Raw genomic sequence first — 72089 nt, 5'->3', positions numbered from 1 at the left:
TTCTCATTCTAGGTCTTTGAAAAATTGCCACCTGTCTTCCACAATGAACTAATTTACATTTCTGCCAGTAGTGTAAAAGCGTTCCTGTTTCTCCACAGCCTCTCCAGCATCTGTTGTTTCTGCACTTTTTAATTGCCATTCTGACTGGCATGAGATGGCATCTCATTGTGATTTTAATTTTCATTTCATTTGCTCTTGATTCTCTAGTTCTTTTAGTTGTGATGTTAGGGTGTTGATTTGAAATCTTTGTAGCTTTCTGATGTGGGCATTTAGTGTTATAAATTTCCCTCTTAACACTGCTTGAGCTGCATCCCAGAGATTCTGGTACATTGTCTTTTTGTTCCCACTGGTTTCAAAGAACTTCTTGATTTCTGCCTTAATTTCATTATTTACCCGGAGTCATTCAGGAGCAGGTTGTTCAATTTCCACATAGTTGTGTGGTTTTGAATTTCATAATCTTGAGTTCTAATTTGATTGTACTGTGGTCTGACTGTTGATTTCAGTTCTTTTTCATTTGCTGAAGAGTGTTTTATTTCCAATTATGTGATCAATTTTAGAGCAAGTGCCATGTGGCACTGAGAATAATATATATTCTATTGTTTTTGGTTGAAGAGTTCTGTAGATAATAGGTCCACTTGATCCAGAGCTGAGTTCAAGTCCTGAATATCCTTGTTAATTTTGTCTCAATGACCTAATATGTTCTTTTGTATTTTTCCTCCTTTAAAGCTATTTATTAAAATTAATAATTGTTGGAAATTTTTTCCTGATTTTTTGGGAGTGTGTTTTCCAAAAGACTATAAATTTAGTGAAGATGGAATTGTGTCTATCTTGTTTACTCACTATTATATTCCCAGCATGTAACATTGTACCTGATGCATAAAAATTACTCAATGAATATGTAAAGTTGTTTATTATTAATGAACCCCAAATTAGAAATTAGAAAGTAACTCGAATGCAATCTGTTTTACTAGAGTAAAATGAAATGTTACATGTGAAAGTACTTTTTGTCATGACAAAAGCTTAAAAGGGCAAAGTTAAATTGTAATGTAATGCTGCCTCAAATAATTTTGAGTAAGAGATATGGCATAAATAAAAGGTGAACACTAGGGGACCATCTTAGCAGTATGGCACACCCCATTATATTGCAACAGAGAGCAAAAGTGGAGCTGTATTCTACCTCCAAACTCTGATCTCTATATCCCCTTTGTCCTTCCTCAAAACATAAAAGGAGTACCCACCAAATATTTATATCTATCTCTTTCCCTATGAATGCCTAAGATGCTGAGAAGATATGCACAATGATTCATCAAGACCATTTGATGTGGATGGGTGGGAATAAAATGAATTGAATGTCTTGTTAATTATTGAATAATAGGTCAATTGGTAAATTAGAAAATTTTCCACTTTTGCGGACAATTAACTCTACATCTGGCATTAAACATCCCGTTGTCCAGGGCCTTATACTTCTGACAGCCTCACTTTACTCTCTAGCTGAGCTCTTCTCCATAGGGCAGAGTGGTGGAGCCAAAGAGATCTTTGTTCACTCAGAGAACTTACCATGTCTTTCATGGTCTGGGTCCTGGAACCTCAGAATTCTTTGCCCAAAACAGCCCTGGCTTCACTTCTGGACATGTGCAGGCTCTTCACAAAAGCTCTTCCAAAGAACAGATCCCAAAGCTAATATGCCTATTCCAAAACCCAAGGAAGGGTGGCCTAAGATTGGCTCCTTGTGAGATGAATACAGAGCTCAATGGCTGGTGTGTCCACATACATGTTTGTGAGGTCCCTTGTAGTACAAGATAGAACCCAGGAAAGAAAGAGAAGGGAGAGCTGCCAGCTGAAGTCCAGGGCCTGGGCAAAAGGGCACCAGCTCTCTCAAATTGCTGCCATATTCTGGCTCAGGATTTGTGAGAATCTATAAGAATTTCTGTGGGAATTCTGTTTGAGTCTGGCCTTCTAACCTGGAATAGGCAATATAAACAGAGTTTGAGGTCTCCCCAAGCTGTAAACAGGAATTGGTTGGCTTGGCTTGAGAGTCTCACTGCTCATAGTGTGTGTCTCCTTCTATACCCTTGAATAGATCCTGTGAATGTCAGGGCCAGGCCTGTCCACTTCCCAGTCTCAGACAAAACATCTAATTCTTTTTCAAATTTTCCATTGAATGAAAAGAGAAACTGTGAAGACTGACAATAATTCAATCCAGTAGAAACATATCTTAGAAAAAATAAAACTATGAGGCACATTCAAGACGTGGAAACCCATGAGGTTTCCCTATGAGGTTGCCCTATCTTTGTAATATCAGCCTGTAGCTGGAGCTAACCACCACTCCCAAGGGTCCTGGGAGTGTCACACCCAGTGCTTACAAGTGGGGTGTGCCCCATGAAGATATCATTTCTCACAAAAATTTGTAACCACTCTGAGGTTTATGTTGTAGGCCCTTTTCCTAGACTGTTATTTCCATGGAGAGAGACTTGAGAACTATACTAACAGTAGGATGCTAGTGGGTATTTTCTAAGTAAGGCCAAGAAGGCAATTAGGAAGCTGCAGGTCAAGAAGTCAAGGGATGTACAGTGTCTTGTCAATTATTCTAGTGAATGTGTTTAGAGAGAATAGCTATGAATTTACTTAGATTGAGGAAAAATGATTTAGCAAATTAAATTCCAATGGAAGTGGGAAGTTTCAGTTTGGTCAGTGCTCTGCTGGAGACTTGAGATGTGTGCAATGTCATTTTATTTCATGTTTCATTGACAGCTAACAATATTAGACATCTCGTAATATTTATTCACCATATGTACTTCCCCTTTTGTAAACTATCTGTCCATGTGTTTGTCTACTGATACATTGGGGCACCAGGGTATTTCTTAAATTAGTGTTTTGTAATTTTTGTTCATCTTTTATTTTGTAATACACAGGTTTTACATTTTATCAATTTACAATACAGATTTTAGGGGATTGTGATTTATGTTGTACAAAATCCACATATTAGGACAAAAATAATCCTTAGCCAAATTTTGTCTTTTATTCAGGTGTATGCTACGTAATGTTTAATCATTTTTAAAAATTAAACCTTTTTATTTTGCAATATTGCAGATACATAATCAGCAAGAAACAATAGAGAGATCCTGGGCACCATTTATGCAGTTTTCCTCAATAACATCTTGTAAAACTGTAGAACCATAGTCCAACCAGAGTACTGACATCGATAGCACCAACATACAGAACATTTCAATCACCATAAGGATCCCTCAGGTTGCCTTTTTATATCCCCAACTCCTGTCTCTGACCCATGCCCCCTCACCCCTAAGAACCACTAATCTGTTCATTTCTATACTTTTGTCAGTTCAAGAATCTTATACGAAAGGAATTACATAGTATGTAATCTTTTGGGATTGGCTTTTTCTGATGCAGTGTAATTCTCTGAAGATTCATTCAGGTTGTTCGGCATATTAATAGTGTTTTCCTTGAGATTGTCTAGGTAGACAATCAGCTTTTTCAAATAACTTAATTTCTTCCTTTTTTTAAACCTTTTATTTCCCTTTATTGCCTAATTGCACTTCATAGAACTTTGAGCACTATGTTGAATAAGAGTCATTAGGGATGATACCCTTACCTTATTCTCAAGCTCAGGAAGAAAACATTCATTCAATCATTCACCATTAAGAATTATGTTAGCTGAAAGCTTTTTGTAGGTGTCCTTTAATTCCTATTTTTCTGAGCATTTTTTTCATAAATGAGTGTTGAATTTTGTCAAATCCTTTTTCTGCATTCATTTTATGACATTTCTTCATTAGCTATTAATATTTGCACTACACTGATTGATTTTTAACTATTGAGCCAGTCTTCCATTCTTGGAATAAGTCTTACTGGGTCGTGGTATATAATTTTCATATATTACTGAATTCTATGTCATACTGTGAAGCGTATTTTTGTGTCTATGTTCATGAGATATTGGTCTGTGGTTTTTTGTTATGCTGTTATTCATTACCCAAGTATTTTTATCATTTTTATTTTGAAATTTAATATGCAGGGGTCTATAATTTTATCAATTTGCAGTATACATTTTGGTATCAGGGTATTACTAGCTTCCTAAAATGAATTAGAAAATACCACCTTCTATTTTCTCAAAGACACTGTATAGAATTGCTGTCAAATCTTTACAAATGTGGTGGAATTCTGAAGGAAACAATTTGGCCCTGGAGACTTTCTGTTTAGGAATTTTTTTAGTACTTATAAGGCTATTCAAATAATCTATTTTACATTGGGTAAGTTGTAGTAGTTTGTGTTTTCTAGGGAAATGATCCATTTTGTCTAAATTGTCAGATTCATGTCTGTACAGTTCAGAGTATTTACTTATCCTTTTGATGTTTGCAGTATTGGTAGCGATATCCCATTTCATCTCTGGTAAGTCCTTTTTTTTTTGACAGTCTTGCTTGAGGTTTGTCAATTTAATTGACCTTTTCAAAGAACCAGCTCTTTATTTTGTTTTATTCTTCTTTAAACTGTTTATCTGTTTTCAATTTTATTGCGTTCTACCCTTTGTTATTGCATCTTTCTGCTGGCATTGAGTCTATTTTTCCTTCTTTTTTTAGGTTTTTGTGGTGGAAGCTTAGGTTACTGGTTGAAGACATTTCTAGAGCATGTATTTAGTGCTATATATTTTCCCATCAGTTCTGCTTTATGTGTCTCACAAATTTTGTTGTTTTCAGTTTCATTCAGTTCAGTGCATTTTTAAAATTTGAGATTTCCTCTATGACTATGGGTTATAAAACTATTGTTCAGTTTTCAAGTGTTTGGAGATTTTCCCATTATCATTCTTATTGATTTCTAGTTTGGTTCTTTTGTGGTTGGAGAAAGTACTTGCAGCATATCAGTTCTTTTAAATTTGTTGAGCCTTGTTTTATGGTTCAGCGTCTATCTTTATATGTTGTTCTGTGAGCACTTGAAGAACATGTATTCTGCTGTTACTGGAATGTTCCATAAATATTAGATCCTATTGTCTCATGTGTTGAGTTCTTTCATATTGTTATTGGTTTTCTGTCCAGTTCTACCAATTGTTGAATGAGGGGTGATAAAGGCCCCAACTACAATGAATGGATTTATCTGTTTCTCCTTTTAGATCCTATCAGTTTCACCTCACATATTTTCCAGCTTCGTTGTTTGCTGCATGAACATTTATGATTGCTATGTTCTTTTGGTAAATCGACCATTTAATTATATAATGTCCCTCTCTGATAATTTCCTTAGTTCTGAAGCTGACTTTAATGTTAATACAGCCATTCCTGCTTTTTTTTTTTTTGATGGTTTACATAATACTCTATTTTATTCCTTTTAATTTCAACCTGACTATGGCATTATCTTTGAAGTGAGTTTATTGTAAACAGCATATAGTGTATCATGTTTTTAAGTTCACTCTGTCAATCTTTATATTTTAACTGGCTTTTCTAGTAATCACATTAAACACGTAATTTATCATAGTCTATTGGTGTGTCATATTAGTGGTTATGTCGTGTTCCTTTACCCTCCTTCATTTATAACATCACTGTCTTAAATCTTTCCTCTACATATATACCAGATGTTATGATTTTTCCTTCAATCCTAACTCATAATTTAGAAAATTCAAGAGGAGAAATGAAACTTAGTGTACTGACCAATATTTTGCTTACCATGTTCATTGTTTCTTTTTTTTTTTTTTTTTTGAGACGGAGTCTCGCTCTGTCGCCCAGGCTGGAGTGCAGTGGCCGGATCTCAGCTCACTGCAAGCTCCGCCTCCCGGGTTCACGCCATTCTCCTGCCTCAGCCTCCCGAGTAGCTGGGACTACAGGCGCCCGCCAGGTCGCCCGGCTAGTTTTTTGTATTTTTAGTAGAGACGGGGTTTCACCATGTTAGCCAGGATGGTCTTGATCTCCTGACCTCGTGATCCGCCCGTCTCGGCCTCCCAAAGTGCTGGGATTACAGGCTTGAGCCACCGCGCCTGGCCCATATTCATTGTTTCTAACTGAAATTTCAAGATTCCTTATCAATTTCCTTCGTGTTTGGAGAACGTTAGCCATTCTTTTAGGGAGATAAACTAACAACAAATTCTTAATTAAAAAAAGAAAGTCTGTGTATGTCCTGATTTCCCCTTTATTCTTGAAAGATATTTTCACTGAGTAGAGCATTTTGTATTGACAGTTGATTTATTTCAGCACTTGAAAAATATCTGTTACTTCCTCATGGTCCCCACAGTTTCTGATGAGAAATCTTCTGTCGTTCAGATTGCTTTTACCATATAGAACGTGCGTCATTTTTTTTCTTGCTGCTTTCCAGATCTTTGTTTTTCTCTCTTAATCAGAAGTTTAATTACTATTTTTCTTGGTGTGTCTTTGGTTTATCCTGTTTGAGGTTTGCCCAGCTTCTCAAATCATAGGTTTAAATCTTTGCAAAATGTGAGAAATTCTTAAGCCATTATTTAAGTACTTTTTCATTCTCTTCTCTTTCCTGGAATCCAATAACATAAATATTTGCTCTTTATCACAGGGTCTTGTTCATTTTTCTAGTCTGTTCTAATTTCCTCTAAACTACTTCTTTCCTCTGTCTTTTCCATTCTGTTGTTGAGTTCATCCATAGAGCTTTGCATTTCAGTTATGGTATCGTTTGGTTCTATAATTTCTCTTTGATTCTTCTTTATATATTTTATTTCTTTTCTGAAATAAATATATTTGTAGCTTTGTAGCATTTTTTCATTTGCCTCAAGCATGTTTAAAGTCACTTGCAGTAGCATTTTTATTATAGCTGCTTTAAAATATTTGTCAGATGATTCTAACAACTTTGTCATCTCAGTGTTAGCATCTATTGTCTTCTGTCATTCAGTTTGAGATCTTGTCCATTCATAACAAGTAACTTTCGACTGAATCTTTGACATTTTGTAATATGAGACTCTGGTTATTATATAAAGCTTCAGCCTGGAGTGATGACTCATACCTATAATCCCAGCCCTCTGGGAGGTCAAGGTGGGAGGATCACTTGAGCCCAGGAGTTTCAGACCAGCCTGGGCAACATAGGAAGACCCCATCTCTAGAAAAAATGTTAATGTTAGCAACGTGTGGTGGTGCATACCTGTGGTCCTAGCTACTCGGGAGGCTGAGGTGGAAGGATTGCTTGAGCCCAGGAGGTTGAGGCTGCAGTAAGCCCTGATTATTCCACTGTGCTCCAGTCTGGGTGACAGAATAAGACTTGGTCTCCAAAAACATATATACGTAAAGAAAGAAAGAAATAAGCTTTTACTTCAGCTGGCTTTTTCTGACATTGCTCAGCAGGGGGAAGTGAGTCCCTACTTTATTATCGCAAGAGAGAGGTAGAAATTTAGGTTCCCCCTCAGCCTTCCTGTAGAGGGGTCTACTCATTACTTCTGGGCAGGGTACAAGTCCTGGTCCTCACATGGTCTCCACTACCACCATGGTGGAGGTGGCCTCATTACTGAAGAGTAATGCCAAACATCTGACTCTGCAATGAGCTGCGTTGATACCAAACAGTAAAGAAGGGAAGGAATACAGCATTACTGCTGGGTAGGTGTTGAAATCTAGGCTTTCCATGTGGTCTCTCTTAAAATAGCAGGTATGGACTCTTTACTTCTGGAGGGGAATCAACAACACAGGTCCTTACTTAGCCTTCTGTGACACTATTCTGGCGGGGGTATTGGAGTAGCTTGTTGCAACCTCTTGAGGTGAAAGTCTAGACTTGCCACTTAGTTTCACTGATGTGGACTGGGTGGTGGCTCACTTTTACTTTTTTTGGTAGTGTTTGACTAGGGTAGGTTGTCTGAAGGTTTTCTGTCTTGCTGGGCTGCCCTACTGTAGTCCTTTGGCTAGAGAGAGCAGACTTTTATTGGGGCTGGTTTTTGGTCTACATATATTGACATTTTGGGGTTGTTAACTTCTTCAGCTTCTAGAGTGGGAAAGCACAGAAAGCAGAAAAGCACTGCAGTGTGGTCCAGAACCTGCCCTTCCCATTGAAAGCTGCATCTTCTAATCTTTTGACCATGAGCACTCTTGTTTATTGTCCTTTCTGCTTTGGTATCTGTGCATTTCTGTTGAATTTGTGAGCAGTTCTCTAACACCATTGGCCTTGGAATACTTTTTCACTGTGCTTTCTAACTGATTATGAGATATGAGATATTATGGGATATGAGACAAAAAAAAATCACAAATGTAACTCACCACCATATTATTCCTTACGTTGTGAAGTCTGTAGCTTACTTGCCTTCTCTTCATCTTTCAGAGGCTCCTTCTGTTTGTTCTGTATGTAACGTCCAAGCTTGTTGTAATTAGGGGGAGGAATGGGAAGGAGCGCATCTAATTCAGACTTCCTGAAGTGAAAGTCCTTAAAGCTTCTTTTATTGCTCTCAGTTGGTTTGTAGGTATTTTATTTTCATTTTATAGGTGCCACATGGTTCATGTTATGTTCATTCTTAAGTTTATAAATACTCATGTATATAGTTACTATTTTTAAGTCTAATGTATGTAGGATCTAAAACACTTAAATTCTCCATCATTTCTCAATTTCTCTTAACCTTCAGGGAGAGTCCCAATAAGCATATATATGTATGAAAAACGTTCCAGAGAGCATCACATTTTATTACTAATTGCAGTTTTGATTCCACAACCCTGTATAACTTGGCATTCTGGTGAATTGGGCCCGAACATCTGTGAATCTTAAAAATAGTGGTTGCCTCATTATGGCTTCCTTATGCATAGGATTAAGAACACAAATCGTGAAATCAGACAGCCTGGCTTCCACACTCTAGCTGGGTGACCATGACCACGAAGAAGTTCCTGAATGTTCCAGTGTCAGTTTATTCACCTACAAAATGAAGATAATATGAGTATTAATCTGCTGTCGTACAAATAGTCCTTTTTTCCCTGTAGGTAAGGGAAATCTAAGATCATTTTTCTCTGGTTGCTTTCTGTATTTTTTCTTTGTCTTTAGATTTCAGAAGTTTAATTACATTGTGTCTTGATTTGGATTTCTTTGGTTAAACCTGTGTAGGGCTCATCCAGCTTCTTAAACTTACAGGGTTAAGTCTACAGTAAGGCTAAGTGTATTAATATGTATATAGCATTTACAACAGTGTCCACCTCATAAGAACCATTAAGTGTTAGTGATTAGTATTACCACTGCCTTCCTTCAAGGCAGCACAGAAAGAAGAAAAGTGCTGCAGTGTGGTCCAAAACCTGCTCCTCCCATTGAAAGCTGCATCTTCTAATCTTTTGACCATGAGGACTCTTGTTTATTGTCCTTTCTGCTTTGGTATCTGTGCATTTCTCTTGAATATGTGAGCAGTTCCCCAACACCACTGGTACTGGAATACTTTTCCATTATGCTTTCTAACTGGTTATTATTATACTAATAAAGATCACACCTTCCTTATCTTTGTAATTGCAGTAAAGTGCACTGGTTTCTTAGGCATTCTAGGAGATTTTTAGTGTACGTGTGTGTGTGTTTGCATGTCCAGGTAGTCAATTATTTTATAGGCAAATTATAATTTCAGTCACTATATCTTTTACTTCAGTTACACTGCTCAGGACTTGAAAAATGTGATTTTCTTTGCTCTCTTTGTTTTCATTTTTCTTTTTCTGAGACACACATAAGTGTCTTGCTCTGTCACCCAGGCTAGAATGCAGTGGTGTGAACATAGCTCACTACAGCCTTGACATCCTGGGCTCATGTGATCCTCCCACCTCAGTCTCCCAAACCACTGGGATTATAGGCATGAGCCACCAAGCCCAGCCTGTTTTGATTTCTTATACAGGTAAACTATCCATCCTCTAATTTCCATGTCAACAACTTCTCTGTCACAATTAACATTTTCTCTCCCTATGCTCTGCATTCAGGCATCTCATTAATTATTTATTTTTTACTGCCTTCAACCTTTTTATTGATAATTTTATTGCTGGGTAACAAACCTGCATGTTATGCACATGTGCCCTAGAACTTAAAGTATAATAATAAAAAAATAAAAAAAAGAATATTTTTAGACACTGATGCTCCTTTTGTTAATACAGTTACGTTGAACAGAGAGGAAAAACCAAATATTTTCTTATCTTCATCTGGTCTATCTGCATAGGTAAAGAAAAGTCTAGGGCATTTCTTTGTCTAATGTTTTACAATTTCTATTCGTATTTTTTAATTATATTTTTTGTATGTGTTTTTATGGTCTTTTAAAGGAAATTTAAAGATGGTGGATCAGGTATAACTGGTGTGTTACCATTTTAACATAGATATCTCTCAAGTGACAACATGCTATAACTGTTACTCATGTGTGACCTTAAGTATGTAATTCTTTGAACTCAAGTTTCATCATATTTAAAATGGGGTAGGAAGAGAGTGTTAAAATTACGTTTTCCAGTTGCAAACAATCTTTAATTATCTGCTTGTATTCATAGGAATGTTTAAATTATGAGGTAGAGATAATGAAATTTAACAAATGCAGATGATTTAAAAATACATATATTTAGCCCAGATTCAGGCAACTGATTGACTACCAAAAACTCCACTCAAAAATAAATGCCTGTGTAAGGTATAACAATTCTGGGGGGGCGGGCGGAGCAAGATGGCCGAATAGGAACATCTCCAGTCTCCAACTCCCAGCGCGAGTGACACAGAAGACGGGTGATTTCTGCATTTTCAACTGAGGTACTGGGGTCATCTCACTAGGGAGTGCCGGACAATCGGTGCTGGTCAGCTGCTGCAGCCTGACCAGTGAGAGCTGAAGCAGGGCGAGGCATCGCCTCACCTGGAAGCGCGAGGGGGAAGGGAATCCGTTTTCCTAGCCAGGGGAACTGAGACACACAACACCTGGAAAATCGGGTAACTCCCACCCCAATACAGCGCTTTAAGCAAACAGGCACACCAGGAGAGTGTATCCCACACCTGGCCGGGAGGGTCCCACGCCCACGGAGCCTCCCTCACTGCTAACACAGCAGTCTGCAGCCATCTATCCGCAGGGCAGCGGCCAGGCTGGGGGAGGGGCGCCTGCCATTGCTGAGGCTTAAGTAGATAAACAAAGCCTCTGGGAAGCTTGAACTGGGTGGAGCTCACAGCAGCTCAAGGAAGCCTGCCTGTCTCTGTAGTCTCCACCTCTGGGGACAGCGCACAGCTGAAGACCAACAGGGGAAGCAGCGGGGGCCGGTGCAGACGCGAACAACTCTGTCTGACAGCTTTGGGGAGAGCCATGGATCTCCCAACGCGGAGGTTGAGATCTGAGAACGGACAGACTGCCTGCTCAGGTGGGTCCCTGACCCCTGAGTAGTCTAGCTGGGAGACATCCCCCACTAGGGGCAGTCTGACACCCCACACCTCACAGGGTGGAGTACACCCCTGAGAGGAAACTTCCAAAGGAAGAATCAGACAGGTACACTCGCTGTTCAGCAATATTCTATCTTCGGCAACCTCTGCTGCTGATACCCAGGCAAACAGGGTCTGGAGTGGACCTCAAGCAATCTCCAACAGACCAACAGACAGTCCTTCTGACTGTCAGAAGGAAAACTATCAAACAGGAAGGACACCTATACCAAAACCCCCTCAGTACGTCACCATCATCAAAGACCAGAGACAGATAAAACCACAAAGATGGGGAAGAAGCAGGGCAGAAAACCTGGAAATACAAAAAATAAGAGCACATCTCCCCCTGCAAAGGAGTGCAGCCCATCGCCAGCAACGGATCAAAGCTGGTCAGAGAATGACTTTGATGAGATGAGAGAAGAAAGCTTCAGTCCATCAAACTTCTCAGAGCTAAAGGAGGAATTATGTACCCAGCTCAAAGAAACTAAAAATCTTGAAAAAAGAGTGGAAGAACTGACAGCTAGACTAATTAATGCAGAGAAGATCATAAACGAAATGACAGAGATGAAAACCATGACACGAGAAATACGTGACAAATGCACAAGCTTCAGTAACCGACTCGATCAACTGGAAGAAAGAGTATCAGCGATTGAGGATCAAATGAATGAAATGAAGCGAGAAGAGAAACCAAAAGAAAAAAGAAGAAAAAGAAATGAACAAAGCCTGCAAGAAGTATGGGATTATGTAAAAAGACCAAATCTATGTCTGATTGGGGTGCCTGAAAGTGAGGGGGAAAATGGAACCAAGTTGGAAAACACTCTTCAGGATATCATCCAGGAGAACTTCCCCAACCTAGTAGGGCAGGCCAACATTCAAATTCAGGAAATACAGAGAACGCCACAAAGATACTCCTCCAGAAGAGCAACTCCAAGACACATAATTGCCAGATTCACCAAAGTTGAAATGAAGGAAAAAATCTTAAGGGCAGCCAGAGAGAAAGGTCGGGTTACCCACAAAGGGAAGCCCATCAGACTAACAGCAGACATCTCAGCAGAAACTCTACAAGCCAGAAGAGAGTGGGGGCCAATATTCAACGTTCTTAAAGAAAAGAATTTTCAACCCAGAATTGCATATCCAGCCAAACTAAGTTTCATAAGTGAAGGAGAAATAAAATCCTTTACAGATAAGCAAATGCTTAGAGATTTTGTCACCACCAGGGCTGCCTTACAAGAGACCCTGAAGGAAGCCCTAAACATGGAAAGGAACAACCGGTACCAGCCATTGCAAAAACATGCCAAAATGTAAAGACCATCGAGGCTAGGAAGAAACTGCATCAACTAACGAGCAAAATAACCAGTTCATATCATAATGACAGGATCAAGTTCACACATAACAATATTAACCTTAAATGTAAATGGAAATGCTCCAATTAAAAGACACAGACTGGCAAACTGGATAAAGAGTCAAGACCCATCAGTCTGCTGTATTCAGGAGACCCATCTCACATGCAGACACATACATAGGCTTAAAATAAAGGGATGGAGGAAGATCTACCAAGCAAATGGAGAACAAAAAAAAAAAGCAGGGGTTGCAATCCTAGTCTCTGATAAAACAGACTTTAAACCATCAAAGATCAAAAGAGACAAAGAAGGCCATTACATAATGGTAAAGGGATCAATTCAACAGGAAGAGCTAACTATCCTAAATATATATGCACCCAATACAGGAGCACCCAGATTCATAAAGCAAGTCCTTAGAGACTTACAAAGAGACTTAGACTCCCATACAATAATAATGGGAGACTTCAACACTCCACTGTCAACATTAGACAGATCAACGAGACAGAAAGTTAACAAGGATATCCAGGAATTGAACTCATCTCTGCACCAAGCGGACCTAATAGACATCTATAGAACTCTCCACCCCAAATCAACAGAATATACATTCTTCTCAGCACCACATCTCACTTATTCCAAAATTGACCACATAATTGGAAGTAAAGCACTCCTCAGCAAATGTAAAAGAACAGAAATTATAACAAACTGTCTCTCAGACCACAGTGCAATCAAACTAGAACTCAGGACTAAGAAACTCACTCAAAACCGCTCAACTACATGGAAACTGAACAACCTGCTCCTGAATGACTACTGGGTACATAACGAAATGAAAGCAGAAATAAAGATGTTCTTTGAAACCAATGAGAACAAAGATAACAACATACCAGAATCTCTGGGACACATTTAAAGCAGTGTGTAGAGGGAAATTTATAGCACTAAATGCCCACAAGAGAAAGCAGGAAAGATCTAAAATTGACACTCTAACATCACAATTAAAAGAACTAGAGAGGCAAGAGCAAACACATTCAAAAGCTAGCAGAAGGCAAGAAATAACTAAGATCAGAGCAGAACTGAAGGAGATAGAGACACAAAAAACCCTCCAAAAAATCAATGAATCCAGGAGTTGGTTTTTTGAAAAGATCAACAAAATTCACAGACCGCTAGCAAGACTAATAAAGAAGAAAAGAGAGAGGAATCAAATAGACTCAATAAAAAATGATAAAGGGGATATCACCACTGACCCCACAGAAATACAAACTACCATCAGAGAATACTATAAACACCTCTACACAAATCAACTAGAAAATCTAGAAGAAATGGATAATTTCCTGGACACTTACACTCTCCCAAGACTAAACTAGGAAGAAGTTGAATCCCTAAATAGACCAATAGCAGGCTCTGAAATTGAGGCAACAATTAATAGCCTACCCACCAAAAAAAGTCCAGGCCCAGATGGATTCACAGCTGAATTCTACCAGAGGTACAAGGAGGAGTTGGTGCCATTCCTTCTGAAACTATTCCAATCAATAGAAAAAGAGGGAATCCTCCCTAACTTATTTTATGAGGCCAACATCATCCTGATACCAAAGCCTGGCAGAGACACAACAAAAAAAGAGAATTTTAGACCAATATCCCTGATGAACATCGATGCAAAAATTCTCAATAAAATACTGGCAAACCGGATTCAGCAGCACATCAAAAAGCTTATCCACCATGATCAAGTGGGCTTCATCCCTGGGATGCAAGGCTGGTTCAACATTTGCAAATCAATAAACGGAATCCAGCATATAAACAGAACCAAAGACAAGAACCACATGATTATCTCAATAGATGCAGAAAAGGCTTTTGACAAAATTCAACAGCCCTTCATGCTAGAAACGCTCAATAAATTCGGTATTGATGGAACGTACCTCAAAATAATAAGAGCTATTTATGACAAACCCACAGCTAATATCATTCTGAATGGGCAAAAACTGGAAAAATTCCCTTTGAAAACTGGCACAAGACAGGGATGCCCTCTCTCACCACTCCTATTCAACATAGTGTTGGAAGTTCTGGCTAGGGCAATCAGGCAAGAGAAAGAAATCAAGGGTATCCGGTTAGGAAAAGAAGAAGTCAAATTGTCCCTGTTTGCAGATGACATGATTGTATATTTAGAAAACCCCATCATCTCAGCCCAAAATCTCCTTAAGCTGATAAGCAACTTCAGCAAAGTCTCAGGATACAAAATTAATGTGCAAAAATCACAAGCATTCTTATACACCAGTAACAGACAAGCAGAGAGCCAAATCAGGAATGAACTTCCATTCACAATTGCTTCAAAGAGAATAAAATACCTAGGAATCCAGCTTACAAGGGATGTAAAGGACCTCTTCAAGGAGAACTACAAACCAGTGCTCAGTGAAATCAAAGAGGACACAAACAAATGGAAGAACATACCATGCTCATGGATAGGAAGAATCAATATCGTGAAAATGGCCATACTGCCCAAGGTTATTTATACATTCAATGCCATCCCCATCAAGCTACCAATGAGTTTCTTCACAGAATTGGAAAAAACTGCTTTAAAGTTCATATGGAACCAAAAAAGAGCCCGCATTGCCAAGACAAACCTAAGTCAAAAGGACAAAGCTGGAGGCGTCACGCTACCTGACTTCAAACTATACTACAAGGCTACAGTAACCAAAACAGCATGGTACTGGTACCAAAACAGAGCTATAGACCAATGGAACAGAACAGAGTCCTCAGAAATAATACCACACATCTACAGCCATCTGATCTTTGACAAACCTGAGAGAAACAAGAAATGGGGAAAGGAATCCCTATTTAATAAATGGTGCTGGGAAAATTGGCTAGCATAAGTAGAAAGCTGAAACTGGATCCTTTCCTTACCCCTTATACGAAGATTAATTCAAGATGGATTAGAGACTTAAATGTTAGACCTAATACCATAAAAACCCTAGAAGAAAATCTAGGTAGTACCATTCAGGACATAGGCATGGGCAAGGACTTCATGTCTAAAACACCAAAAGCAACAGCAGCAAAAGCCAAAATTGACAAATGGGATCTCATTAAACTAAAGAGCTTTTGCACAGCAAAAGAAACTACCATCAGAGTGAACAGGCAACCTACAGAATGGGAGAAAATTTTTGCAACCTACTCATCTGACAAAGGGCTAATATCCAGAATCTACAAAGAACTCAAACAAATATACAAGAAAAAAACAACCCCATCAAAAAGTGGGCAAAGGATATGAACAGACATTTCTCAAAAGAAGACATTCATACAGCCAACAGACACATGAAAAAATGCTCATCATCACTTGCCATCAGAGAAATGCAAATCAAAACCACAATGAGATACCATCTCACACCAGTTAGAATGGCAATCATTAAGAAGTCAGGAAACAACAGGTGTTGGAGAGGATGTGGAGAAATAGGAACACTTTTACACTGTTGGTGGGATTGTAAACTAGTTCAACCATTATGGAAAACAGTATGGCAATTCCTCAAGGATCTAGAACTAGATGTACCATATGACCCAGCCATCCCACTACTGGGTATATACCCAAAGGATTATAAATTATTCTACTACAAAGACACATGCACACGTATGTTTATTGCAGCACTATTCACAATAGCAAAGACTTGGAATCAACCCAAATGTCCATCTGTGACAGACTGGATTAAGAAAATGTGGCACATATACACCATGGAATACTATGCAGCCATAAAAAAGGATGAGTTTGCGTCCTTTGTAGGGACATGGATTCAGCTGGAAACCATCATTCTTAGCAAACTATCACAAGAAGAGAAAACCAAACACTGCATGTTCTCACTCATAGGTGGGAACTGAACAGTGAGATCACTTGGACTTGGGAAGGGGAACATCACACACTGGGGCCTATCATGGGGAGGGGGGAGGAGGGAGGGATTGCATTGGGGAGTTATACATGATATAAATGATGAATTGATGGGTGCTGACGAGTTGATGGGTGCAGCACACCAACATGGCATAAGTATACATATGTAACAAACCTGCACGTTACGCACATGTACCCTAGAACTTAAAGTATAAAAAAAAAAAAAAAAAAAAACAATTCTGATACCACTACACATCTATTTTGGAGTTGAACAATTAAGTAAATGGAAGCATCTAGGCTTCTCATTACTGGGGTGAGAGTTTACAGGTAAGCAAGGGGAAGAGGCCAGATTAGAACTAAAAGCATTCTAATAAATTAGAATTGAAAACACCCTTATAAACTCATGTTCAGCATAACATAGTTACATATAGAAATGTTTGGGCAACAAAATAAGTAAAGTGGTATTAGATTATAACCCAAAGTATAAAATAAATATCCATGAATCCATATGGATATAAATAGTTGAGTGAATTAGTAAATTGGTGAGAGTAGACAAATCTCCCATGCAGAAGAATCCAAATAATTAGGTAGATGTTCTGTCCTCAAATAAATAGATCGTAACTTCCCCACTCCTTAAGTATGAACTGTGGTTGGTGATTTCTTTTGAAGGAGTACAGTATAGAATGGAGGGAAAAACAGTACCTTTACAGAGAAATCTGGCAAACATTACCTCAGCCAGGTGATCAAGTTCAATATTCAGCAATAAGTCATGTTGTTAGTGTGTGCTCTTGATATGACATGATGAGAATTGCACTTCGCTTCTGTGATATTCCTCCTTAAAACACACAACCACAGTCTAGTTACAAAATCAAAAAAAAAAAAAAAATCAGACAAATCCCAAAGGAGGAAAATTCTACAGAATACCTTGTTCAGTACTTCTCAAAACTTTCAAGATCATCAAAAACAAGGGAAGTCTTGAGAAACTGTCACAGCCAAGAGGAACCTAAGGAGATATTATGATTAAATGCAACGTCGTATTCTAGTTGGGATCCTGGAATAGAAAAAGGATATTTTGTTTAAAAAAAAAAACTAAATAAATATGAATTAAGTATAAATTTTAGTTAATAATTTATCAACATTAACTTATGAATTATAACTAATACACCACACCAATGTAAGATGCCAGTAATAGAGAAAATGGGCTGTAGGATGTGTGGGAACTCTATCAACTGCAATTTTTTCCTGTAAATTTCAAACCGCTCTGAAATAAAAATACCTGTGGAATAAACGAGTGAATGGAAGGAAAAACAGTGTAGGAAATAAGGACAGAGATTTTAAAAATTTATGTACTGAAGAGAGCTTTGCATAAAATATATTGAGTATATTGGGTTAGTTTTTAAATATAGACTAGAATAATTCTTTTCTATGCATCTAATAATTCTATTAGATGCAAATAGAAGACAAAAATTTGAACACTGTGACACAGCCAGCATGTAGCCAATAGCATTTGATTTCAGTAAATAGCTTATAATAATCAGGCCAGGGACAGTTAGCCAGCTATTAGAACTATTTTTTTCCAATAAAATAATTGCCTTAATTCAGACTGAGAAAATATCTGGGGGAGGATGGTCAGAGTAGTAAATACACCCAACAAAATTATTAATTTTACACAGCTATGGCCAAAGACACAGAAATAATGGGCTCTTATTAGAGAAATAAACCAAAAGAAGATATGAACTGTATTGCACAATTGTGTTGATTTGAAACAGAGTTTCTCAGACTTCCCTTGTTTCCGATGATCTTGAAAGTTTTGAGAAGTACTGAAAGCCGTATTTTGAAATCCCATTTGATACAGAATCATCTTAAAATGATGAGTTTGTCATGTAATTGTTTTTCATAATGTAGATAAATGATACATCAATGTCTTATAAATATTTCCCAGTAATCTAATGATCATATGCTATTTTTATGCTTCCTTTAATTTTCCAGAAATTTTTAATGCTTGATGATTTTTAGCCAATTCAGTTTACTTTTCCTTCATTACAATAAAATGTTGTCAAATTAAATACACACATGCACAGAAGAAGGAAACTACTCATAATCCCACGTTAACTGTTTAAGATGTATTTCTCATTAGGTTTAAGTGCTGGGATTACAGACATGAGCCCCTGTGCCTGGCTTATTTTTGAATATTGAACTATAATTGTGACTATATGTATATTTAATTTATATTTTGCTTTTTATCAGTTTACTACAGTATTTTTATGTATTTTAAAATTTTAATAATGTGTTGTTATATCTTGATTTACTAGTTTGCTGGATATTTAGAGTTTTTCCCAGGGATATTTTATTCACTCATGTATGTCCCAATTCCAGAAGAAAAATCGAAACCCAGAGATTTTGTGTCTGTGTGTGTTGTGACTATAGCATTCTTGCATTTGAAACTCAGGAAGGAAACAACTGGAGTCTAAACAGCCAATTTTGGAGGTCTAAAATATAAAGGTTTTTTTTTTTTTTTTTTTTTTAAACTGTCATATTCATTCCCTTTAGCATTCCGAAGTTTGAGCTCACAGTCTGGTTGGCCATATAATAAAGTGGCAAACGCTGCATCTCAGACATCAGAGAACAAGCACCTATGAAAGTAGGCTTCCGACTTCACCTTCTCTCACAGGGTATCATTCCCCTCAGGAGAACAGTTGTCAGAGCCGCACTAAGTCATGTGCTTCATGAGTTTCCAGAGGGAGATCCATGACAACCTCTGGTAGGACCAGAACAAACACAGCAAGCCACTTCTAGTTGGCATTGCCAGTTCGTTTTCCAGCAAGCCAATGAAAAGCCCTGTCAAAGTTGCCGTTGCTTCTGGCAGAAATGTCACAGTACTAGTGATATTTGTTTCATTGGAAGACAATACATTTTGCCTTAATTTTCCTGTCTTTACTATCCATTACTGAAGCAGCTACATCGTCTAGGGTAAATACCCAGGTTTCATCATCTTGTGCCAGGAAAATTTAGGAGCAGAGGTTTAATAGGCAAGAGAAAGGAAATCAGCTCTCTAGTAACAGAGAGGAGAGTTCTGAGGGTAAAAGTCAGCCTGCTGGTGGTGGATCAGCCAGATTTTATAGTCTGGGTTGGAGAGGCAGTGTTTGATTTACTTAGGACTCAGAGATTGGTTTAATCAGGTATGACGTTTACATAGGGCACTAGGGAAGGCTGGCTGCCTCACCCTAATCTTTTTTTTTTTTTTTTTTTTTTTTTTTTGAGACGGAGTCTTGCTCTGTCACCCGGGCTGGAGTGCAGTGGCCAGATCTCAGCTCACTGCAAGCTCCGCCTCCCAGGTTCAAGCCATTCTCCTGCCTCAGCCTCCCGAGTAGCTGGGACTACAGGCGCCCGCCACCTCGCCCGGCTAGTTTTTTGTATTTTTAGTAGAGACGGGGTTTCACTGTGTTAGCCAGGATGGTCTCGATCTCCTGACCTTGTGATCCGCCCGTCTCGGCCTCCCAACACCCTAATCTTATTATGCACATGAACTTACCCCTTCGCCAGGGCCATCTTGTCTGCTCCTTACTGTACACGTGGCTGGCAGAGAAGGCAAGATGGAGGTGCCATTTTGAACATGGTTGGCACAACTGCCAGCACCCATGGCTACAACTTGATTTTACAGGTTGCTCTTTGTTAGAAAGAAAAATGATGTGGGGCTGCTCTTCATTAAAAGGAAAACCTTACCAAGCACTTCTGCACCCTCACTATCTGCCTGTTATAAAGTTTTGGTGCCACAAAAGAAATAGTACTGGAATAGAAAATTTTCTTTTATTTCTTCTCAGCAAGGCGGTTTACTTCTATAGAAGGGTGTGCCCTCACAGATGGAGCAATGGTGAGTACACACCTGGACAAGGGAGTTTCAAAAAGGGGGTTTATTCCTGACACACTTGGCCCCTGCTGCTGTGTAGTTCCCCTATTGGGTAGGGTTAGACAGCACAGGCTAAACTAATTCCGATTGACTAATTTAAAGAGAGTGATGGGGTGAGTGGTTTGGTGGGAAAAAGGGTTATGACGACCAGGGAATCGGAATGAGTCAGGGTGGAGCAGGTAATCGGAAAAGGTTGCTTTACGAGGAAGTTAAGTTTAGAAGTAGAAGGCAAAGAATTGAACCTACGGATATATCGATTCTTTGAAGAGAAATTTAGAACTCATATCTAACATGTCTAACTCCTGTGTCATTGCATTGCCACACAATGTGATGGGATGTTTCCATGTGCTGCCATCTGACCTCAGTGCCAATTCGATACATACTTATAACTCTTGATGTTATATCAGACATGAAAATGGTACACTGGACTTGGATACAATAGCCATTTATCAGGCCACCAAGTATATGTTTAGCACACTGAATTTAAAAGGTCTAGTGTTGGTAGGAAACACAGGTGATGGACCTCAATAACTAAAGTGACTGTATGCTTCTCAGATTCACCAGTCAAATGACATTAACATTTCCCAAATATAGTTTTACCAGTATTGCCATCACCAGCCAACACATGTTTAAGTAAAACTTAGAAGTGTCCTTGGGCAGCCATCATAAAGGCTCTTCCAGAAGTATCTGTTCCTCACCTGACTGAGCCGAAATATGTTTGTTGGTTGGTTTTTAAATCTGAGTTCATGATGAAAATGGGAACACTTAAAATGTCAAATATTGCAGCATGAAAATGCCTTCATATATTTTCATGATAGGTCTTAAAAATGAACTATTTGAATTAAAAACTCTCCAACTCATCAGGATTGTATGCATTAATTCGTATAATATGTATTAAGAACCTACTTGGTGCCAGGCACTGTTCTACGTGCTGTAAGGAAAGCAGATAAAATTCCTGCATTCATGGAGCATATCTTTTTCACAGCCCAGAATTAAGGAGCCACTGCCTCCTGAGGTGAAGTTGGTAATGCCAGGAAAATGACCAGTACTGGAAACAATCTTGACCAGACACTGGAAACTCCTTACATTCTATTCCAAGTTCACCTCTGTTGACATAGAGTGAGCAGATAGAAAGATGCCAGAAGAGGAAATCAAAATCTTCTAAAATGAGAGAGAGAAACTATGAAGCAAGTACTGATTTTCTGATCAATGAGCAAGTTCCCGATTTTATGTATCTGGGGACTGGGGAAATTTGTTGGTTAAAGGAAAGGAGGGTGGGAAGAAAACCAGCAGGATTTAGTTGGATACACTCTACAAAAAACCCTACCACGTAAGAAAGAGAAAATGCTTAATATGCACTAAAATCTGGATGTAAATCAGAGTTCAAAAGTCACACATTGCTTAAGTAGAAGCAAAACTTGGAATACTGGGTCTTATGACTGGTTTTGAACTAGGAAGCTGCTCATGCTTTTAAAATTTTGTGGGGTAGTTTTTGGTGGTGGGAGGAAGCAGAAACTACAGAGGGCCACGGGGAGTGAGAAAGGTTCGTGGCAAGCTAAGGGCCAATACTGTCGAATTAGATTTTTTTTAATCCAACAAGAGCAGTCACTAAATTTAGAGGCTCAGTCCACACTGTATTTAAAAGATGAAAAAGCAGGGCCACAGCTTTGGAATTATTCTCTATCTTGTCTGGATGGGAAAAGGAAAGTCATTTGGGAGCCTGCCAAACATTGTATGAAAAATACAAAAGTGAGCCCAGGAAAAAAATAGATTAATTTTCCCCAAGGAAAACAGACACAAGGAAGAAGAAAAGAACTAGAGTATATGATAGAGACAGAACATACTAACTTGCATCCCTTAAACACGGTCTCTCATCACTTCCTTGAAGACATTATTTGGATAATTTACCACTGTTGTGTCAAAAGAAGGAAAAGTAAAGGACAGGCTGTGAAAAGGGGCTCAGAAGAAGTTAGAAAAACATGGACCTTTGTGTATTTTCCTGTCATAAAAATACTAGTTTGTTTGGGAAGAAGCAAAATAGAGTTGAACTTGGTTAAAGGAAAGGAAGTGAAATGAAGAGTGGCTCGTTGTTGAGGCGCACAGTGCCTGTGGATTTCAGCCAAGCCACAAATGTTGCATTACCAGTATAATGCTCCTCTACCAGAAACTCGATGCATCATTGTGGAATTATGCTCACTGCACATGGTTTGGTCCCTTTTAACACATCAAGTGCTGTTTTTGTCATATGATAAATAATTTGTGTCTCCTTAGATGAGAGTGACTCTAATCAATTTCTCTTAAAACTTGAAGTGAAAAACTGTAAGGCATGAATAAATAATTTCTTCTGAATTAATATCAAGTATCATCTTGATCTAAATATGCATCTTCAAAGTTGGGAAGGAGAATTTTGGGAAGGTTTATGTCTGTGAAACATTGAGTGAAACAAAAATCTCTGATTTCCCCTATAAATGGCTACTCTTAATGGGACTCTCAGACTAAGACTAAGACAGGAATGGTTGCCTGGTTTGTCAGCATGACGAGGTTTCAAATATTAACTAGGCATGAAGAGTGATACAGTCACTAGATATGAACTGAAAGAAAGGATTTTTTCTGCATCCTTAAGGCTGTACTGTGATGTAAACACACACACACACTCCAATGACATCAGTCGAAACTTCCTGTGAGCAACTGGGAAAGGGACTTGGCTCAGAATTCCAAGAAACCCAACCTGAGATTTTAAACCACACTTCTTTCCAGTGCTTTGCAATTGATTCTATTTCAATGAAATTATCATTGTCTCTGGTTCCAATCGCAAACTGAAGGGAGAAGTGAATTAAGAAGAAAAACATTTTGTTGGAAAAAAAGACATGACTCTGTGGAAACATTTCAGAGGGGCCCCAAACAGATGAAATCTAAAGGTGCTATTCCCATGATCTGTCAGGTTACCTGGAAACAGATGTTCCATGGAACTATGGCAGTGGCTGAAGGTGAGTAAGGATGGGAAGATGAGGACAAAGACCCACAAACACCTCCTCTTTCCTTCAGCCTCATTTGTGTTCCTGATACCAAAGCTAAACTGCTATTTGGCAAACAGAGAAGAAGAAGAGAGAGGAAGTCACAGTATATTTCCATTTTTTTGTCCAGTTTCCAGTTCCATGTCAGTAGAGCTGAACCTTGGATGGCCTAGCAATTCCCTACGGAGGTCTGCTTGGCAGAATGAAGGAACTCGTGTTAAAGGACAGCCTTCTGTGGCTCTCAGTCCACAATGTGTCCATCCCCTCTGACCTCCATCACTATTACAGTGATGATAGCAAGACAAAGAAAAACTCTACTTCTCATCAAAAATACAAGAATTTTATGCAGGGAAGACACTAGACGGTGCCTCCTTGGCCAAAGTCCAGTCTGGCTACAGAAATTTGTCTGCAAAAAGAAAGTAAAAGCTGTCCTGTGCCTCAAACAGTGGGTGGTCTAAGTCCACACACACACAGCAGCTTCTCCATGACTGACAAATGGCACAATTAGTGGATTATTGGTGTAGTAATGTGAAAATGTCCATTAGAGATAACATGGCTTAGCCGGGCATGATGACACATGTCTGTAGCCTCAGTAACTCAGGAGGCTAGGGTAGGAGGATTATTTGAGCCCAGGAGTTTGAGGCTACAGTGTGCTTTGATCATGCCTATGAATAGCCACTGCACTCCAGTCTGAGCAACATAGCACAACCCCGTCTTTTAAAAAAAAATAGATAACATAGCTTATCAGTTACAACCACTGACATGACCAGCATACCTGACTATAATAAATTTTGAATTGCATTATAATGTGTAATCAGTTAATTGCCAAAATTAATGTGCTTTTTGACATGAGGTTCTGAATTGCTGGGTGCTGAAAAAAATTGCCTGTGGTATAGTCAACTATTTTTGAGAGTAGCCAAGAAAAGAATTTAGGTCTCCTGCTGGCTGTTCCAGGCTTAATGGTTTACCTTTGGTAGACACAGTGCTTGTTTTGGATTTCACACAAGTTGGCATGAAATCCACAAAACTTTGAACAGATGGCCCCCAAGGCCATCTATGTCCTCAAGTAAGAATTCAATGCAATGTCTTTTGTTAATAAGAGATGTATGTCAGGGGAGAGAATCTCTCAAAATTTTAGAGAAATGTCTTTGGATATACCCAGGCCTGCCACCACATCACTTTTGAAGGCTTCATTTCTTACTGGGGTATCCCTGAAGGTCTTATCTGGGACCATATCTAAGAAAACCTCTCATTTTCTGGAGAGTTCTGAGGCTTTCAAAGAATACCCACAGCATTGTGGAAGCTCTGCTTTCTAGTGGAACTTCCTGGAGTTGTGAGCCTTATTTTAATCATTTTTAGTTGACACATAATGTACATATTTATGTGATACAGTGATATTTTGATACATGTATAAAATGTGTAATGATCAAATCAAGGTAATTGCATATCCATCACATGAAACATTTATTCTTTTTTTGTGTGGGAGCATTCAAAATCCCATCTTGTAACTATTTGAAAATATACAAAACTAATGTTAACTATAGTCATCCCACAGTGCTATGGAACACTAGAACTTATTCCTCCTATCTAGCTGTAATTTTGTATCTATTAACCAACCTTTTCTACCTTCCTCTCCCCTTCCAAGCTTCTAACAACCGTAATTATATTTCAATGAACTCAACATTTTTTGGCTTCCACATGAGTGAGAACGTGAAATATTTATCTTTCTCTGCTTATTTCACTTAACATAATGTCCTCCAGGCTCATCCATGTGTACATGTACTACATTTTCTTTGTCCACCCACCTGTTGATGGACATTTAGCTTGATTTAATATAATTTCCGTTGTGAATAGTGCTGCAATGAAATGAGGTTGAGACATACCTTAGACATATTGATTTCCTTACCTTTGGATAAATAACCAGCAGTGGGATTGCTGGATCATATGGTAGTTCTGTTTTTGGTTCTTTGAGGAACTTCCATATTGTTTCTCATAATGGCTGTACTGATATATTTCCAACACAACATATAAGACCTTCCTTTCTCTGAATCCTCATGAGCATTTTATTTTTGTCTTTTTGATCATAGCCATTCTAATGAGGTGAGATGGTACCTCATTGTGTGTGGTTTTGATTTGCATTTCCCTTATGATTAGTGATGTTGAGCATTTTTTAATTTACTTGTTGACCATTTGTATGTCTTATTTGGGAAATGTCTATTCAGGTATTTTGCCCATTTTAAAATCGTATTATTTGATTTTGTTGCTGTTGAGTTCCTTTTATGTTCTGAATATTAGTTCCTGGATGGATAATGTTTGCAAATATTTTCTCCTATTGTACAGGTTGTCTCTTCACTTTGTTCACTGTTTTCTTTGCTACTCAGAAACCTTGGTTTGACATCATTCCATTTGTCTATTTTTGCTTTTGTTGCCTGTGCTTTTGAAGTCTTAGCCATAAAATCAATGCCTAGGCTACTGTCTAATTTTCAGTGATATATTCAAGTCTTTAATCATTTTGAGTTTATTTTTATATATGGCGAGAGATAGGAGTCTAGTATTCTGCATATGGGTATCCAGTTTTCCCAGCACCATTTATTGAAGATAGTTTCCTTTCTCCACTGTAAGTTCTTGATGTCTTTGTCAAAATTCAGTTGGCTGTAAGTATAGGGATTTATTTCTGAGTATTCTATTCCATTGGTCTATATGTCCTTTTTTATATCAGTCCCATGGTGTTTTGGTTACTATAGCTTCATAGTATATTTTGAACTCAGATGGTGTGATACTTCCACCTTTGTTCTTTTTGTTCAGGATTGCTGTGGCTCATGAGGGTGTTTTGAGGCTCCATACAAATTTTAGGATTGTGTTTTCTGTTTCTGTAAATGATGCCATTGACATTTTGATAGGGATTGCACTGAATCCATAGATTCTTTTGGGAAATGTGGTTATTTTAACAATATTCTTATAATCCATGAGCGTGGAATGTCTTCCTATTTGTGCATGTGTGACCTATTTAATTTCTTTTATCAGTGATTTTGAGTTTTCCTTGTAGAGCTCTCTTACCTCCTTGATTAAATTTTCTTTTTGTCTCTTTAGCTATTATAAACAGGATTGCTCTATTAATTTCTTTTTCAGCTATTATGTTATAGGAATATAGAAACAGTACTGATTTTTTTTTTCTTTTTCTTTTTGAGATGGAGTCTTGCTCTGTCTCCCGGGCTGGAGTGCAGTGGTGTGGTCTCGGCTCACTGCAACCTCTGTTGCCTGGGTTCAAGCAATTCTCATGCCTTAGTCTCCCAAGTAGCTGGGACTACAGGCATGCACCATCATGCCTGGCTAATTTTTTTTTTTAATTTTAGTAGAGATGGGGTTTTGCCATGCTGGCCAGGCTATATGTTGATTTTGGATCCTGTAACTTTACTGAATTATCAGTTCTAAGAGTGTTTTTGGGGAGTCTTTGGGTGTTTCAATATACAAGATCATGTCATCTATAAAGAGGGACAATTTGACTTCCTCTTCCAATTTGAATGCCCTTTATTTCTTTTTCTTGTCTAATTCCTATAATACAATGAGTAGGAATGGTGAAAGTTGGCATCCTTGTCTTGTTCTGGTTGTTAGAGAAAAAGCCTTCAGCTTTTTCCCATTCAGTATTAGGTTAGCTGTGGGTTTGTCACATACGGCCTTTTTAATGTTGAGGTCTGTTCCATCTATGGCAAATTTGTTGATTGTTTTTCTTATATAGGGATGTTGAATTTTACCAAATGCCTTTTCTGTGTCTACTGAGATGGTTATATAGTTTTCTTCATTCTATTGATATGATGCATCACATTTATAGATACAGGTATTTTGAACTTTCCTTCCAGCTCTGGTAAAAATTCTGCTTGATCATGCTATATTATCTTTGTGATGCAGTTGGATTTGGTTTGCTGGTATTTTGTTCAGGGTTTTTGCATCTATGTGTATCAGAGATATTAGCCTGTTGTTTTTGTTGTCCTTATCTAGTTTTTTTCTTAAGTTCTGGGATACATGTGCAGAATGTGCAGGTTTGTTACACAGGTATAAACATGACAGGGTGGTTTGCTGCACCCATCAACCTGTCATCTATATTAGGTATTTCTCTTAATGCTATCCCTCCCCAAGAGCCCTACCCCCTGACAGGACCCAGTGTGTGATGTTCCCCTCCCTGTGTCCACGTGTTCTCATTGTTCAACTCCCACTTACGAGGGAGAAGATGTGGTATTTGGTTTTCTGTTCGTTAGTTTGCTGAGAATGATAGTTTCCAGCTTCATCCATGTCCCTGCAAAGGACATGATCTTTTCCTTTTTTGTGTCTGCATAGTATTCAATGATGTATATGTGCCACATTTTCTTTATCCAGTCTATCATTGATGGGCATTTGGGTTGGTTCCAAGTCTTTGCTATTGTGAATAGTGCTGCAATAAACATGTGTGTGCATGTGTCTTTACAGAATGATTTATAATCCCTTGGGTATATACCCAGTAATGGGATTGCTGGGTCAAATGGCATATCTGGTTCTAGATTCTTGAGGAATTGACACACTGTCTTCCACAATGGCTAAAGGAATTTACACTCCCACCAACAGTGTAAAAGTGTTCCTATTTCTCCACATACTCTCCAGCATCTGTTGTTTCCTAACTTTTTAATAATCACCATTGTAACTGGCGTGAGATGGTATCTCATTGTGGTTTTGATTTGCCTTTCTCTAATGACCAGTGATAAGCATTTTTTTCATGTGTCTATTGGCTGCATAAATGTCTTCTTTTGAGAAGTGTCTGTTCATATCCTTTGCCTACTTTTTGATGGGATTGTTTGTTTTCTTGTAAATTTAAGTTCTTAGTAGATTCTGGATATTACCCCTTTGTCAGAAGGATAGATTGAAAAAATTTTCTCCCATTCTGTAGGTTGCCTGTTCACTCTGATGATAGTTTCTTTTGCTAAACAGAAACTCTTTAGTTTAATTAGATGCCATTTGTCTATTTTGGCTTTTGTTGCCATTGTTTTTGGTGTTTTAGTCATGAAGTCCTTGCCCATGCCTATGTCCTGAATGGTATTGCCTAGGTTTTCTTCAAGGGTTTTTATGGTTTTAGGTCTTATATTTAAGTCTTTAATCCGTCTTGAGCTAATTTTTGTATCAGGTATAAGGAAGGCGTCCAGTTTCAGTTTTCTGCTATATTTCAGCAGTGAAGCCATTGGGTCATGTAATTTTTTTGTTGGGAAATTTTTATTACTCATTCAATCTTGTTGCTTCTTGTTGGGCTGCTCTGGTGTTAGCTGTATATATATTTACAACTGCAGTATCCTCTTGCTGAATTTATCTTTTTATCATTATATAATGACATTGTGTGTGTTTTGAGATGGAGTCTCGCTCTGCCACCCAGGCTGGAGTGCAGTGGTGCAATCTCGGCTCACTGCAAGCTCCACCTCCTGGGTTCATGCCATTCTCCCACCTTATCCTCCCAAGTAGCTGGGACTACAGGTGCCCGCCACCACGCCCAGCTAATTTTTTTTTTTTTTTTTTTTTTTTGTATTTTTAGTAGAGATGGGGGTTTCACCGTGGTAACCAGGATGGTCTCGATCTGCTGACCTCGTGATCCGCCTGTCTCAGCCTCCCAAAGTGCTGGGATTACAGGCATGAGCCACTGCACCCAGGCTGTGTTTTTAAACTTAAAGTATATTTTGTCTGATGTAAGTATAGCTACGCTTACTTTTTTTTTTTTTGGTTTTTATTTGCATGTAATATTCTATTCCTTCACTTGCAGTCTATATGTGTCTTTAAAGGTGAAATGTGTTTCTTGTAGACAGCATATAGATGGTTCTTGTTTCTTATTCATTTATCCAATCTATATATTTTCATTGATAAATTTATACCATTTGTAGCCAAAATTGTTATTGACAGGCAAGGACTTATTCCTATCATTCTGTTAATAGTTTTCTGGTTCTTTAAAAAATGTATTCCTTTGTCTTACAGTTTATCCTTGTGGTTTTTCAATAGTGAAAACTTTTGATTCTTTTTTGTCATTTATGTATCTGCTCTACAAGTGAGTTTTATACTTTGGTTTATTTTCATAATGGTAGATATGATCTCTTCACTTCTACATATAGGACTGTCCTAAAATTTTCTTGTAGGGTTGGTCTAGTGGTGTTAAATTCCTTCAACTTTGCTCATCTGGGACAGACTTTGTCTTCTTTTTTTCCTGAAAGATTGCTTTGCTAAATATGGTATTGTTGCCTGGCAGTTATTTTTCTCTTCACAATTAAAATATATCATCCCGTTTGTTTCTGCTGAGAAATTCTTTGTGAGTCTGATGGGGATTCCATTATATGTGACTTGATGCTTTTCTCTTGCTGTTTTTTTAGAATTCTGTTTTACGTTTGACTATAACATATCTCAAAGAAGACCTTTTTGAATTGACCCTACTTATGGAACTTTAAGCTTCCTTTATCTGGATGTCTATATTGCTTCCAAGACTTGGGAAATTTTCACCTATAATTTCATTATGTTTTCTATGTCATTTCTCATATCTTTTTCTGAAACTCCTAAAATGCAATTTTTTTTTCACTTAATGGTTTCCCATATATCACATAGACTTTCTCCATCCCTTTTTATTCGTCTGACTGGGTTATTGCCAGAGACCTTTCTTCTAGATAAAAATTATTTTATCTGCTTGATCTAGTCTATTATTGAAGTTTTCAATTATATTATTATTAATTGATTCAATTTCTCATTCAGATCATACAATGTTTTCCGAATTTTATTAAACTATCCATCCATGTTCTCTTGTTTCCTGCTGGATTTCCTTAAAATCCTTATTTTGAATCATCTTCAGGTATTTCATAACTTTTTTCATTTGGGTCACTACTGAAGAATTATTGTGTTTCTTTGAAGGTGTCAATGTTTACTTGCTTTATGCATTTGATAAAACAGTCATGTCTTCCAATTGTATGGAGGAGCTTTTGTAGGAAATTACAGTAGCAGGCCACTGCAAATGTGAACACCTCACCCTGACGGAGAAGGGAAAAGTCCTTCTAGACATTGGCATGGGCAAAGACTTCATGACCAAGAACTCAAAAGCAAATGCAACAAAAATAGATGAGACCTAACTAAAAAGCTACTGTAGTGCAAAAGAAATAACAGACAACCCACACAGCAGGAGAAAATATTCACAAACTATGCATCTGACAAAGTACTAGAATCTACAAAGAACTCAAATTAGCAAGGAAAAAATCTCATTGAAAAGTAGGCAATCCTAAGCCAAAAGGACAAAGCTGGAGGCGTCACGCTACCTGACTTCAAACTATACTACAAGGCTACAGTAACCAAAACAGCATGGTACTGGTACCAAAACAGAGATATAGACCAATGGAACAGAACAGAGTCCTCAGAAATAATACTGCACATCTACAGCCATCTGATCTTTGACAAACCTGAGAGAAACAAGAAATGGGGAAAGGATTCCCTATTTAATAAATGGTGCTGGGAAAATTGGCTAGCCATAAGTAGAAAGCTGAAACTGGATCCTTTCCTTACTCCTTATACAAAGATCAATTCAAGATGGATTAGAGACTTAAATGTTAGACCTAATACCATAAAAACCCTAGAAGAAAATCTAGGTAGTACCATTCAGGACATAGGCATGGGCAAGGACTTCATGTCTAAAACACCAAAAGCAACGGCAGCAAAAGCCAAAATTGACAAATGGGATCTCATTAAACTAAAGAGCTTTTGCACAGCAAAAGAAACTACCATCAGAGTGAACAGACAACCTACAGAATGGGAGAAAATTTTTGCAATCTACTCATCTGACAAAGGGCTAATATCCAGAATCTACAAAGAACACAAACAAATATACAAGAAAAAAACAAACAACCCCATCAAAAAGTGGGCAAAGGATATGAACAGACATTTCTCAAAAGAAGACATTCATACAGCCAACAGACACATGAAAAAATGCTCATCATCACTTGCCATCAGAGAAATGCAAATCAAAACCACAATGAGATACCATCTCACACCAGTCAGAATGGCAATCATTAAAAAATCAGGAAACAACAGTTGTTGGAGAGGATGTGGAGAAATAGGAACACTTTTACACTGTTGGTGGGATTGTAAACTAGTTCAACCATTATGGAAAACAGTATGGCAATTCCTCAAGGATCTAGAACTAGATGTACCATATGACCCAGCCATCCCACTACTGGGTATATACCTAAAGGATTATAAATTATTCTACTACAAAGACACATGCACACGTATGTTTATTGCAGCACTATTCACAATAGCAAAGACTTGGAATCAACCCAAATGTCCATCTGTGACAGACTGGATTAAGAAAATGTGGCACATATACACCATGCAATACTATGCAGCCATAAAAAAGGATGAGTTTGCGTCCTTTATAGGGACATGGATGCAGCTGGAAACCATCATTCTTAGCAAACTATCACAAGAAGAGAAAACCAAACACCGCATGTTCTCACTCATAGGTGGGAACTGAACAATGAGATCACTTGGACTCGGGAAGGGGAACATCACACACCGGGGCCTATCATGGGGAGGGGGGAGGGGGGAGGGATTGCATTGGGGAGTTATACATGATATAAATGATGAATTGATGGGTGCTGACGAGTTGATGGGTGCAGCACAGCAACATGGCACAAATATACATATGTAACAAACCTGCACGTTATGCACATGTACCCTAGAACTTAAAGTATAATAAAAAATAAAAAAAGAAAAGAAAAGTAGGCAACGGACATAAATAGACAGTTCTCAAAAGAAGACATGCAAACGGCTAACAAACTTATGAAAAAATGCTCAACATCACTAATTATTAGTGACATGCAAATTAAAACCACAATTTAATTTGGCACATTATCCCTGCAAGAATGGCCATATATAAAAAAACAAACAATAATAGATATTGGCATGGATGTGGTGAAAAGACAACAGTTTTACGCTTCTGGTGGGAATGTAAACAACCACTATGGAAAATGGTGTGAAGATTCCTTAAAGAACTAAAAGTAGCACTACCATTCAATTCAGCAATGCCACTAAGTGGGTATCTACCCAAAGGAAAAGAAGTCATATGAAAAAGACACTTGCTCACTCATGTTTATAGCAGCACAATTTGTAATTGCAAAAATATGACACCAGTCTGAATGCTCATCAACTAAAGAGTGGATAAAGAAAATGTGTTACATACACACCATGGAATACTACTTGGCCATAAAAAGGACAAAATAATATTTGCAGCAACCTGGATAGAGTTGGAGACTGTTATTCTAAGTGAAGTTACTCGGGAATGGAAGACTAAACATCGTATGTTCTCACTTATAAGTGGGAGCTAAGCTATGAGGATGCAAAGGCATTAGAATAATATAATGAACTTTGAGGATTCAGATGGATAAAGGACTATACAGTGGGTACAGTGTATACTGGTTGGGTGACGAGTACATCTAAATCTCAGACTTATCCATGTAACCAAAAGCTATTGAAATTAATAAAATCTAAAGAAAAGAATAATAATTTAAAACTTAATGAAAGGAGACTGTGGACAAATGTCAACACCAAGATGATAGAGATATTAGAATTGCTTGACAAAGATTTTAAGGAAACCATAATAAAAATGCTTCAATGAGACATTATGAACATGCTTGAAACACATGGAAAAATAGAAAACCTCAGCTTAAAAAAGCTTCAAGAAAGATATAGACAATATAAAGAACTAAAGGGAAATTTTAGAACTAAAAATATAGCCAATGAAATATAAAGATGTGTGAATGGGCTCAAAAACCTAATAATGGAGCGGACAGAAAAGAATCAGTATACTAAAATACAGAACAATAGAAACTACCCAATTGAACAACATCAAGAAAATCAACTAGAAAAAATGAACAGAGACTCAAAGGTCTTTAGGATTATAATATAATATCTGATATTTGTATCACCAGAGTTCTAGAAGGAGATAAGAAAGAGGGCAAGATTGAAAAAGTACTCAAAGATTTAATGGCTAAAAGTTTATCAAATTTTGGTAAGAGGCAAAAACTCTGAGATTCAATATGACAAGGAAATATCAAAGAGGAAAAAATAAAACATCTAAGAAATCCACTTCAAGTAAAATCAAAATTAATCTTCACAAAGATGGAGAAAACATTTTGACAGAGCCTAAAAATGTTATCCACAAGGGAAAAACAATGTGAATGTGAATGTCAGCAGGTTTCTCATCAGCATGGAGGCCAAAAGGATAAAGCACACTATTTTTCAAGTGCTGAAATAAAGTAATTGTCAACTCAGAACCCTATACTTAGTGGATGTATCCCTCTAGAATGAAGGGGAAATGAAGACCTTTTTAGATGATGGAAAATAAGAGAATTTGTTACAGTAGAACTACCCTAAATGAATGGCTACAGAAAGCTATCTAATCAGAAAGAAAACTTAAACATCAAGAAGGAAGATTATTACAAGCAAAAATACAAGTAAACAGACTTCCTTGAGTTTTCTAAGTTGATTATTGAAGCAGTAACTATAAAATTGTCTGTGGTTCTAAAAATATGTGGAGGAATTAGTTAGAACTGTTAAATTATAAATGAAGTAGCATAAAGGGATACTGAGGGAGGTAATGTTTCTATACTCCCTTGTACTTATAAAATAATAATTCTTTAGACCACAATACATTATGTATATGTAAAGGAACTGCTTAAAAAAAACTATACAAAGGAATCTACTAAAACATTATGTGACTATACAATTCTAAAAATAGAGTGTAACCCCAAAGAAGTCAGGAAACAGGAGACATACAATACACCAAAAAACAAAATGGCAGACTTATGTCCTGATACATCAATAATTCGATTAAACATTGTAAAGTGTTCCAGATAAAAGATAACAATTGGCAATGTCGATTTTAAAACATCCCCAACTCTGTGTGCTTTATAGGAAACGAATTTCAAATAAAATTACATAGGCGAGATTTAAGTAAAAAGATGGAAAATATATGTTATGCAACCAATCAAAAGAAAGCATGAATTGCCATATTATTATTGATAAAGTAGACTTCAGAGCCACAAAAACTTCCAGAAACAGAGAGGAACATTATATAATAATAAGGGGCTAGTCCACTATAAAGATGTAGCAATTACAAATAAGTTATAAGCAACAGAGCTATAAAATGTGAAGCAAAAAGTGGTAAAACTGGAATGAGAAACAGAGATATCTACATATATATTTGGAGACTCAAAACACTGCTGTCTCAATACTGGATAGAACTAGACGGAAAATCGTCAAGAATATGGAGGAACTCAACGTTATTATTCAACAGAATCTAATCAGCATTTATAGAACACTCTATCCAACAACAAAATAAATGTACTTTTCAAGTATCCCTAGAATATGTACTAAAATAGATGCCCTGAACCATAAAAAAGTTCAAAAATTTAAAACTGAAGTTATGTAAAATGTGTTCTTCAATCACAAGGAAATGTAACTACTAGAAGTCAATGACAGAAAAAGGAAATCTCCAAATGCTTAAAAACAAAACAGACATTTATATAATTCATGAATCAAAGACTAAGTCTCCAAAAAAGTTAAAAGCTGCAGTAAATTTAATACAAATGAAAATTTAACATAAGATTTGTGTAACATACCTGAAGCAGAGAGGGAAATTATAGCACTAAATACACATATTAGAAAAGATAAACAACCAAAGCAAGTATAAGGAATACAATAATTACTGGCAGAATTCAATGAAATTGGAAACAGAAAAAAAAAATAGTCAATAAAACATAGCTGTTTCCTTGAATAGGTCCATAAGTTTGACAAAATTTTATCAAAGACACAACACACCAGTATCAATAATAAAATAGGAGCTATCACTACAGACCCTGGGGACATTAAGAACATCATAAGGGAATACAGTGAACAATTCTATGCACATAAGTTTAGGAGTTTAGGTGAAATGTACTACTACTTTGAACAACACAAACTACCACAACTCACCCAACATATATAATAGATCATTTGAACAGCTATTAAGGAAGTTAAATTCTGTATTTAAAAATGACCCCCTCCTAAGTTAATAAATCATTAAATTATGATGGTTTCAATGAGAATGTATACAGATGTATGGCTGGTTTAATATTTAAAAATCAATCAATGTAACTGTTTGAAATGCTTGTTCCCTGGTGCCATAAAGAAATAGCATTTGAACATAAATTTATTTAGTAAGGCCATTTTTACTTCCTGCAGAAAGGGTACACTTGCCAGCAGTTTTGCCACAAGAGTACACTGAACAAAGCAGACACGGTCATTTATAACTTGATGCGTCCACCCGACTGCTGTGTCCAGTTTCCATTGGATGGAACAGGACCTCACATTCTGTATTTGTAAAGGAAGGAGGAAGTAACTTGTGGAATGCTGAGAAAGGTAAAAACACTTTTAAACAAGGAAGAGGAACAGGCTATGACCTAATGCTTGCTTGGACCAGTATAAGCATGCTAGGGCAAATATTTAGGCTAAATTGTGGAGGCTGAGGACATAAAGTACATTGATTTCTTTATTACGGCTAGCAGATATTTAGGAATGTTAGCAGATCTTTGAATAAATTTTGCTTTTAAGATAAGTTATTATTTATTCCTAATTAGATGGGGAGGAAAGTCTTTGAAGAGGAACCTCTATTCTACTTTTTACAGTAACCTACCATAAAAACAGGCTAAAAATATTGTCATAATGTCAGTGAAGTCAGAAAAATATTTGACAAAATTCATCATCCATTCATAATAAAAACTCACAGAAAAGAAATGAGGTAAAATTTCCAACTTAATAAAGGGGTTCTGCAATAACCCTATAGCTAACACTAAATGTTAAAAGACTGAAAACTTCCCTCTAGAACTGAGAACAAGGCAAAGATGGGCATTCTTACTACTCTTGTTCAACACAGTACTGGTAGGTCTACCCTGTGCAAGAAGGCAAAAGGCAAGAAAGAAAAATGAAGGGGCACATTTTTCAGGATGGATAAAACTATTCTTGTTTGCATTGACATAATTGACCATGTAGAAAATTCCAAGGCATTTACCAGAAACAAAACAAAACCCTCCTGGAACTGAGTGAGTTCAACGGAGTCCCAGGGTATAAGATAAACATACAAAAATCAATTTTATCTATATAGTGGCAGTGGATAAGTAGACAAAAATTACCATACTATTTACAATTATTTAAGAAATTAAAACACTTAGGTGTAAATCTATAAAATATGTGCAGGTCTCGAATGGGAACAATTATACAACAGTGATGAAACCAATTCAATATAATAGAGATGTACTGAGTTCATGGATTAGAAGACTCAGCATATAAAGATCTCAATTCTTCAATTAGCATGCATGTTTAATACAATTCTTATAAATAACCCAACAAGATTTTTTTTGCAGTTACAGGTTAAGAAAGCTGGACTAATAAAAGGAATGTGTCTATGTGATTTCAAAACCTTACATATCTATAGTAATCAACTATATGATCAATATGTTCATATAGCCCAAAAAAACAGACTAGATGACCAATCAATACAATTATACAAATATGCCCAACTGATTTTCATAGGAAAAAAAAAAAAAACAATTCAATGGTGCTAGAGGAATTATACATTTATATTCCACACCCACCTTTCAAAATTCTCAAAGTAAATGTCACGCCTTATAAAAAATTAACTCTAAAACTTTTAGGGAAATACAGAAGGAATAATTAAGATCTAGGTCAAAACAGAGTTCTTAGATTTACAACAAAAAGCACAATTCATAACAAAAACATAAATTGGACTTCATCAAAAATTAAGAATTTGCTTTATGAAAGACCCTCTTTAAAAAAATGAAAAGATAAAGTAGAGTGGGAGAGAATATTTACAAATGATATATCTGACAAATAGCTTGTGTCCAGAATATATAAAGAGCTCTCAAAACTCAATAGTAAAAATTAATCTTATTTAAAAATGGGCAAAAGACATGACACATTTCACTGAAAATGATATACTGATGCTAAATAAGCACATAAGAGGTTGATATCATCAGCAAATGCAAACTAAAACCACCATGAGATATCAATATATACCTACCAGAGATATCAATATATACCTACCAGAAGTAAAAATATTGACAACAAATGCTGGTAAGGATGCAGAGAATGTGTTAACTCATGTGTTGTTGGGAATATAAAATTATAAAGGCACTCTGGAAAACTGGCAGTTTCTTAAATAATTAAACATACAACTACTATAAGACCCAACAATACAGGGAATTTGTTTATCCGAGATAGATGAACACTTACGTTTACACAAAAACAGGCATGAGAATGTATATTAACTTTATTCGTAAGAGCCAAAACTAGAAACAACTCAGATGTCGATAGGTGAATTGTTAAAATAACTGTGGTAAATTCATTATCATGGCATAGTACTCAGTGTTAAAAAGGAACAATGATTTAATTCTCACTACAACTTGGGTAGGTTTCCAGAGACCTAAACTGAGTGAAAAAAAGCTAACCCCCAAAGGTCATATGATGTATGATTCCACTAGTATCACATTTGCAAAATGACGTATTTATAAAAATGGAGAACAGATTAGTGGTTGCCAAGTAGTAAAAGGGAAGTGAGTGTGCCTACAAAAGGGTTACATGAAGGATCCTTGTGGTAATGGAAATGTTCTGTATCTTCACAGAATTAATGAAAATATCCTGCTCGTGATACTGCACTACAGTTTTGCAAGATGCTACCATTGGGGGAAACTGTAAAGGATACGCAGAATCTCTTTGTATTGTTTCTTACCACGACATGCAAATATACAATTATATCAGAATGAAGGTGTAATTTTAAAAAGAGAACAAAACTGGAGGACTCATGGGATACCTTTCCAACATTTTCTATAAAGCAACAGTAAGGGCATCAAATATATATAACTTTTTGTGGTTAAAAAACGCATAATAAAGTTTACCATCTTAACTATTTTTAAGTGTACAGCTTAATATAAAGCTTAGTATCTTTATTGTTTTGAAACAGATGTCCAAATTTATTTTATCTTGCAAATCTGAAACCTTATACCCATTAAACAGCAACCTTCCTTCTCCCTTAGTCTAGTCCCTGTCACCACCATTATACTTTCCACTGCTACGAATTTACTTTAGCTACCTTATGTAAGTGGAATCATGTTATCTTTTGTGACATGCATGTCTTACCTAGCATGTCTTCAAATTCATACATGTAGCATGTGGCAAGGCTTACTTTTAAATGCTGAATAATATATATACACCACCTTTTGTTTGTTCATTCGTTGATGAACATTTAAATTACATCTACCTCTTAGATGGTAAATAAAGCTGCTACGAATTTGGTTCTGTAACTATGTTTTAGAGATCCCACTCTCAATTATTTTGGATAAATCCCCAGAAGTGGAATTTCGGGATCACTGGTAGTTCTATTTTTAATTTTTTTGAGGAACCTCCATATTGTTTCTCATAGCACTTGCGTCCTTTTGTAAGTCTACCAATACGGTATAAGGGTTTTAATTTCTCCACATCTTCACCAACATGTTATTTTCTAGAGGTGGTGTTTTGTTTTATTGAAACTAGCCATCCTAATGAGTGTGAGCTGATATCTTGTGGTTTTGACTTGCATTTCTCTGATTACTAATGATGCTGAACATCTTTTCATATGCTCGATGGCCATTCGCATATCTTGTTTGGAGAAATGTCTGATCAAGTTCTTTGCACCCATTTTCCAATTTGGTCATTTGTTGTTAATTTAATTTTTTTTTGTTGACTTGCAGGAGTTTTAAAATATATTCTGGATATTAACCCCTTATCAGATATTTGATTTGCAAATATCTTCTCCTATTATTCAGGCTGACATTCACTTTGTTGATTATGTGCCTTGATGCACAGATGATCCCTGATATACAATAGGGTTACACCCTGGTAAATCCACTGTAACTTAAAAATATCATTGTCAAAAACGCATTTAGTAAACATAATCTACTGAACATCATAGCTTAACTTAAGCCAAAACCATCTAACACAAAGCCTATTTTATAATAAAGTACTGAGTATCTGATGTAATTGATTGAATACCAAACTAAAAGTGGAAAACATAATAGCTGTATGGATACTTTAAGTACAATAACTACTAAATGTGTGTAGCTTTCCCACTAGCATAAAGTGAAAAAAATAATAGGTCAAACTATCTTCAGTGGGAACATCTGTAGTCTCATTTGTATATGGTTGCCTGTGCTTTTGGTGTTATATCCAAGAAATCCTTGCCAAATCCAATGTCAGCTTCTCTCTTATATTTTTCTACGTGGCTTATTGTTTTAGGTTTCATATTTAGGGCTTTATTCTACTTTTAGTAATTTTTGTATATGTTGTAAGATAAACTTTTTTTTTTTTTTTTTTGCAGATAAATACAAGGTTTTGTTGCATCATTTGTTGAAGAGATTGTCCTTTTTCCACTGAGTGGTCTTTGTACCCTTACCAAGGATCATTTGTCCATATATACAGGGTTTATTTTTGTGCTATTTAGTCAGTCTATTTTTCAGTCTTTATGCCAGTACGACACTACTTTGTTACTATAGCTTTGTAATATTTTTTGAAATCATAAAGCCCTCCAACTTTGTTCTTTTTCAAAATATTTTTGGCTATTCAGAATTTCTTGAGATTTGATGTGAAAATATATGTACATGTAATTTTTAAATTGTACTTTAAGTTCTGGGATACATGTGCAGAACATGCAGGTTTGTTACATATGTATACATGTACCATGGTGATTTGCTGCACCCATCAAACTGTAATCTAGGTTTTAAGGCCTGCATGCATTAGGTATTTGTTCTAATGCTCTCCTTCCCCTTGCCCCTGCACTGGCCCCAGTGTGTGACGTTCCCCTTCCTGTGTCCATGTCTTCTCATTGTTCAACTCCCACTTATGAGTGAGAGCATTATTTATATTTTTTTATATCTGCAACATGCTTTTAACTTCCTTGGTTAAGTTCAATCCTAAGTATTTTATTCTTTTTATTCCTTAATTGGATTAGCTAAAGTTTTTAATACTTTGTTGTTGATTAGAAGTGTCAAGAGTAGGCATTCTTTTCTTGTTCCCGATCTTAAAGTTTTCACTCTTTTACCACTGAGTATGATATTAGCTGTGGGCTTTATTATGTTGAGGTAGTTTCCCTGTATTCCTAGATCGAGTGCTTTTGTCATGAAAGAGTGTGTTGCTAATTGCTTCTTCTACACAAACTGATATGATCATAGGGTTTTGTATTTCACTCTGTTACTGTGTTGTATTACACTAATTTTGTATGTTGAACCATCCTTGCAATCTAGAAATTCCACTTGACCATAGTGTATAATCCTTCTAATGTGTTGTTGAATTTTGTTTTCTAGTATTTTGTTGATTTTAATACCCATACTCATCAGAAATATTGGACTGCTACATATGTATACATGAGCCATGTTGGTGTGCTGCACCCATTAACTCGTCATTTACATTAGGTGTATCTCCTAATGCTATCCCTCCCCTTCCCCGCTTCCCACAATAGGACCCGGTGTGTGATGTTCCCCTTCCTGTGTACAAGTGATCTCATTGTTCAATTCCCACCTATGAGTGAGAACATGTGGTGTTTGGTTTTCTGTTCTTGTGATAGTTTGCTGAGAATGATGGTTTCCAGCTGCATCCATGTCCCTACAAAGGACACGAACTCATCCCTTTTTATGGCTGCATAGTATTCCATGGTGTATATGTGCCACATTTTCTTAATCCAGTCTGTCACTGATGGACATTTGGGTTGATTTCAAGTCTTTGCTATTGTGAATAGTGCCGCAATAAACATACGTGTGCATGTGTCTTTATAGCAGCATGACTTATAATTCTTTGGGTATATCCCCAGTAATGGGATGGCTGGGTCGAATGGTATTTCTACTTCCAGATCCTTGAGGAATCGCCACACTGTTTTCCATAATGGTTGAACTAGTTTACAGTCCCACCAATAGTGTAAAAGTGTTTCTATTTCTCCACATCTTCTCCAGCACCTGTTGTTTCCTGATTTTTTTAATGATTGCCATTCTGACTGGAGTGAGATGGTATCTCATTGTGGTTTTGATTTGCATTTCTCTGTTGGCCAGTGATGATGAGCATTTTTTCATGTGTCTGTTGGCTGCATAGATGTCTTCTTTTGAGAAGTGTCTGTTCATATCCTTTGCCCACTTTTTGATGGGGTTGTTTTTTTCTCGTAAATTTGATTGAGTTCTTTATAGGTTCTTGATATTAGCCCTTTGTCAGATGAGTAGATTGCAAAAATTTTCTCCCATTCTGTAGGTTGCCTGTTCACTCTGATGGTAGTTTCTTTTGCTGTGCAGAAGTTCTTTAGTTTAATTAGATCCCATTGGTCAATTTTGACTTTTGTTGCCATTGCTCTTGGTGTTTTAGACATGAAGTCCTTGCCCATGCCTATGTCCTGAATGGTATTACCTAGGTTTTCTTCTAGGGTTTTTATGGTTTTAGGTCTAACATTTAAGTCTCTAATCCATCTTGAATTAATTTTCATATAAGGAGTAAGGAAAGGATCCATTTTCAGCTTTCTACTATGGCTAGCCAATTTTCCCAGCACCATTTATTAAATAGGGAATCCTTTCCTCATTTCTTGTTTTTGTCAGGTTTGTCAAAGATCAGATGGCTGTAGATGTGTGGTATTACTTCTGAGGGCTCTGTTCTGTCAGGTTTGTCAAAGATCAGATGGCTGTAGATGTGTGGTATTATTTCTGAGGGCTCTGTTCTGTTCCATTGGTCTCTATCTCTGTTTTGGTACGAGTATCATGCTGTTTTGGTTACTGTAGCCTTGTAGTATAGTTTGAAGTCAGGTAGCGTGATGCCTCCAGCTTTGTTCTTTTGGCTTAGGATTGTCTTGGCAATGTGGGCTCTTTTTTTGGTTCCACATGAATTTGAAAGTTTTTTCCAATTCTGTGAAGAAAGTCATTGGTAGCTTAATGGGGATGGCATTGAATCTATAAATTACCTTGGGCAGTATGGCCATTTTCACAATATTGATTCTTCCTATCCATGAGCATGGTATGTTCTTCCATTTGTTTGTGTCCTCTTTTATTTCACTGAGCAGTGGTTTGTAGTTCTGCTTGAAGAGGTCATTTACATCCCTTGTAAGTTGGATTCCTAGGTATTTTATTCTCTTTGCAGCTATTGTGAATGGGAGTTCATTCATGATTTGGCTCTCTGTTTGTCTGTTATTGGTGTATAAGAATGCTCGTGATTTTTGCACATTAATTTTGTATCCTGAGACTTTGCTGAAGTTGCTTATCAGCTTAGGGAGATTTTTGGCTGAGACAATGGGGTTTTCTAAATATACAATCATGTCATCTGCAAACAGGGACAATTTGACTTCTTCTTTTCCTAACTGAATACCCTTGATTTCTTTCTCTTGCCTGATTCCCTAGCCAGAAGTTCCAACACTATGTTGAATAGGAGTGGTGAGAGAGGGCATCTCTGTCTTGTGGCAGATTTCAAAGGGAATGCTTCCAGTTTTTGCCCATTCAGTATGATATTGGCTGTGGGTTTGTCATAAATAGCTCTTATTATTTTGAGATACATTCCATCAATACCGAATTTATTGAGCGTTTTTAGCATGAAGGGCTGTTGAATTTTGTCAAAGGCCTTTTCTGCGTCTACTGAGATAATCATGTGGTTTTTGCCTTTGGTTCTGTTTATATGGTGGATTACATTTATTGATTTGCATATGTTGAACCAGCCTTGCATCCCAGGGATGAAGCCCACTTGATCATGGTGGATAAGCTTTTTGATGTGCTGCTGGATCCGGTTTGCCAGTATTTTATCGAGGATTTTTGCATTGATGTTCATCAGGGATATATAGGTCTAAAATTCTCTTTTGTTGTTGTGTCTCTGCCAGGCTTTGGTATCAGAATGATGTTGGCCTCATAAAATGAATTAGGGAGGATTCCCTCTTTTTCTATTGATTAGAATAGTTTCAGAAGGAATGGTACCAGCTCCTCCTTGTACCTCCGGTAGAATTCGGCTGTGAATCTGTCTGCTCCTGGACTTTTTTTTGGTTAGTAGGCTATTAATTATTGCCTCAATTTCAGAGCCTGCTATTGGTCTATTCAGGGATTGGACTTCTTCCTGGTTTAGTCTTGGGAGAGTGTAAGTGTCCAGGAAATTATCCATTTCTTCTAGGTTTTCTAGTTTATTTGCATAGAGGTGTTTATAGTATTCTCTGATGGTAGTTTGTATTTCTGTGGGGTCGGTGGTGATATCCCCTTTATCATTTTTTATTGCATCTATTTGATTCTTCTCTCTTTTCTTCTTTATTAGTCTTGCTAGCAGTCTATCAACCCCTCGAACTTAAAGTATAATAAAACATAATAAAATAATAAAAATAAAAAAGGGACATTTGATAAAAAGGTAATTTCATTTACTAGAAAAAAAAGAGAAATATTGGACTGCTGTTTTCTTTTGGCATCTTTGACCCTCTTCTTTAATGTTTTGGAAGAGTCTAAAAAGAATATTTGTCCTTTTAAGATTTGGTAGAATTCAGCCATAAAGCCTTTAGTATATGGGTTTCTTATTAATAGGGAACTTTTAAAATTACTCAGGTTCTTCATGAGTCAGTCACATAGGCTCTGTGATTCCTGGAATTTATCCATGTCTTTTAGGTTATCTGTTTTGTTGGTGTACAATTGTTACAGTAGTTATCTTTTACACTTCTGTCCTATCAGTTGTAATTTCTTCTTTCATGTCTGATTTTAGAGTGATCTCCTTTTTTCTTAATCTAAAGCTTTGTCAAACTCTGATTCTTCTTTAAAAACTCAGATTGCTTGTTGATTTGAAATCTTTTTTTACTGTATACATTTACAACTATAAACTTCCTTCTAAAACTGCTTTTGTTGCATTTCACTAGTTTTGATATGTTGTTTTTATTTTCATTTGTGAAATTTCTAATTCCTTTTTTGATTTACTCATCGATTTTTTGAGAGTATGTTTTGTAATTTCCACATATTTCTGGATATTCTGGTTTCATTTGTTCTATTGATTTCTAGTTTCATTCTACAGTAATTAGAAAATATACTTTGTAGGTTTTCAATTTTTTTTTGGATTTGATTTGTTAAGTGTGGTATTGTGGTCTAACGTGATCTATTTTGGAAAATGTTTCAAATATACTTGAAAAGAGTGTTCATTCTATTGGGTAGAATGTTCTGTACATGTCTACTAGGTACTGTTTGTCTATGTAGTTATTCAAGGGCTCTATTTCCTTGTTGATCCTCTGTCTGGTTGTTGTATTCATTACTGAGTGTAGGATATTCAGGTCTCCTACTATTTTGGTATTGCTATATATTTCTCTCTGCAATTTAAAGCACAAATATTTATAATTGGTGTATCTTCTTGGTGAATTTACTTATTATATGATATCTTTCTTGTGACACATTCTGATAGTCTAATTTCTTATATCACTCTGGCACCGCTTTGATTACCATTTGCATGAAATATGCTTTCTTATTCTTTACTTTCAGTCTATGTGTGTTCTTAGGTATAAAGTGAGTCTCTTATAGATAGCATATGCTTGGATCCTCTTTTTAAATTCATTTAGCCAATCTGTATGTAACTGAGGAATTTAACCCATTTACATTTAAAATAATGTCTAAGAGAAAAGGACTATTGCCCTTTTGTTAACTGTTTTCCCCATTTCTTATAGCATTTTGTCCCTACTTTTTTCTCTTACTGCCTTCCTTTTTATTTCATTGATTTCTTTATAATGATGTGCTTTAATTCCTCTCTTATGTCCTTTTGTGCATATTCCATAGATATTTTCTTCATGATTACTGCAATTACATCAAACCTATTAAAGTAATTATCAGTTTAAAATTGAATTCTATGACTTCAATCACATAAACTCTACACTGTTATAACTTCACCCCTTCAATTTATATCACTAATTACATTTTTATATATTATATATTAACACAGATTTCTAGTTATGTTTTTGTCACTTTAATACACCAAAATTATTCTAGTATAGGTTACTAATTTTGTCCATGCATTTACCTTTACTAGAGAAGCTTATATTTTTGTACAGTTTTCCATTGCTGCCTACCATCCTTTTATTTCAACTTGAAGGACTTCCTTTACATTTCTTGTAGGGCAAGCTCAATAGTAATAAACTTTCTCCAGTTTTGTTTATCTGGAAGTCTCTTTTGAAGATAATTTGGTTGGATGCAGTATTCCCCATTGACAGTTTTTTCTTTTAATATTTTGACTATATCATCCTATTCTTTTCTGTCCTGTGAAAAATCTAATAATCTTATGGGAGTTCCCTTGCATGTGACAAAATGCTTTTTTCTGCTTTCAAGAATTTGATGACTGTGTGTCTAAGTGTAGGGCTTCTTGATTCTCTGCGTTCATTTCTTCCCTCAGATTTGGGTAGTTTTCAGCTATTTTTAAAAATAAGCTTTCTATCCCTTCTCTATATGGGACTATTACGATAAGTATATTGGTCCACTTGATAGTGTCCAATAAGTCTTTTAGGCTTCTTCACTTTCTCTGTTTTTAACTTCTTGCTCTCACAACTTCATGATTTCAAATCATTTGTCTCAAAATTTGCTGATTTTTCTTCTGCCTGCTCATCTGTTCTTGAATCCCTGTAATGCATTTTTCAATTTAGTTTTTTGCTCAATTTGTTTCTTAATAGTTTGTCTTTCTTGATATTCTTTTTGTTGATGTACCAGTTTCATTTAGTTATCTGTCTATGCACTCTTTTAATTCATTGAACATCTTAATGATAGTTATTTTAAATTCTTTGTTAGACAGCTCATAGATCTACATTTCTTAATGTTGATTTCTAGAGATTTATTGTTTTGTTTTATGCATTTGGACCATGATTCCCAGTTTCTTTTTATACCTTGTGAGAAGTATATATGGTTGAAGTTTGGGCATTTGAAAAAACAACCACCTCTCTTAGTCTTTGTGTACTGGCTTTATGCAGGCAAAGGCCTTCACCAATCATCTCAGATCTTTTCTGATATCTTCCTCTTGGCATCTCCCTGTGAAACTACAGCTCTAATATGCTGCTTCCCTCTGTTTTCAGCAGCTTCAAAACTGCGGTGCTGTTCTCTTCAGTGCTCTGAAGCAGGAGAGTTAGAAACCATTCCCTTGTGCAGCCAGTTAATTAGGATGTTTAGCTGTTAACTAAATTTTTGTGGGTTAAACTTCCACCAATCTAGCAAAGGGTTAGCTTAAAGTAGTTGACTTGCTTTGAATCGATGCAGAATAGAGTCTTGCAGTACTTAGGTCTTTTACAGAAATTAAGTGTAATTTACTTAATGAGGGCTTTGAAGGCCCTTAGAAATTTAGGTTACATAAGACCAAGTTACAGTTAGTATTAACGGAGACATGGGTAGGAGGAGGGTACAAGAGATAATAAGTGGCGGGGGAAGGATAGTATGGGATTTGTGCTTTTCAATTGTCATTTTCATATTACTAGATGTGGGGAATAGTGTCATTGAGATGGAATAAATTAGGCATATGTAAAAGTACAGGTTGAGAAAGGTTATGATAGCTATAATAGTTGGGGTAAAAAGGCTATTTTTTTTTTGTAAATTCTTGGATGATGAATCATTTAGGCAGGAACCCTGTTAATAGAGGTAAACCTCCTAGGGATAGAATTAATGGAATTACAGGTGTCAACCATGTTAATTTGTTTCAGTCATGAGATAGTGACAGGGTTGTGCTTATACCCAGGTTGAGTGCTAGAAATGCGGTTGTTAAAATAAGGTACATAACCAGGTTTAGGGTGATGGGCAGTTGGAGCTTCTCTGGGCAGCTCAGGGGACAAAGAGGGAAATGACCCAGGACAGGACAAATTCTACTCTGAGGCACACTTACACACACCCACATTCTCAGCCACTCACTCACTCTCACAGTGGGACTGTGTAGACAGCCAGTTCACCGAACGTGTACATCTTTGGGATGTAGGTAGAAACCAGAGTACCTAGAGAAAACCCACATAGACATAGTGAGATCATGCAGACCCTATACATGTAATGGCCCTAGCCAGGTTTTTTCCTCATCAACCTTACAAGAAATGACCTTGAATGAAAGGACGTTATTCAAGGATCTTGATACAGTTTGGCTCTGTGTCATCATGCAAATCTTGCCTCGAATTGTAACTGAAATAAGCTGCTAAATAATTATCTTACTTGTTTTATTGACCTTTTGTCACTTGGTCTTAGCTAAAAGGCTGAGAAGTGATTTTTATTGATTTTTCTTAAATGTATATATAGCTCATATTTATTTCAGTGTTAAATATTAGAAGTTTTTGGTCTTTATTCAGAAGTTTGGTGATGTTTTTGTGATCAGAAATATGCCGTAGGAACTTAACTCCTGCTGATATCAATTAGCCTAGGGTAAAATGGGTTTTCTTTTATGTCATTTTGCTTAAAATCAGTTTCTTAAAAACTATCAACAATGTTAAGGATTTACTGTACACAATAATACTGATACTAATTGAAACCAATTATATTAAAGCAAATTAAAAATTATTTAAAAATCAGGTTTAGAATGGTAATGTATGGGTTATAGATTAGTACTGCTATTATTCAACCTATGTGAGTGACTGAAGAGTAGGCTAAGATTTTACACAGTTGTGTTTGGTTAAGCCCTCCTCAACCACCTACTATAATGGATAGGATTGTGATAGAAAGGAGGATGTTCGTGTTTGTTGATGAGAAGTTTTGAAACACAATCGAGATACGGACTAGTTTTTGTCATGTGAGGAGAAGTATGCCAGAAATTAGAGAGGTTCCTTCGGTTACCTCTGGGACTCAAGTGAAAGGGGGCTATTCCTAGTTAAATTACTAGGGCCACTATTATTATTAAAGATGAAAATTGATTAATAGTGTTTATTGTTCATCATCCAGAGGACGGTTATTGGAAAGGATACCTATCATGAGAATTATAGATGTGGTTGCTTGTGTAAGGAAATATTTGGTGGCTGCTTCTGTAGAGTGGGGATTTTTTTTTTTTTTTTAAATTAAGATTGGGGTAAGCGCTAGCATGTTTATTTCTAGGCCTGTTCAGATGAGAAATCAGTGTGAGCCTAGCATTGCAATAAGAGTTCCTGTGAAAATAGAGAAATAACAAGTTGAGCTAAGGGATTAATTACTATGGGAAAGGTGTAACCAACATTTTTGGGGTATGGGCCTGATAGCTTATTTAGCTGACCTTACTCTAGTACATGGTGTAATAGGTAGCGCAGAGGATTTTGGATTCCTCGGGGGTAGGTTCGATTCTTATAGTTCTAGAAATAAGAGGATTTTAACCTCTATTGTTTACTCTATCAAATTAATTCTTTTGTCAGACATATTTCCTATGTTTGGGATGGCATGCTGGAAATTAGGACCAGCATTGAGATATATCACATGCAGAATGCTAGTTCAAGTGGTGAGAAATTTTTTTATAGAAGATATAGGAGCTGGTCGTAATGGAATCAAGGGTATGCTGTTCAAATTCATAAAAACAGGGTGGTTCAAAGAAGGGTCTTGGTAATGAAATTTGTGGTATAGAGTTCTGGTGAGTAAATAGTGTGTAGTGCTCCTATGAAGATAGTAGTAGTTAGGGCATTTATTACCATAACATTCATGTATTCTGCTATAAAGAAGAGGACAAATGAGCCTGAGACTAACTCTGACTCCTCCTCTGTTAGATCAAAAAGAGCTGAGTTAGTTTCTGCTAGTGTGGAGATAAATCATACTATGGCTAGAGGCCATGATGGCAAGACCAGTCAGAGGAATTCTTGCACTGTGATAAGCGCATATAAGTTAAATGAGCCGTTTATCAGTAGAACTGATAGCAGGATAATGACTAGGGTGAGCTCGTATGAATTTGTCTGGGCCACAGCTCACAATGTGTTGATTAGTGAATATTTTGAATTAGATGCTCATCCTGATCATAGTATAGACAGTCAGGCTTGATGTGGTTAGTATAAATAGGAGGCCTATATTGAAATTAATTAGAGGATCTGGTATAGGGAGGGGAACTCCTAAGAGGAGAGCAATAGAGAGGGCTAGGATTGGAGCAATAATATAGAGGGCAATAGTAGATGTTGAGGAGCATAAGGGTTCTTTGGTGAAAAGTTTTATTGCATCAACGAATGGTTGAAGCAGCCCATAGAGACTTACAGTGTTAGGTCCTTTGCATAGTTGTATATAGCCTAAGATTTTTCGTTCGATGAATGTAAGGAATGCTATAGTGATAAGAGTGGGGATAATGAGTAGGAGAAGGTTAATTATAGGCATATTGTTAAGAAGGAGTTGGATCTGTGATTATAAAGTTTTACGCAATTGCTGGGCTCTGCCATCTTAACAAGCCCTGTTCTTGGGTAGGGTGTGTCATGATTTGTTAGATTGAGATAGGATCATCTATGGAGCGAGAGTGCTTTATTAAGTGAGCCCTATTTCTCGTGTCATGTCGTACTAGGAGAAATGTTAAATAGATAGAAACAGACCTGGATTACTGTGGTCTGAATTCAGATCACATATGACTTTAATCGTTGAGCCACAAACCCTTAATAGTGGCTACACCATTAGGATGTCCTGATTCAACAGTGAGGTAGTCAAGTCGCTATGGATTCTAGAATAGGATTGCATTGTTATCCCTAGGGTAATCTATTCCATTGATTAAATTATTGGGTCAATGTGTATTAATTCACTTAGAGTAGTGTGGTTTTAGTTTAGGTTGTTCAGAGGTTGGATTATGCCCCGAGGTCACCCCAACCAAAATTTTTAATGCAGGGGGAGTAGGCTAGGGCCTGTAGGCTTGAGTTTTATTTGTATTACTGAATTAAAGCTCCACAGGGTCTTCTCGTCTGATTTGTTTATATCTGCCTCTTCATGGATAGGTCAATTTCACTGATTAAAAGGAAGAGACAGCTGAACCCTAATGTGGCCATTCATATAAGTCCCTATTTAGGGAACAAGTGATTATGCTACCTTTGCACGGTCAGGATACTGCGGCCGTTGAACATATGTCACTGGGCAGGCAGTGCCTCTAATACTGGCAATGCTAGAGGTGATGTTTTTGGTAAATAAGTGGGATAAGATTTGCCAAGCTCCTTTTACCTTTTGTAATCTTTCCTTAGAGCATACCTGTGTTGGTTAACAATGTAAATAATAGGGCGCTTATTATATTATTTATTAATGTTATGCTGTTAACTGTCAGTGGATTATTCCAGTCTGATGTAAGCTTATGCAATGGAGAATATCTTCATATTACTTATGTTAACACTATTGCTTCTATTAAGTAACAGATTAGACCAATGTGATGTTAGGAGTTCAGTAGAGTGATTAGAATTTAAGATAGTTAGATGTTGAGCTTAAACACTTTCTTAATTGGTGACTGCTTTTGGGCCAACTATGGTGGTAATATTTTTTACTCTCTGTAGGAAGGTTGTTTCCTAGCGTCTAAAGAGCTGTCCCTCTTTAGACTAACAGTTAAACTTACAGGAAGATTAAGTAAATCTGTGGGTAAATTTAAAGTTGAACTAAGATTCCATCTTGGACAAACAGCTATTACCGCTACTCATGAATCTTCTTACTATTTTGCCACATAGTGAGTCTGCTCTTTCGGCTGTTCTTGGGTAGCTCATCTGGTTTTGGGACACTGGGCTATAGTTCTCTCTGTAAAGTTATTTCTAGTTAATACATTATGCTGAAGGTATAAGGGTTTGGTTTTGCTTTTTAATGTTTGATACAATTCTTTCATCTTTCCCTTATGGTACTATGTCTATCGTGCCAGGGTAAAAATTTCTATCACCTATACTTTTGTCTAAGGTAAATGGTTCAAGATAGTTTGATATAAAATTTTTTTAGCGAGGTTTGGGGCTAGAGTTGGCTCAAAGTGATCAGGTCATGATGAAATCCTCCAGGTGTAAGCCATCGATGCCTTGGGTTAAGCTACACTTCGGTTTGTCCAAGCCCACTTTCCAGTACACTTAACATGTTGTGACTTATCTCCTTTATACATGCATAGAAAATTATTAGTAATAGTGATTTCTAGAGGAATACTTGAGGAGGGTGACGGGCGGTGTGTGCGTGCCTCATAGCCTTATTCAACCAAGCACTCTGCTCTTGGTTTATTGCTAAATCCTCCTGAGCCCTTAGATTTCATAAACGTTGTTGTGAGATTTTCTGGACATAGAAAATGTATCCCATTTCTTGCCATCTCATGGGCTACACCTTGACCTAACGTTTTTATGTGTGTACTTGTGCTTACTCAATAAACTTTTGGGGGTTTGCTGAAGATGGCGGTATATAGGCTGGGGGCAAGAGGTGGTGAGGTGTATCGGAGTTCATCGATGATAGAACAGGCTCCTCTAGAGGGATATAAAGCACTGCCAAGTCCTTTGAGTTTTAAACTGAGTTTTAAGCTGTTGCTTAAGTACTCAGGCAAATGGTTTTGTTCACGTAACTCTTAGAGTTGAGGGCTAAGCATAGTGGGGTATCTAATCCCAGTTTGGGTTTTAGCTATTGTGTCTTCAGAGTATTAAAGCCACTTTTGTAGTATGTTTATTTCAACTGGAGTTTTTTACAACTTAGATGGGGTTTTTAGCTTTATTGAGGGCAGACCTTAAACACTTTACGCTGAGTTCCATTAACTCAGGTTAATCGTGTGGTGGCTGGCACGAAATTGACCAACCCTAACTATTAGTATAGCCTAAACGTTCGTTTATCAGTAAAGATTTATCATTGCTGTTTCCTGTGTGGGTGTAGTTAAGCGAAGTGTTTTGAGCTGTATTCATGCTTGATACCTGCTCTGATGGCATTTTCACTGGGCCAGGGATGCTTGCATGTGTAATCTTACTAAGAGCTAATAAAATGGCCAGGGCCAAACCTATCTGTTTATGGGGTTGTGCAGACCCATCTTAAGTATAAAATTAAAGTATAAGACAGAAGGAAATACATATAAATAGTCGTTTACAGTTTTGGAAATTCAGGGTCTTTAAAGTTGAATTGGCAGAACGGATTACTTACAGTGTTATTTATTTAGGATATGATATTTGGGGCAGTGCTTTCAGAGGGATATGCTCAAGGTATTATATTAGTATTAGGGTGGAAATTGAGTTATACAAAATGGAGTATTAATTTGGTGGGAGGGTCTTAAGATTTTTAGAAAAATTTCATCAATTGAGGGGTAGCTGTTGTATTCATGGTTAAAATATGATTTCTGGACTCTGACTGGGTTGCATTTTAGTTTCTTGTTTTTGAGGTTTGGCAAGGGTACATTTACGTAGGTTGATGGTAAAGTCAGAGATGGAGGCGGGAGTTGCTGTTGATCTAATCAGAAATAGTTCTTGAAAGTGAGCATACGTGCGTGTCTATTGATGTGTCCTTCAAGCATGAATTAATTAACACCATATGGTTACTATGCCAGCCTAGAATATTCAATATAAGCTCAGCTTCTACAATTGATTTGGCAGGAATCAAATCCGAGTTCATCTACAGTGGATTCGGCAGGGACCAGGCCTTCAGCAATGGCGAGTGATAGCATCCCCTTCAGTTAAAAATACCGAATGCATGACAGTGCGGTAGTCATTAGTCCATCTAGATGTCTTATGTAAGGGGAAAGTGTGGGCAATCTTAGTTTTATGGCCCTGAAGTAAGAACCAGATGCCAGGTATAGTTTCAGTATAATCACCCCCAAGTGTCATGGGCCCAGAGCCAGGAGGGTAGCACTCCTGAGCGGAGTGTATATAAACTGTATGTAAGTTTACCTTGAGACGGAGTCTCGCTCTGTTGCCTGGAGTGCAAGGGTGTGATCTCAGCTTACTGCAACCTCCAGTGATTCTCCTGTCACAGTCTCCTGAGTAGCTGGGATGACAGGTGTATGCCACCACGCCCAGCTAATTTTTGTATTTTTAGTAGAGATGGGGTTTCACCATGTTGGTCAGGCTGGTCTTGAACTCCTGACCTCAGATGATCCACCTGCCTTGTCCTCCCAAAGTGCTGGGATTACAGAGACAATTCTTTTAAAAAGAAAGAAAATGAAATAAAAACACTTGCAGTCAAACAAAAATGAGGCAATTCATTACTGGTAAACAAGCATTAATGAAAATACCAAAGATAGTTATTCAGGCAGAAATAAAAATGCAGATAAAGATGTTAAATGAAACTCTCCTAAGCTGCAGGTGGCAATGTGAACTAGTGCAGTGTTTAAGACTATTTGGCATTATTTACAAAACCTATGACCCAGAAATTCCACATCTCTTTATGTATGACTATACCTTAGTAAATGGGATTTTGCAGTGGAGTATTCCACGTGTACCTGCAGTCTTTATAGAATATGAGAGACTTAAGATGAAGCATGAGGTAGAATTTCTGTTCAGATGATGAACCTGACAGACATTAACTTGTGATGGAACCTGGCCTCTTGAACTGGGCTGAGAATGAAAGAGGGTAAACTTAAGATAGTATAAAGAAAAAACTGTAGGCCCAGACAAGTAGTACACCATCAAGGTCGTGTCTGGGTCTGTAGTTTTCTCTTTATACTATCTTATTTTTACCCTCATCTGTACCATCACAGCCATGGGCTTTCCCAGTAGCCTAATGCCTGCAAATTTAAGGCTGTAGAAATCCTTCAATAGTCTCATTATTTTATTTTGGTTAAAACAAAATCCCTTCACTGATTTTTAAAAATCATCATACAAAGGGCAACTTTCTGTGCATAGCTTTTCTACTCAAATCTTTGTCTTTTATTTCAAAAGCATTCAGTCAGCATTTACTATGTTTCTAACACTTTCCTGGTAGAGGGTCTTGCACAGAGGCTATGATTTCAAGTCAAGAGAGTGACAAAAGCATAAAGATGAATGAGAAAACATGGTAATTCTTAGTGAATTAAAAGTACTTTCATCTTGCTGGACTTGAGACAGCAAAGGGACAGAGTAAGAGATGAACCTGGAAAGGTAAGGCAACCCCAGCTGTGATGGATCTTGCAGATATGATTGAATTTTCAATTTTGTACTAAAGAAACTGTCATGAGTTTTTACAACTTTACTCACAGGCTTAAAGATTGAAGACTCCAATTACTCTTTCACCTACCTAAATTTTTCTGAAAGGCAAAAGCTCTCCAGAAGTTTAAGGATTGTCTCTCCATAAATATATTCACAGGAGGAATATAAAACTGTATTTTGGAAAACAAAGTGGATTTTTTTCTATTTAATCTGTACTCGACATAGTGTAGTGTGAAAGGATCCAGTTTCCTCCCACTGGTCCTGGTTTCCATACCATAAACACTGACCTACTTAATACCAAGACCTCTCTCCACAGAGTTCATTATCTACTTCCTTTGCAGGTTTATGTTGGCATGTTTTAAAAACTCTATCTAGGGATGCTTTAGCAAAAGGACGGATCAAATTTATCTGAAAAGTGAAACAGCACTTCATTTTCTTCCTCTCCCATCAGTCTCATTCACTCCTTTACCTGTTCTTCAGTGTTACAATCTCTGTTACACTGATCTTTTCCTGTTCTTCCGATGTGTCAAACCTTTTGTTTCCATTTCTTCTGCTCATGGATCTTCACTTCAAACTCCCTCTTGATGTATCCTTTTGGTTTTTTACCCCCTTTGATTTCTACCTTGTAAGACCCAAATGAATACCTTCAAGTCCAAGGACAGAGAAAAAAGAGATGGAGCATATAGACAACATTAGACATGGGACAGGCTGAAGTCAGAAGTCCACTATGCTCCTTTACCTGTAAGCTAGACAAGAAATGTGGGGAGTCTAAACTATGGCAGTGGAAATACAACATAGGGATTAGATTCTGGGGACATCAAGAGGTGGAATCACATGACTCTGTTTTTGGGTTCTCCAGCTAGATAGGGGCCAGCCATTTGCTTAGTTAGGGAATAGAGAAAAAGTAGACTTTGGAGGGGTCAAATTCTTAGCTACCGTGCTCTTGACCAAATGGAGCTTTTCAGGAGCTCAGGGGAGAATTCTGAGATGCACATGTGACTTGGGAGTCATCCATATGTAAGTAGTAATTGGAGACATGGGATTTACATAGAACCTACAAAGGGAAAATGTGTTGAGGAAAAAAAAGGAGAGAACCAAGGACTAGGGCAGAAGGATCCACAGGAGGAAAATGTGTCAAGAAACCAATGCAAAAGAGAAAATCAGAAAACTGATGAATGAGCAGAATCGAATGCTATCAAGAGTTCAAAAAAGATAAGCCTAGAAAACATTCTTTGGATTTAATAACAAATAATCATTGGCACAGTGAGAATACTTAATCACACGGATGGGTGGAAACTAGATTTTCAGTAGTTTGAAAAGTAAATATAATGTGATAAAATGGAGAAAATTAGATTGCTGTTTAATAAATTTGGTAAAGGAAGAGGTCAAGGCATAGGTGAGACAGTATTTTTTTTTTTTTTTTCTGAGACGGAGTCTCGCTCTGTCGCCCGGGCTGGAGTGCAGTGGCCGGATCTCAGCTCACTGCAAGCTCCGCCTCACGGGTTTACGCCATTCTCCTGCCTCAGCCTCCCGAGTAGCTGGGACTACAGGCGCCCGCCACCTCGCCCGGCTAGTTTTTTTGTATTTTTTTTTAGTAGAGACGGGGTTTCACCATGTTAGCCAGGATGGTCTCGATCTCCTGACCTCGTGATCCGCCCGTCTCGGCCTCCCAAAGGAGACAGTATTTTAAAGGCGGCAACAATTTGAACAGGTTTAAATGTTTTCTTTTAATTAGAAACAGGATCTCACTCTATACAGGCTGGAGTGCAGTGATGTGATCATAGCTCCCTGCAGTCTCGGACTCCAGAAGTCTTTCCCTTTCAGTTTCCAAGTAGCTTGGACTACAGGCATGTGCCACCATGCCCAGCTAGAGGTGTGGTCTGGCTATGTTGCCCAGGCTGGCCTAGAACATCTGGACTCAAGTGATTCTCTCACCTTGGCCTTTTAAAGTGCTGCAATTACAGGTGTGAGCCACTGCACAAAGCAATATTTAAATATTAAAGGAAAGAACTTCAAGGATAGATATAGAAGATGGGGGAAATAGAGTGAAAACGTGGGAGATGGGTTTAAGGATGGGAGATTAAAATGGAAAACTATTTTTCTGTTGCTTTGATTTGAAAGGTAAAGATTAGGGATGAAACAGATGTATGCCGGCAGGGTCTGGATGAAAGCAAGAAGAAGCTGGAATTTCTTCCCAATGGCAATTATTTAAAGGAAGTGAAAGGTGAAAGTCAAGGGTCAACAGTGAACAGAGGAGAAGGAAATGAAAATAAGGACCCAGCTGAGACTAGAAACCACAGATGTGTAATTTCAGATTCTCAATCCCTCCTTCACGGTAGAGTCACTTAGGAACTTTGAAAGAATACACATTCCTAGTTTCTCCCCCTGAAAGATGCTGATTTAATTGTTCTGGGAAGAGATAGATATATCTAGATATCTACTTTTTTTCCTCAAAGCTCCTCAGTTAACGTACAGCCAGAGTTCAGAAAGTACATTCTGTTGCCTTCGACTGTGTGAATTTGCACCAACAGGGTTCAATAGTCCAGGTATGTAAGTCAGAGACGGCAGGTGGTTGAATTGACCAGAGTTGCAAGTGGCTGTGCAGGTTTACAGGAAAGACATTGAAGGGATGGTCCATTGGGTCTAGGCTGAAACAAGAAAATAGACTGGTGCAAAATAGAATAGCCAAGTAGTGACCAACAGGTGGAGAAACAATAAGGAAGGATTGATCTGGACACAGTGGAGAAAGTAGCATTTCCTTTCAACTTTTCTGAGTATCTAAATCTACTCCTTCATACTTTGGGAGGCTGAGGTGGGTGATTACTTGAGGTCAGGAGTTTGAGACCAGCCCGGCCAACATGGTGAAAGCCCATTTCTACTAAAAATAAAATATGAAAACATGGTGGCACGTGCCTGTAGTCCCAGTCAATCAGGAGGCTGAGGCCAGAGAGGCAGTGAGCCAAGATTGTGCCACTACACTCCAGCTAGGGTGACAGAGTGGGACACTATTATTGTTATTTTTTGAGACAAATAAATCCACTCCTTCAGTAAAATACTCTTAAACAGTTTTTTAAACATTTCAGCACAAACCTAGAAAAGGTGATAGAGAGTATAGAGAACAAATACAGTTCAGTTCTTACAGTCTTGACTAAGGCCTTTGCATCTGACCAAATCAAATTATGTCAGATTGAGGGGAAGATTCTTCGTGTACCAGTCTAAGTTTATTAGAGGACAAGTCTAGTGACTAAGAATATTTAGCAACTAAGTGTTTAAAATCTTCAATTTTAGTGGTTATTAGGAAGTCACATGATTTGGGGATAATCCCTGCTCTGGAAGTAGAGATAGGAGTATTGATTTTCTCTCAAGACATGATGAATGAAATTTAGGGACTCTGGCTATATTAAGTTACTCAAATGATCAGAAGTTATCAGCATATAATATAAAGCTTTAAATAGTAGAGGCCCCAGAATGAGACAAATGATAGCAAAGGTAAAACAGGGCTCAAGATCAAACCTATTCTGTATGAATCTAGAAAAAATTGTGAAATACTAACAGATGATGTGTCAGCAAGAGAGGGAAGAGATCCTGGGGCAATACAAAATGAAGTCTTGATAACTGCCTGGGAGAAGAGAAGAAAAAATGAGTCCTAAGATTTCTCCCACTATTTCATAAGGAATCTTAGAAGCAAGATAAACATCAGTCACTGGGATTCCTTTTCCATTGTTTTTACTTATTGAAACTAGCCTTGTTTTGTCTTCCTCTGAGACTGTTTTAATTGTAATTCTGATGCCCTCTGAACTTTGTTCTTTGATAAAAGTTGGGTAGAAGGAACATGCCACACACCACTATGAATCTGAAATAACTTCCTGACCTGTGCCTAAAAAGACAACTGTTTAAACTTACCAGGAGGCAACATCAAGTTTTTATTTATTTTTTTATTTTTTTTAAGAAAACAACTTCACCACTCCCATTAGGCTGACAAAGGCAGAAGAAAACATTTCCCAAGGTTGGTTTCCATCAAAACACTTTCACCAATATGGTTTCTGGAAAAAGCAATGTTTCTGTATGTTCTTCCTCAAAAGACAGGGCCTTTTAAATAGCTAACATTGCACATGTGACACATTAGGGAGAACATACGGGAGAGTTTCTTTCCACTGATTTTCTACCCTAGACATTCCTCTCTGATTTTTTTCTTCCTCCTTGCAAATGAGTGATTATAAATGGAGGCATTTATGATTTACAGTTTTTTTAAACACTTATAGGTGATAGTTTAAAGTGATTGAGATCTGTATTTCTTTCCTCTTCTCAACAGGCTCTTTCTCTTCATAAATTTATTTATGTTGCATTCATACTATTCAGCTGACTCTTCCTCATAATTGAAATGCATAAAAGCTAAAATGTGGCTCCAGGGATTTCAGTTGGACCTCATATATTTGAGGGAAATTTTTCAGCATAGAATTCAAAGCCTCTCATGTTCTCAGGGATCTGATGTGACAGCAAAACAGAATCAGGAAAAAGAATGCCTCTTACTTCTAATGCTACACAACAAGGGGAGCCGACCCCTTGAATTCCATTCGGGAGGAGGACAGATGTTGGCATCTAGGCAAATGTACCCCACTCTACCTTGACCCAGGAAGTGAAAGAATGATGATGTCATCTGTAATAATTGGAATCCAGGGAGTGTAATCTACATAATTAGCTCTCCATAGGGAAGTGAACAGAACCCTCCCTTCTATACTTTAGTGTTCTCTAACACACTGAGAAAAGGTAGATTGGAATGTTCAAATATTAACCAAAGAAGCAAACACAAAAGTCAGAAGATAGTATGTTAAATTTCTATATAACCTCCAGGGTGATTTTTCAGTATAATCACCTCTGAACTCAACACAATTAGTGTAGTAATTGGCAAGTTTTTTGACTTTGCCAGAGAAAAACGTATTTAATAAGAAACTTAATTATCCCAGTCAAAATTTGCTGCATAATATCTGTATCATTCTTGGACATTTAACTTCACAGGATTTAGCTAAGTTATTGAATCACATGCAAATCAGGACATGAACCATGCAACTGTTCTTGTATGTATTGTCCACAGAGATAACCTACCTTTTCTCTTGGAGCAGCTATTTTTGATGGCAAAAGCAAATGATATTTTATGGTATTTATAATTGGGGATGAATATGAATCATTCTACCATGAAGACACAGGCACACGAATGTTCATTGCAGCACTTTTTACAATAGCAAAGACATGGAATCAACCTAAATGTCCATCACTGACAAATTGAATCAAGAAAATGTGGTACATATACACCATGGAATAGTATGTAGCCATAAAGAATGAGATCATGTCTTTTGTGGGAATGTGGATAGAGCTGGAGGCTATTGTTCTTAGCAAACTAACGCAAGCACAGAAAACCAAATACTGCGTTTTCTCCCTTATAAGTGGGAGCTACATGATATGAACACAAAGAAGAAATAACAGACACTGGGGTCCACTTGAGCGGGGAGGAAGAGGAGCAGAAAAGATGGGTACTGGGCTTAATACCTGGGTGATGAAATACTATGTACAACAAACCCCTGTGACACGTGTTGACCTCTGTAACAAACCTTCACATGTACCCCTAAACCTAAAATAAAAATTAAAAGTGAGGATGACCATGCACCTATTAAAACAGCCAAAATGAAAAATAGTCATCGTACCGAATGTTGGTAAGGATGCAGAGAAAGAAGATCCTATATACACCCCTGGCGAGAATGTAAAACTGTGCATCTACTCTAGTTTGGTAGTTTCTTAAAAAATTAAACATACACCAACCATATGATTCAGCAATCACACACCTGGGTATTTATCTCAAGGAAATGCAAACTTATCTCTACACCAAGACCTATTTACAAATGTTTAGAGCAGCTTGATTTGCAATAGCCAAAAACTGGGGGTTGGGGGAAACCGAGATGTCCTTCAATGGATGAATGGTTACACAAACTGGAATACCCATACCACGAAATCCTGTTCAGCAATAAAAAGGAAAAACTACAGCTTGAATAGACCTCAAGGCAATTGTGAGTGAAAAAAAGCAATCTCAAAAGGTTATATGATTCTACTTACATAATCTCAAAATGACAAGATTATAGAGATTGAATACAGATTAGAGATGGGTAGAGGGAAGTACACGTGACTATAAAAGGTAACATGAGAGATAGGTCATGATGGACTAGTTCTCTATCTTGTAGTGGTGGCTATGAATCTATACATGACAAAAGTGCATAAAACTATAGACACACGTAGCCACACACATGAGTGAGCACAGGTAAAAACGGTAAGATCTGAACACAGTACAAGAATGGTGTCACTGTCAGTTTTCTGGTTTTGCTATAATCTTATGTAACATAGCTTAGGTTACCATTGGGGGAAATTGCCCAGAAGATTTCATTATAACCTGACCACTCTGAGCCAGCTCTAGCTCCAAACTTTGCTGAAGAATGTCTAGTATTTTTGCAATTTCCTGTGAATCTATAATCCTTTTAAAAGAGTTTTTACAAAATGGATTATGACATGAAAATGGGGCTGTCCTTCAAAAATTTTTAAAAAATAAGCCAACTTCATTTTTTGGAAATAACAAAGCCAAATTGACAATATGGAAATGTATGATGGCTATAAAAATGAAAGTTATTCACAAACAAACTTGTACCTTTGTATGAACAGCCTATTTTCATGTTTCTGAAAAGTTCAATAACCTGACTCAATGTGTTTATTGACATTTTCTTCTACCTGTGAAATGCCTATCTTTCCTACTAAAGAAAAAAGTTCTGGAAAACCTAGCAATGACATCTATTGCTGTACAATGTCAAGATGCTATCTTAGTGTTTGCTTCTCACCCTTGCCATACCTACTTTCTGAAGACATGCAGCAGTTGATAGTAGCCACTGGGGGGTTCAGACTTGATAAACCTTGATTTCATACCCAGTCCAAAAGCAGAAGCCCAGACTTACAGACTAGTAGAACACTAATTTTCTTTTTTGTAAAAGTTCACCAAAGCAGACAGATGTATGTGTGTTCATGTTCATTACCCAAACAATGAGAAATTCAGGGCTAATGGATTTTTCTAATCTCTAGAGGAGATACATTCTTCCTTACTAGATCTATGACCCTGCAATCTGGGCAAGAGAATCCCCTCCCTTTGGAATCCCTACTCTGGTCCCCATCCCCAGTCCCATGTTCTTCACCATGGGACAAGGATCTCAAGTTCCTTACAAAAGGCTTAAAAAAATGTCCTGGGTTTCTTCCCAGTAGTCAGCTCTTTAAAAAAAAGCACAAAAAGAAGATATTATCCTCTAGGGCTAGGGACGATGGAGTGAATTTTAAAAGGGGGAATACTGTGAGTTACAGAAGATAAAGGAGGAAAGAAATAAACCAGGGTCCGTATTTCCAGATTCTAGAAGTTGGTTTTAAATCCTTCCAGGACCTAGAAGGATTTAAAACCAACTTCTAGAATACTGCCAAACAATATTGCTGGATCTAATTGGAAGGGCATGACACAAACCACCAATAGCTAAGCTTCTGCATTGCCACAAGAGGATGACAAGGGACAGGACTCCAAACACGACACCATGCACTGTGAACCAGAAAAATGCTGATCATCCCTGGTTCCAGCTTTTAATGGAACCAATTACTCAAATCCCCACAGAGAGGAAGAAGAGCTTGGGTCTGCCCAGGGACTACTGAAGAGATTCCCAAGTGTTAACTTCAGACATTACATGGGTTAGGAGCTTCAATATTCACATTTCTTCTTTATTTCTGAGGTGATTTGAGAGACCAACACCCCCTGTTCTCATACTTAGAGAGTCTAATTTAGTTTGTACTAACATTTCCAAGATCCCTAAAATCCTTTTTTGCCATCCTTCATATTCTTGCTTTGCAAGGTGAGTTATGATGTCATCACTTAGGACTCAAGAGCACTATGCTAACAGGCTAGCATAGATTAAAATAATTTTCCTGAGATCATTGCCTTGGATACATATCTGCATTAACTGTCAATAAATATGACCATTCTCTAAGAGATGTAGTAACAATTAAACCCATCAACTTTCTCTGAGGTTGAGAAAACAAAAGATGTTCCAGTTTACAGTGGCCCCATGCCAGGAGACTGCTGAGACTGGAGAATAATCAGACTGCAGACTGAAGAATGCTATCTTCCAAGAATGTGCTAACGAAAACTTTCAGGAACACTGATTTCCTCAAGGTTTCTACCAGCATGTTAATCAGCCAGGACCTCAAAGTACTACTGGTCAGGTAAATATTTTCTGGCAGGTGCAAGGAGGAAGAACACACAAAATCTCCTCTGAGAAAATTTACTGAGAATAAGATCTGATGTTATATGCTGCCTAGGAACTTTTTTCAATAACCGCAAATCAGTCTGTTATTGATGAAAGATTGAAATATCACCTAGAGCTGTGAGGATATAAGTATAGCTAATGGAGGAAGCAGGAGCAAAAAGGAAGAAAAATGCTGCCCGGAGAATGAACTTGGAGTTTTCTGGCCTACTCAAGATTAAATAAATGTTCCTTGCCTTCGGCAAAGCAGTTAATTTTAAGTCTGAGCTTCTAGGAAGTAGTATCAATCTCCTCTTAACTCACTTCTTTTGATAAAAGTTCCAAGTTGGAATTTTTTTTTGAGGGATCAGGTAAAAGACTGACTCTCAATAACAAATTTACCTAGCAATGACTTCTAAAAGCTCAGCTGCATAACCAAGTATGGTGGAGTCAGATTCATAGGTAGCAATAAGAGTAAAAAGCTACTTTGTCAAAACCTAATATATCTGAAGTGAAACTGAGTTATGAAGCCCAAAATTTCATTTTTATATTTTTCCATATTCAGAGAGGTAAATACCTCCATTGCTGAGACAAAGTCTTCCATCCTATGTTAATAGTTGTTCAACATCTTTGAGGTAGCCAGAGAACTGCCATAATCCCAGAACAACGTGAGTGTTCTTGCTGCTGTCACCAGACATGAGGCACCTTTCTGACACTCAGTTCCATATCGGTAAGTGAAAATAATCACACCTATCCCATTGGGTTGTTAGGAGAATTAAGACAAACATAAGGTCTTGCAAGGAACAGGTGTTCTATGGCTGGCAGTGCTGAATGAACACACTTGAAAAATGATCAGGCTTGAATATGTATTCTCAGAAATTATTCTGGAATCTTCTCAGGCTACAGATTCAATTTGCTGGCTTTTCCCTGAAGAAGCATTCCCCCAAACTCACTTTGTTCTTAATAATGGGCTAAGCCAGGAGCACAGGTTTGCTTTTAAGAAGCACTGTTTCTCTCTATGCAGTGGCTACTTCAGTAGCATCAGAAAACATGGTAAGTAGAAGCTAAAATTGAAGTCACTGGAGGTTTTTGGATGCGAAGGACTTGCAGTAGTCACTTTTTTTTTTTGAGACGGAGTCTCCCTCTGTCGCCCTGGCTGGAGTGCAGTGGCGGGATCTCAGCTCACTGCAAGCTCCGCCTCCCGGGTTTACACCATTCTCCTTCCTCAGCCTTTGGAGTAGCTGGGACTACAGGCGCCCGCCACCTCGCCCGGCTAGTTTTTTGTATTTTTTAGTAGAGACGGGGTTTCACCGTGTTAGCCAGGATGGTCTCGATCTCCTGACTTCGTGATCCGCCCGTCTCGGCCTCCCAAAGTGCTGGGATTACAGGCTTGAGCCACAGCGCCCGGCGTCACTTATTTTTAAACTGCACACACATGCGTCTATCTACTGTGGCCAGTGTTCTTGTTATCTGCCACTTCCAAGCATGATCTTTCTTCTCCATACCATCATGGAAACTAATGTGACCCTGAAACGTTTTTGTGCCCTTTCTCTTCTGGTTCGATTTCACACAGTCTGTGTGGAGAATTGGACGTTACCTCAATTCATCTTTCATTCTGTACGTTTTGCCCTCCAAATCTGATAACTGCTTCCTTCCTTAAAATGATAACATTCCAGAGCCTCTCCTCCCACTAAACTACATTCTCCATTCACTTCTGAACAGTGAACTACCTCATAACTATTATTCTCCACATGAAACTTTCCCATTAGACTTCCTGTTCTTTTTTTTCTTGTGGATAAGAGGATAAAATGTGAGCTAGAAGATAATATTCACTTTTATTTGAGTGAATAAGGTACTGTACAAGTTCTAATTAAGTCTTCAGGATCAGGCTGGAGGAAAGTTAGAGGGTGGGGGTCTTTAGTAGAAGGCTGCAGGGCTCCTGTCTTGTTTAGAGTATTTATATAGACACAGAGGACACATCCAATTTGCTGATGAACCAAAATGTGGAAAGTAATTCAAAGAAAAATTGAAAGAAGAGTCCATTTCAGCATATTCAAATAATGAACTAAATAAAGCCAAGAGAACAGAACTTAATATGAAATACAGGCTTTCCCTGTTAAGAAGTAGTTGGTTATAGTAATGAGAAAGTAAAATCAAACTATTCGGAAGGGGATATGTCAAAAAGACACTGGTACTAACTGGAAGAGCTCCCAGTGGCCAAAGCTGGACAAATTTGAGCAACAACATAAATGCTGGATTATAACCTAATGTATAAAATAAATAAGTTCATACTGCTATAAATAAATGGTTGAATTAATTAATAACTAGAGAGAAGGGAAATCTCCTGTGTTGAAGAATTCCAAATCATTTATGTAGATTCTCCACCCTCAAAAAGTATATCATAACTCCTCAGTCAAGCTATGCATAGTGACTTTCTTCCAAAGGGTATATAGTATAAGAATCTTAGTATGTATCCTGGCATGATTAGCTGAGAATGGCACTGTCTTAGTCCATTCTCTATTGCTATAACAGGTTACCACAGAATAAGTAAATTATTAAAAGTAGAAGTTTATTTGGCTCAGGGTTCTGGAGACTAGGAAGACCAGGACTGTGGAACCAGCACCTTGTGAGAGTTATCCCATGGGGAAAGGCAGAAGGTGGAAGAGAGCATGAGAAATGGGCACAAGAGGCCCAACTTGCTGTATAATAACCTACTCTCACCATCTACTCCCATGATAATGATATTAATTCATGAGGGCAAAATCCTCATGAACCAATTACCTTTTATTAGGCCCCACCTCCCATCACTGTTGCATTAAGTTCCCAACATGAACATCTGTGGGACACATTCAAACCATAGCAGGCATTTTACTTCTGTATTCTTCTTCCCTAAAACCCATCCCCCAATATAATCATGGGAAAAACAGCAGACAAATCCCAATAGAGGGATATTCTACAAAATACTTGATCAATACTTCTCCAAACATTCAAGATTATCAAAAACAAAGTCAGATAAACTGTCATAGCCAGAGAAGTCTGAGACATTACAACTAAATATAACATGGTATCCTGTTTGGGATTCTGGAACACAACAAGGACATCTAAGTAGACTGTGAACTTTAGTTAATAATATGCACTATTGATTCACTCGTTGCAATATATGTAGTATGCTAATGTAAAAATTCTTTACTACCAGCACAATTTTACATAAATCTAAGCTATTCTAAAATAAAAGGTTTATATTACAAAAAGGTGAGGGATGAGGTAGATTTTATTTTGAAGCATCTAAAAAATATTTGGGAATGTTAAGGTAAATTTTAATAGCTGACAAAGTAGCAAAGTTTTGTCCAAACTATAAGAAACAAAAGTCGCATCCTATTGTGTGTTTCTGGTAAAATGAAACCTAGAGTACTACATTCGATTCTGAGAGTTATAGAATTATACTTTAAAAATGTAATATATCTAGACAACCTCATTGAGGAAGGTAAAGACTGGAAGGTTATTTCACATGAAGAATGTTGTCTTAGCTTGGGTTCTCCCTTGAAAGCAGAATAGCACTTAAAACAAGTGTTTATGAGTCAGTATTTTTTTTTCTTTAAGTGATTCCATGTAACAGGAGTGGAGGACTTAGGAGAATAAAATAGGAAAGGAGAAAAAGTTGATATAAGATGTTTTCTTGCTGTGGGCACCTAGATAGAGTTCATTTCCACTGACCCTGAAGAGCCATATAGAATGTATGCATCATATTCTCTTGATGCACAGAAGTGGGGGTATTTATAACTGCACTTGTATCTCCCATGGGCTAGGTGTTGCCTCATGAACTTAGAAGCCTCTTGTCCTTCCCAAGCTGTGCATATAAACTCATGCCTGGTTTTATGAAAGCACCAAGGCAGGGAAGACTTGCTATGCAGTGGAGATGAGGTGAGATGTTATCAAATTACTACTGTGTGCAGCTGGTTACAGCAGGAATCGATGGAATAAAAGGTAGGCCAGAAGGGTGTGAGGCAAAGAAAAGGAAATCTATTCATGAGGAGAAGAGATAATGACTGTCTCCAGTAGGAGAGGGAGAAATATCTTTTGTCACTGTAGAGGAATGAACCAGGACCTTTGGGGATGAATAGAATACACTAGATATGATGCAAAATCCAAATGCAACAGTTATTCCAATAAATGTGAATGTCTAAACTTATTAGTTAAAAAACTGGCTTAAAATGTTTAAAAATGAAACAAGGTATATGAGGAAAATATCACAAAACAGTATCAAAAGTTGGACTTTGTAATAATACGAGACAAAAATGGACTCAAACAGAAAACATTTAATTTTGTTTGCATTAGGTTTACCTGTTTATAACTGAAAAGCTTTAAATAGCAGTAGCATAAAACTAATAAAAGTGTCTCTCTCTCTCTTCTTCCCATAAAATGAGAAAAAAAAGTCAGGAAATGGGCTGGGATGGCAACTACAAGCTTTATTAACTCAAATCAGGTTGCGACCTGGGAAGCCTCAGGGGAAAAAAAAGACATATTCCCCACGGCCATTTCAGATGTAGCCATGGAAATCAAATGATTACAGTAAAACATTCTAGAAGTCAAAGGGCAGAGCCAGGATCTAATCCAGAAATTTTCTGTACCCCACAATGGAGGAGGCTTTCCCTATGTGTGTCCACTGTATTTTACAACTGCTATTAACCAGTGGATGCTGTGTCTCTCTTATTCTTCCCTTTTCAGAATGGGAGCTTTTACTGAGGCTATCTTGGCCAGGCTTCATTGTTGTATAGTGGCCATGTGCATGTGACACATATAGCTGCCTGTTCCTAAGCCATGAAAACATCAGGTCACATTCAGACCTGAAAGAAAGGGTTATGCATGAACCAAGGATCTCAGACTTTGAGCTGAGAATAGTCAATGGATGGGGTTTTGGGTTGTCTGCCTTGACAGGAAGTTCTCTTCTATGTATGAAAAGGACAAAATAAAAGGGGTGCAGCAAGATGGCAGAATAGAAGCCTGTAATAATTGTCCCCCGTTGCAAGGACACCAATGTAACAACAATCCACACCAAAAAAGCACCTTTGTAAAAAGCAAAAATCAGGTGAGCACTTATGGTACCTGGCTTTAACTTCATATCACTGAAAGAAACACCGAAGAGGTAGGAAAAACAGTCTTGAATCACTGATGCCACCTCTCCTGCAATCCTTGGCTGCAGTGGAGAGAGTTTCTGTGCCCTGGGGAAGGGAAAGGCCAGCAATTGTGAGATACTGAACTCAGTGCTCCCTTGTTAGAAAGTAAAACCAGACCAAATTTAGCTGACACCCACCCATAGAGGGAGCATTTAAACCAGTCCCACCCAAAGAGGAATCGCTAAGGTTAGTGGTCATAACCTGAATTCCCACAAGCCTTGCCATGACAAGCTAAAGTGCTCTGGGGCTCTAAATAAACTTGAAAGGCATTCTAGGCCACAAGGACTGCAACATTTAGATGAGTCCTAGTGTGGACTGGAGGAGCATGTGACATACTGAGACACCAGCAGGGGCAGCTAAGGGAGTGCTAGTATCACCTCTCCCCTTACTCCAGGCTGCACAGCGCATAGGTCCAAAAGATCCCTTCCTTCCACTTGAGAAGAAGAGATGGAAGAGTGGGAAGGACTCTGTCTTACATCTTGGATAGCAGCTCAGCCAGAGCAGGATAGGACGCCGGTCAGAGTCAGGAGGTACCCTTTCCAGGCCCTAGCCCTAGCTCTCAGAAGACATTTCTACACACATCCTAGACCAGAAGGGAGCCCGCTGCCTTGAATGGGAGGATCCAATCCTGGCAGCATTCATCACTTGCTAACTAAAGAGCCCTTGGGCCCTGAATAACTAGCAATGACGGCCAAGTTCTACAATGGGGGCCTTGGGTGACACTCTGAGACTTGCTGGCTTCAGATGAGGCTCAGCACATTCCCAGCTGTGGTGGCTATGGGGCAAGTCTCCTACTTGAGAAAAGCAGAGGTAAAAGTAAAGGGGACTTTGTCTCACACCTTAGGTACCAGCTCAACCACAGGAGGGTAGAGCACCAAGCAGACCCTTGGGGTCCCCGATTCCAAGACTTGGCTCTTGGATGGCATTTCTGGACTTTCCCTGAGCCAGAAGGGAACCCACTCCCTCTGAAGGGTGTGTCCTGGACCAGACAGCATTTACCACAAGCTGACTGAACAGCCCTCGGGGCTTAAGGAAACATCAGAAGTAGTCCAGTAGTACTCTCTGTGTGTGTGTGAGGTGGAGATGGTCAAGGGGGGAGGCTCCTCTGCATTTAGAAAGCGGAGGGAAGGAGTAGGAAGGACTGTCTTGTGGTTTGAGTGTCAGCTCCTCTGCAGTACAATAGAATACCAAGTAGACTTCTGAGGTTTTTGCCTCTAGTCCCTGGCTCCTAGACAGCACTTCTGTACCTTTCCAGGGCCTGGGGGAACCTGCTGCCCTGAAATGAAGGACATAAACCTGGCTGCTTTGCCACCTGCTGATTGTAGAAGCCCAGGGCTTTCAGTGAATATATGTGGTAGCCAAGAAATGGTTACATTAGGCCTTGGGCAAGATCTGGTGGTGGTCACAGGGGTGCTTGTGCCACTCTACCCCCAGCTCCAGGTGGCTCAGAAAAGAGAGCAAGACTCTGTTTGGAAGAAAGTAAGGGAAGAGAACAAGAATCTCTGCCTAATAATTCAGACAAGTCTTCTAGATACTGTCCAAAACCATCAAGATGGTACGTCCATGAGTCTTCAAGAACTACAGCGTTACTGGGCTTGAGGTCCCCCCTAAAGCAGATACAGCTTAGATTGTGACACCTAAGTGCTTTAGAATATATGGAAAGCCTTCCCAAGAGGTATGGGTACAAACAAGCTCAGACTGAGAAGACTACAATAAATACCTAATTCTTCAATGTTTAGACATGGATGAACATCTACAAGTATCAAGACAACTCAGGAAAACATAAAGTAAATAAGGCATTAGGGACCCATGCTGGAGAAAGAGACATATGTGACCCTTCAAACAGAGAATTCAAGAAAGCTGTTTTGAGAAAACTCAAATTTGGGATAACACAGAGAGGGAATTCAGAATTCTATCAGATAAATTTAACAGAGATTGAAATCATTAAAAATCAAGCAGAAATTCTGGAGTTGAAAAAAGCAAGTGGCATACTGAAGAGTTTTTTAATGGGAGAATTAAGCAGGAGAAAGAATTAGTGAGCTTGAAGATAGGCTGTTTGAAAATAGAAGAGACCAAAGAAAACTGAGTAACAGTGAAGCACACCTACCAGGGATCTAGAAAATAGCCTCAGAGGAGCAGAGTTATTGTCCTTACAGAGGAGGTAGAGATAGGGGTAGAAGCACATTCAAAGGGATAATAACAGAGAACTTTCCAAACCTAGAAAATGAAACTAATATCCAAATACAAAAAGGTTATAGGACACCAAACAGATTTAACCCAAGGAAGACTACCTCAAGTTTGATTATTTTATTTGATAATAAAAGATCCTAAAAGCAGCAAAAGAAAAGATACAATGGAGCTCCAATACATCTGGCAGCAGACTTCTCAGTAGAAACCTTACAGGCCAGGAGAGAGTGGTACGACATATTTAAAGTGCTGAAGCAAAAAAAAAATACAAAAAACCTTTCACCCTAGAATAGTATGTCCAACAAAGTTATCCTTCAAACATGAAGCAGAAATAAAGACTTTCCCAGACAGACCAAAGCTGAGGGATTTCATCAATACCAGACCTGTACTACAAGAAACGCTAAAGGGAGTATGTTGATCAGAAAGTAAAGAACATTAATGAGCAATAAGAAATCATCTGAAGGTACAGAACTCACTGGTAATGTTAATTACAGAAAAACCAGAGTATTATAACACTGTAACTGTGGTGTGTAAACTACTCTTAAGTAGAAATACTAAACAATGAACCAATAAAAAGTAACTACTACAACTTTTGAAAACATAGAAAGTACTATAAAATATAGTTAAAAAAAGTTAAGTTGCAGAGTATTAGTTTTCCTTTTGTTTGTTTATGCAAACAATGTTATCAGCTTTAAATAATGGGTTATAAGACAGTATTTGCAAGCCTCACAGTAAACCTCAACCCAAGAAACAAACAATGGATATACAAAAAATAAAAAGCAAGAAACTAAATCAATACAACCAGAGAAAATCACCTTCACTAAAAGAAGGCAGGAAGGAAAGAAAGATGACAGAACAACCAGAAAACAAATAGCAAAATGGCAGTGTAGGTCGTTACTTATCAATAACAACATTGAATGTAAATGGACTAAACTCTTCAATCAAAAGATAGAGTGGCTGATTGGGTGAAAAATCAAGGTCCATTAATCCTTTGCCTACTAGAAACGCACTTGACCTATAAAGACAAAAATAGACTGAAAATAAAGAGATGGAAAAAGATATCCCATGCCAATAGAAACCAATAAAGAACAGGAGTAGCTATACCTATATCAGACGAAATAGATTTCTAAAACAAAAACTACAAGAAGGGGCAAAGAAGGTCACTATATAATCATAAAGTGGTCAATTCTGCAAGAGAATATAACAATTTTAAAAATATATACACCCAATACTGGAACTCCCAGATATATAAAGAAAATATTATTAAAGGGATAGGTCCCAATATAATCATAGTTGAGACTTCACCCCACTTTCAGCATTGGACAGATTTAATAGAGAGAAAACCAACAAAGAAACATCAGACTTAATCTGCACTACAGAATAAACAGATCTAATACATATTTATAGAATATTTCATCCAAGAGCTACAGAATACACATTCTTTTCCTCACTACATGGATCATTCTCAAGGATAGGCCATATGTTATGTCACAAAACAAGTCTTAAAACATTCAAAAATGGATATAACAACACGCATCTCTGACCACAATGGAATAAAACTAAAAATTAATAACGAGGAATTTTTGAAACTACGAAGAAATTAAACAATGAAACTACAAAGAAAAAAAACAATTTTTCATTGACCAGTGGGTCAATGAAAAAATTAAGAAAATTGAAAAATTTCTTGAAACAGATGATAATGGAAATACAACATACCAAAATCTATGGGATACAGCAAAAGCAGTACTAAGAGGAAAGTTTAAATTTGTAAGTGCCTATGTATCAAAACAGGGAAAAACTTCAAATTAACAATCTAGTGATGTATGTTAAACGACTAGAAAAGAGCAAACCAAACCACAAATTAGTAGAAAAACAAATAATAAAATCACAGCAGAAATAAATGAAACAAAGTTGGGG

Source organism: Rhinopithecus roxellana, chromosome 9 (assembly GCF_007565055.1).
Source record: "Rhinopithecus roxellana isolate Shanxi Qingling chromosome 9, ASM756505v1, whole genome shotgun sequence".
NCBI lineage: Eukaryota > Metazoa > Chordata > Mammalia > Primates > Cercopithecidae > Rhinopithecus > Rhinopithecus roxellana.
The sequence above is the reverse complement of the archived record's forward strand: the minus strand, read 5'-3'. Positions refer to the sequence as shown.